Source organism: Vigna umbellata, chromosome 9 (genome assembly GCF_029865625.1).
Source record: "Vigna umbellata cultivar VRB3 chromosome 9, Vumbellata_1.0, whole genome shotgun sequence".
Taxonomy (NCBI): domain Eukaryota; kingdom Viridiplantae; phylum Streptophyta; class Magnoliopsida; order Fabales; family Fabaceae; genus Vigna; species Vigna umbellata.
The window spans coordinates 50,515,650-50,577,588 of record NC_142173.1 but is presented as its reverse complement, the minus strand read 5'-3'; the positions used below and the strand labels follow the sequence as shown (position 1 = coordinate 50,577,588).

Below are 61,939 nucleotides of genomic sequence, written 5' to 3'. Positions count from 1 at the left end.
AAAACATTAGAACACGCTTAAGGCTAAGGAAGTGGATGATGGAAATTTTTCTGGTGTGTCTCCAATAATCTCTATAGGGTGAAAATGCCATGTCTAGCCCATTATAGGAAAGTTTCATTGAGCTTAGGAGAGAGGGTCGGCCACAGAAGGCAAGGTCCTGGGTTTTCATTACCTCCTTGGCTAGTTTTGGTGAGGAGATAACAATGGCAGGCCTTGAACCCAGTTGAAGAGAAAAGATGGGACCGTATTTTTTGGAGAGTTCATATAGCTTCAAACAAAGGGTAGAACTATCGAGTAGATAAAGATTGCCAATCAAAGGAAGACCTCTAGGGCCTGGTGGAAAGGTTGGTTTCTTAGATGTTTTGCGTATTCGTAAGAGGAATAATAGCAAGATGGGGAAAGCTAAAAGAACAAACGGTAACATTTTTTCCATGAACGATTAGAAAATGAGAGAGAGAACAAGAGTTTTCGTTGCAGTGGGATGAGATTTGCTTGATCAAGTGGGTAAATATATATGTGTATGAATTCCCTCGTTCCGTTTTGGTAAAACAATTACGTTCAGTTGATTATTAATGTGGTTAACGTCAATAACATCTTTATGTTGTAGCTTCTTAAGAAAAAACAGAGAGAAAAGATTCTGAACTTCAAAATGTGGTGAAAAGGCAAAATACTATTAGAGGGTAGTTGTTTATCTAACGCTTTTGCGAGATGTTTATGTCATCTTGTTTCCTCGTTGTTTTGGCTCTTTTTAATGATTTGACTTTCATGTTTAATTTATGATGTAAAATGTTTCATTGGCTATGTACAAATCAGTCCATGCCATGATGTGATTTAGAAATGGAGATGTGACTCGTTTGTGAAATGTATGCATCGTTATCATGCTGATCCTGCACGAACCAAAGAATTATTCTTGATGAGTCAGGCAATTAATACAAGTCTATTCAATTTGTAAGGAATCACTGAGGACTCTACAACTATAAAGCATAACACATAGTAAGAAAGTAATTCAGAATTCTTTCGGGTATATGGATACAGTCTTCTTCTTAGTGGGAGTTCTTTCACTTTTAGTTTTCAAGTTGATTTCTTGTTCGTTAATACCAATCGATGAATATTTATTAGAGGTCTTTCGATTTCAAAATCAGTTTGGTTCGATTAGCAAGGATAATAGATGTGTAATTAATGTATTAATGTATAATCTACTATTTTATCTCGAATTTCTATTTACTTTTTGATGGACTTTTGATTAGGATCGGCTTAATTACGATACAAACATGTCTACTCATGATTAAGCTTTTAAACAAAATGATTTGGAATTAATCCCCTTCGGCTTGACTATTCGGTCTCTAAGATACTTCGACCATTCGTCTGATTGGAATGGATGTCACTAACTGTCTAACTAAGAATTAACCAAACAAGACATTGTACACCGACATCCCAAGCCCTCACACTATATAAGTTGCAAAGGGGTTCTATACTTTGGTTGCTCGATGTTGTATCGTCTTTTATATTTTTCATTTGTGTTGAATTATCACCATTGAGGGAGACAGTTGTGACGCTTCTTTTGGTTTTGTCTCTTTTTAGACAAATAGCGTTTAACTTGTTTAAGCTTTCTTTTAATGTTTATATTTTTATGTCTTTTAAGATATTTTGTCAGAGACATTGTCTCGACCTATTCTGTTTTCGACAGCTACGTTGAGTACCTTTTTCAGGTATCATCAAGTGTTTGACTTCAACTCTCTTAGACGCTTTAGGCATAACAACTCCTGGAGCATTCCATACCACGATCATCATTGTAGATATACCACCACCATGACTATCCTAGTTATAAACAAACCATGAGCATCACTAAACCATAAACATCATAGTGGAAAGAGTCAGTCTCACTCCTGTACCCTACCTCATCGACTGTAGCTGCTCCCACAGCCCAATATGAAAATTCTCCATAGGTACATTCGACTAGTCCCGCGTTCCAGCTAAGGAACATGCAATCTTGCCACACAAGGACAAGGAAGACACTTTCACCCCACACAAGGAAGGTTCAATATCCGAATAACCTTTCCAATGCACACAAGGAAAAAGGAAGCACATATCCATAGATAGCACCAGAAATTACTAGCTACAACAAGTAAACTTTATCCTCCACTCTTCATGCTCATCATTCACCTATTCAGATACACCACAACACTCACTCATACTCCAATCTCAACTATAGGTCAAACCTAACTCTAAACACAAGAACTATTCTCATTCTCTGCTTAACATTATTCAACTCTCAACATCTAAAGTCCTTTTTAAAAATCCAATGTGAACTCAATATGGACCCGATGTGAATTCCACTTGAACAATATTTCACAAACACATACCACACAACATCAAGCACTCCCCTTGAAAAATATCGAAAGAACTTGTTAACATAACCAAGCAACATGACCACGTCCTAAACAAACACGACAACATACCCAACCCACACAGCAATAATCTGGATACACATCGAAATAATAAAGTAATAGTCACACACTCAAACTATATAGCAACAGTCTAAAATCACAAAAAAAAATAGAACCAGTCCAACAACCATTTCAAACATATACATATTGTCATGTTATACCAATCACACTACAAAACTCTACAATTTTTCGTAAAATAATACATCAAATTGTCAAACATAAAATTTAATTTAGTTACATTTACAATACCATTAAAAAAATCTAAACCACTATTTATTTAACAATAAATAAATTCTCCACATTAAAAATATTTATATTTATATATATATATATATATATATATATATATATATATATATATATATATATTATTTTTATAGTCTACTCAGTTTAATTAGAATCTTAAAAATTCTTACTAAATTATTAATTTTCGCTAACTTCCTATTTAAAATATTATAATATTCAGTTATATTCGAAACATTCAAAAGATTTATATATGTATAAGTATATAATTCTACTTTCGTATGTTATATACTTAACATATTATAAGAAAAATGTATAATATAATGGCATGTCACATGATACATTAAAGGAAAACGTTTCTTCAACAACGCAAATTTGACAATTTGACAACAACACGTGTCGTTATGTGTTGTTTTAAATGATTTTTTTTTAAAGTTTAATTTTGTTTTTGAGGTGTTTTCGGAAAGAAAAATGTTGAACCTGTTGTCGTCTTTCACAAAGTGAAATTCATCTCTACGAAACTCTCTCACTAGTTTTTCCTTTTCCATTCGAAACTCTCGCTCCACCAACGAAATGCTCTTTGTCCATCGCTGTGAAAATCGTTCTTGGGTCCACTGTTCTATCTAGACGAAGTCGTGTGTGTTGGTCCGCCATTGAAGTGTTGGGAGGAAGTCTCGCTTGGGTCCATCGTTGGCGTCATTTGTCGAAAGGTTTCGTTTTTTTGCCGTCGTCGTTGGTCCTTCGTCGGTTGGGTGCGGTGGTCACTTTGTCAGCAACGATTTTCGTCTTTTATCCAAAGGTATTGTTTATTCGCACACGTATCACGCTTCGTTCCTGTGGTTTTTTGGTTTGTCAATGGTTTCTTCCTTTCTTTGTACTCTATATCGTGCAATGGATGTGGTTACCCATTTTCCCCTTCCAACTTGCAAACTCTTTCTATGAATATTTCACTTTCCATGTCTTTAAATTTGCTTTTAGGCACATGCATAGGCTAGCTCATAGACTTTCTCTTCAAATAATGTGTCATTAACGACAAAAATGTAGAGTCTAGTTGTTCCCTTGAGTAGTTCATGACTTAACTTCTCTTCCCTCACTTTAATTTCTCCAAGTTCTTACTGCATGTGCCTTATTATACAAATGTAGGTAAAATTATGAATTTGTAAATATTACATTATCGCTGTCTTCATATTATTTCTAAATTCCAAAATGTTCATTTCAGGAAGACTTGGCTGCGTTTAGGAAGAAGTATTTATGTGATTGGATCCTAGACGAGGATAACGTCCGAAGATTTCAAACGCTGCAACATTTTGGATTACTATAGCATTAGAAATGTGTTCTTGGTTTATATTCTTATTTTATAGAAAATGAATAGATATTGTATAAAATTATACTATTAAATTTTTTTACAGAATTGTACAGAATTATAACAAATGAATACAGCTAAACTATTCTTGATTAATTATTCTTCATATTCATTTTTTTTGTCTGTGTTTTTGGTTGAGTGAGTTTAATCATTAACTTATTGGGTCAAAATTGATGTGTCCCTGTACTGATGAGGAGTTGGACTAAAACAATAGGTTTACTAAATTGGTTGTTGTTGATTGCCTGGAAGTTCTGTTTTTGGAAGACAATTGTTCTCAGTTATGTGCGTGTGTAATCGATTATGAGTAGCCTGTATTCACTTACCAATGAAAAATCACAAATTTGTACCGAAAGTGTAGCGCCACTCCCCTGCTATGGAAGAAGAGCTCCCAATTGAGGGGTTGGACCTAATTTGGTGAAATTTATTGCAAGATCTTCACTTGGTTGGTTGATTTTTATGACCAAGGACGTGTGGATGTACTTAGTAGTGGTTGAAAGGACTTAGGGTGTCCACAAAATTGGTTGCTTATGATTGCATCCAAGTGGTGTTGTGAGGAAGAGGAAGATAGACAATTATGTGCGTGTGTAATCGATTACGAGTAGCTAGTAGAAGACCGAGCACTGTGCGTGTGTAATCGATTACGACTAGCTTTTTGTGCGCCATTTCTCCAAAGCTTTGTCATGTTTTTTCCTTGGAAGAGGGAGTTTCATCATCATTCAATTGGGTTCTTTATTCCAATTTTTCATATGGATGAGTGAGTTTCATGGTCATGGGCGGTATTTATTGCACCAATTGACACGTTAGGCCATTGAATTGTTGAAAAAAAAGGTCGTTTATGTGCTTTCATATAAGCTAGATGAGATCCATCACATTTTTGCCATATATTCAATGGCCTAATATGTTCATTGGTGCAGGGAACACATCCATTCACATGGAACTCAGTCACCCATTCACAAGAAATGCAAAAAGTCACAAACAAGACCAATAACCACCATGGAAAGTAGTGTTCATCTAGCTGGGAAGTACAGTTGAAGTTTCTGTACAAATGACCCTTTTTTCTATGGTAATCGATTACAAGACCCCTGTAATCGATTACCATAGGAAAAAAGGGTCATTTGTACTCAAACTTCAACTGTACTCCCCAACTAGATGAATACTACTCCCCAGGGTTATTTTTATGTCCTTATGGGTGATTTTTTCCATTTTTTGCATGGATGTCTCGTGTTGCTAATCATTGATGGTGTCAAGTGCATCAAAACACAATTTACCCCACTCAATTGTGGACAAAGTAGTTCATATAGGTGTTTAAACCAAGGTAGGTGAAGTCCATATAAGTGTTTGGCTTGTGCTAGTAGAATCACATCACACCTTAATTATACTACTATTTTACCTTCAATTATGGACATTTTATAAAGAAATAAAATAAATTAGAATAATATAAGAAACATGAGACAATAACTTGAAAGTAAACTCGTTTTGGAAGCTTAGAAAAACGTTGTTTTTGAGAAATTAACTGCATCTACTAAAGTGGTCTAAAAATTATGAGTTAGTTATCATTTGAAAGATCTTTGAGTCTACATTCCAACAAAACAAGAATCAACTCATTTGGAGTTCGATGGAGAAAGTTATGAGCAAAACAGCTAGCAAAGGTCAGAGGTGGTAGAAATATATAAAACGTTAACTTTAAGGAATTAACTGCACCTACTCAGATGTCCAAAAATTATAAATTAGTAGTCATTGGAAAGAGTTTTGAGTCTATTTTCTAATAAAAAAAGAATCACATCATTTGGAGGTATGTGGAAAAAGTTATGATTAAAATAGTCAGCAAAGGTCAAGGTTGACAACATGTTATCTTATACGTATATCTTTCCCTCTTGTTGACAGATATATTATTTATTGAAAATGCCGTTTAAAATTTTTGCATTGTAACAACATTAGATGACATATTTCTTAATTAATAAAATGAAAATATTTCCTATGAGACTCGGAGAAGGGGTGTTACAACAGTGGTCATGCACCTCACCTCAGTTAGAGAAAACAACTTAAAATGGACATTTTTTTAAAGAAATCAATGACCTAACCTCATTATTGGTGTAGGGAGCACACCCAATAAAATTGAACTCACTCACCCATCTCAAAAAATGAAAAATTCAACAAAAATAAAGCAATAACCACCATGGGGAATAATGTTCATCTAGCTGGGGAATATAGTTGAAGTTTCTATACAAATGACCCTTTTTCCTCTGGTAATCGATTATAAGACCCCTGTAATCGATTACCAGAGGAAAAATGGTCATTTGTACAGAAACTTCAACCGTACTCCCCAACTAGATGAACATTACTCCCCAGGGTTATTTTTATGTCCTTATGGGTGATTTTTTTCCAGTTTTTGCATGGATGTCTCATGTTGCTAATCCCAAGAGCCCAAACCCTTGGGCCCAAGTTCTCGGGTCAGATCCATTTTTTTGAAACAAAAACGAAAACACACTATCTTCCCTTTGCACGCACCCATCTCCCGTTTGCAATCCCATTTCCCATTCACACCCCCATTTCATTCGGGCTTAAGCCCACTCTATTTTTACAAACAAAAATAAAAAGGAATTGGACCTGGGCACACATTTCAAGATGCACCCCTCATTTTCATCTTTACACCTTGGCAGATACAAAGTTGGAGAAAAAAGATTTTGACCCAAACTAAAGAGCCTCAATTTCACTCCACACCTCTGGTTTTTATCTCTGCACCCCATTCTTATGGGATGTTCTCTTGCTTTTATTTTATTTCTTTTATTTTTGTTCTGCTTTTATTTTATTTTATTTTATGCTTTTATTATTTGTTTGACTGTTAGGATTTTATATGCAACCCCTTGTATGATAGCCCACACCCGTTTGTTTTATTTATATCTATTAGACTTGTTTGTTTCATTCTCCATAAAAATTACAAAAAAAGATATTAAAATTATAAATATTTTAAATTAACAAAAAATATATTTTAAAGGTTAAGCACATGTGTGATCGCACGCATCGTCCTTATGCTAAAAACCTTTTCTGTTTATTTTATAAAAATACCAAAAAACAATATTTTAAAGGTTAAGCACATGTGTGATCACACGCATCGTCCTTGTGGTAAAAACCTTTTCTGTTTATAAAAATACCAAAAAACCAATATTTTAAAGGTTAAGCACATGTGTGATCGCACGCATCGTCCCTGTGCTAAAAACCTTTTCTGTTTATTTTATAAAAATACCGAAAAAATATTTTAAAGGTTAAGTACATGTGTGATCGCTCGCATCGTCCTTGTGCTAAAAACCTTTTCTCTTTCTTTTATAAAAAATACAAAAATATATTTTTAGGGTCAAACACATGTGTGATCGCTCGCATCGTCCTTGTGTTAGAAACCTTTTCTCTTTCTTAAATAAAAAATACCAAAAATATGTTTTAAAGCTTAAGCACGTGTGTGATCGCTCTCATCGTCCTCGTGCTAAAAACCTCTCTCTGTCTTTTATAAAAATATCAAAAAAAAATATATAAAAATCTTCAAAAACTAAAAACAACACTTTCAAGCAAACAAACAGTATTTCTAGCCAGAACTACGTGATCCTTGATTCTCCATCAAAAGTGGAGATACGTAGGAGCAAGGTTAGCCCTTGTCAGGTTCACTTCCCAAAAATCCAAATTTATCCATAATCATTTTCCAAACAAATTTTCTAAACAATTTCCCAAACAAGCTTTCCAATTTCTAAAAGAACTACGTAACCCTGATTTCTCATTTTGAATGAGAATACGTAGGAGCAAGGTCAATCCTTGTCGGGCCCAAAAAACTAAAAAATATATTTTGTTTATTTAGAATTTTATTTTAGGGGATAGTTAAACATTTTGAAAACCACATCATATTCGTGCATTTAGTTAAAGGTACTGCCTTAGGGCAGGCGTTGTAGGGTGCTAACACCTTCCCTACGCGTAACCGACTCCCGAACCCAGAATATGGTTTTCGTGGACCGTGTCTTACTATTTTATGGTTTTTCCGTAGTTTTCCATAATAAACTATGGTGGCGACTCCAAAATCTCTTTTCAAAACCTGTTCCTTTTTTTGGATCGTCGTCCCGTCGCGATTTCGGTTGCGACATATACGATGTATGAACAACAAACAAGTTTAACGATAACAACACGTTCAACCAATTTATAGCCTATAAAAAATGAAAACGAAAATGAAAGTTCATCAAAAACCCAAAATGAAACTAAGCTGTTTGAAGGTGGGTTCGTCGTCGGAATAAAGTATTGTCATTAGTGACGGAGAAAGGAGAACGCGTTTATGCTCTAAAGAGTACTTGTGCACGAAACCAAGAAGTCAAAACGAAAAAAATCATACCTAAAGTAGTTAATTAAATTGTCTTTGTGTTAAATGAAAAAAAGATTACATGTGTTGGTTGTCGAAAACTTCCTCCGAGAAGGGTTTGAACAAAGAAGAAAGTTTCACGTAAGATAAAGTGAATAAATTTTCACCTTCCCGCCCAAACTTTTAATGAATTCATTAACATATAACATCTAAAAAGTATTATTCTAATGTCTTATAGCTCCTTGACGTCTGAGATTAGAACATTCAACATCATATGATAGTACATTTTCAGCTTCGCACCAATAATTTCCTCACTATGACATCGAAAATTGAGAATTTCAACGTCTAATGACCATATGACGTCGCAAAGTATAAATTCTATCGTTGAAATTCAACATTAATTTAGAAAAGTGTTGCAAGTCATTTTTTTACGTTAGCTTTTTCATATTATGATTTTGAATTCGAGATGACAAAACTCTTTTTTGTACTAGTGTCACATATGAAATTAGTTGCATGACAAACTACTACATAACTTATTTTGTCTGTAGGTTGAACAAAATTAGAGCCAGTGTGGCAATACCAAATGTCAAAGTCCATATTAGTGTACTCAAGGGAAACTACATCGGTTATTTCGCCCATAGGCAGCGATTCCTGAACCGAGGCAAAAAGGGGTAGGATTTTGCCTCGGTTCACAGATAACCGAAGTAGTACAATTTTTCCTTTTTTTATTTTTTTGAAGGACTTTTGGCCTCGGTTCCTACTGAACCGAGGCAGTATCTTGGACTCTACTACCTCGATTGGGACCTAAATCGAAGCAATATAGTGGTTTTTACTTTTTTTTTTGTTTTTTCGTCAGTCTTTCTGCCTTAGTTGTAACCTGAACTGATACCATAGAGGGCTTTCTGCCTCGGTTATGGTCACAACCGAGGCGTACTCCCTTGTCAGACGCAAGGCGCGACAACAATGTCGAACGACTGTTGGGGGCAATGGTTGCGGGTAGGTGGCGATTGGGGACGCACGCCGGTTGGGGGCAATGGTCTCGCAGCGGTGGCAATGACGGAAGAGGAGAGGCACGATAGAGGCCGTGGGATAAAAGTGGCAGAGGAAATGGAGAAAGTAGTTGACGGTGATAACAACATGGAGAGGACGAGATGACGACGGCAAACGACAGTCACCAGCGATGGAAGCAAAAGAGAAAGAGTGGTGAGGGAAGCAGAGGAGAAGGGTTCATTCGCGGGGAAGAAGATGAACAGGGAAAGAGTTCTTTTGTTTCGCGATTTCTTAAATTTAAACAGGCTATTACCTTGGTTCTTCATTTAACTGAGCCAATAACAACCTTACTACCTCGATCATAAGTGCAACCGATGTTGTAGAGCCTACGACAGAACGTCTTGAATAAGGGGTTGTCAGTGCATAGAATGTTCCAAATACCTTTTGTCAAACTCTACTGCCTCGGTTGGTTAGAGAACCAAGGCAGTAGCCCTATATAGGAAAGACTGTCAGGTTAAAAGTGTTTTTTCAGAAGCGTAGCAGGGTTTTCTGGCTCGGTTAGTCAGAGAACCGAGGAAATAACCCTATTTCAAAAAGTCTAACAGGTGAAAAGTCCTCTTTGCAGGTGGGTAGCAGGGTTTTCTGCCTCGGTTGTTCACAAAACCGAGGCAGTATCCCCATTTCAAAAAGTTTGGTAGGTGAAAAATCCTCTTTGCAGGTGGGTAGCAATGTTTTCTGCCTCGGTTGTTCACAGAACCGAGGCAGTATTCCCATATAGGCATCTGTTTCTGGACAATTGAGGCATAAAGTTTCGCTAAAACTACGAAAATGTCATCGCACTTTTATACGCTTCTGTTTCTGTAAAATTGAGGCGTATATAGTGCGTAAAAAATCTTTTTTTTTACCAGTAATTTAAGAAGTTGTAAAGAAATTAGAGCTTGTACCAATCTTAATGAATTGAAAATTAAATGCATAAATAGGCAGAAACCGTTTAAAGTGATGCTTTCAGAACTTGAAACAATTCTTAACACCAACACCATGCTTCAAGGTCAAAGGGATCCCCACCTTCTATTTTGAGGTAGGGAATGAGTCTAGATGCATTTAATTGATGTAGGAGAATAATTTAGATTAAGGTTCTACTAAGGAGTAGAGTCTGATTGAGAGAAGAACGAGACACAAACCACAAATGGTTGGGTTCTTCTTATTCAAGAAATAAGGAAGAAATAAATATTCTTGATAATTTTATGTTTTATATTTAAGGGCCAGTGAGTTAAAGAACACTTTTGATGGATAACTAGGTTGTATTTTTTACAAAACTTTCTAGACTTTTGGCTCACATAAGTTCTCTCAAACTTACACATAGATACTAACTCCTCTCAGTTTCCTTTATTCAATAATAGAACTCCTAGTGTTACCTTTCACCACCTTCAATTCTTTAACCCCTAACTCGAAAAGAATAATTTATTAATTAACTTGCTCATGTTAAGTTATTGTACATGTCGTGTAACCATCAACAGGTTTCAATATTGATAGTATGCCTTAAACTTTGTCTCTTAAGATAAGTTGTTTGACATTATAAAATATTAGGCAACATGACATTTTCAAATTGTTTTAATTTAGGGTTTGCAACTTACTAAATTGTCATTTATGTTTATGCAGAAGGCAAGTCTATTGGATGTCAAAATAGAGATTACAAATAGTGATGGAAGATGCAATTGATGATTGGCTCGTGAGACAGATGCATTGGCTTTGAACTAATGTACAAGGCTTTTTCTATTTTTTAATAAAACAAATTTAGAGATATTGGTCTATCACCTATTTATTCGGAATTTTTATTTGAGTTTTGTTCAGTATCATGGGTTACAAGAGAAGGAGACCCCAACGTCAGCCTACCAAATATGAAAAATGATACAAGCATAAGAGTAAATTGATTAAAATTAGTTAAATTTCCTTCTTTTATTTATACCTAAGGGAAATGGTAAGGCTAAACTTTCAACATTATTCTTCAGTTTGGAAGTTCTTCATAGGAATTGAAATTAAGGTGTACTATTATCTTTATAAGCTAACACAACAAACAAAATTTAAGAGAAGCTAATATAGTCATTACAACTTCGAAATAAATTTATCCCACTGTAGGCATAGGGAGAAGGTCCAATAAATTATGCTAAACATACAACACTTCAGGTGTACATGTAGTTAATAAATACCTAAAGACGGAGAATAATCCTTCCAGTAGAAATCTATAAACAAATATGGAGGAGTTAGTTGTGAACCCTTTTTAGGAAGTAAAGATCTCCATATAAATGTGACTTTTATAAAATTGAAATGTATAATAATGTGAGCTTAAATGCATTGGAAAAACTTTAAATCAGGACAATGCCCATTTGCGAAGTGGCAGAACAAGACACTTACCAATTATGTGAGGAATCCTCTACGAATGGTTTTGTCTTTGCGCGTGAGGGAAAGAGATGGATGCTCTGTTAATAGCCTTAACCAAATCCTGGAACAAGAACCCTTTGTGTTCCTCTGTTCGAATGAGGTCACGATGGTCAGCCTCTGCAATGACAGAATGAAGTGTCAGCAATGAAGGGTCTGCGAATGCCTGCGTGAATGACGAAGAGGGCGTTCATGAATGAAAGCTACTATTCTATGGTTTGAAGCAACCAATTCGGTGGAATGCAAATGTGAAAGTTGGGGGAGGGAAACCCAAGTTTTGGGTTTTGCTGATCGAGCAACTAACCGACGACTATATATCCTCCAATAAGTAAATTCACCATGCCATTACCGACGAATTTATTCGTGGGTAAAGACAATAGTAGTACCCGTCGGAAATTCTATCAGTAAATTCATTTTATCAATGACCTAATGTCCGTTGGTAATATTCTGTCGGTAATTTATCATTTTCCTATAGTGTTAAAGATTTACGAAAAAGGTGTCAATGAAGAAACATACCTATGATGAAGAAGTCAACAATTCTCCAATACTCATTTATGTCAAATGATGCCTCGACAATTCTGGTCATAGTTTTGGTATATGCAATCATTCTTTTTTGTTGGTCCCCGTACTTTATGAAAATAATGTAAAAGATCCTCTCCAACATCATGTTCCACAACATAATTTTAACATGCATTATGATGAAAATGAGTTGTAGTTTTCTTATCAACAATCATTCTAGCATTTCTTATGAGTCAAAATTTTCCAGCATGTGTCACAACTTTTTAAGACATATTATAATATATGAATCACATTATGAGAAACTATCTCAAACATATTTTGAATAGTCATCTTAACTACTACAACAATTTTCTAAGCCATATTATAATCACTTTTTGAACCATAATGTGAGAAACCAATACCTTATTATGGGTCACATAATGAGTAGTTTTCACAATTTTTGGACTAGTAATTTCAACCACAAGTTCAAAAATTTCTAAAACATCTTTATAGGAATTGATGAAAAAGTTTCAATAACAATTTAAAGCATACATTCAAGATTTGAAAAAGAAAATGAATCAATTACATACTATATTGGATGACATGAAACAATCTTCATAGTTTAATGAGCCATAACAACAAGCTGATTTTGTCCATTCTTTATTATGTACAACATGTGATTGAAGAAGATGAGGAGAAAAAAATGAAAACAACATAGATTTGGATTTTTATTTATCTAACTTTTCTAGAAAGTTTTAATGCATGTAGTTGTCATAATGGTTTATGCTCTATATGTGTTGAAATTAACTTTACAATACATATTAATGTGTAATGCAAATTCTAGAAGAATATAGAAAATCCTAAGGTAGAAGTATTAAAATGTAATAAAACTTCTAGAATATAGTAGAAAAACCTAAGATAGGAAGAAAAAAATCAAGAACATTCTACATGGGTAAAATTCTAGGACATTCCACATAAGTTGTGGATAACATGTTCTAGAATAATCTACGGGTCTATAAATACCCATGTACTCTACCGTTTGACGCAAGACAAGGCAACGTCTACTACAAACCAATCGATTGGGGTAAATACTTGGGTCTAGCAGAATGGTGCTACAATACCACTATTCATTCAGCTACTAGAATGTCTCCTTTCCAGGTCACGTATGGCAAGGAACCTCCTTCGATTCCTCAATATTTAGCAGGCTCCTCGTCATTAGAGGCAATTGATTGTCTGTTATCAACTCGCCTGAATACCCTCCGAAAGAAACTTCATAAGGTTCAAAATTAGATAGTTGCGTATGGCAAGCGGAGGCAGGTGGATTATTAGGTTGATGATTGGGTCTATGTACGGTTGCGACCCTACCGCCAGAATTTTGTCCGAGGTTCAGCTTATGAGAAGTTGGGCAAGCGTTTTTATGGTCCCTTTCACATACTTGAGCGTGTTGGAGTTGTTGCTTACAAGCTAGAGCTGCCTTCAACTTCCAAAATTCATCCGATTTTTCATTATTTAGTGCTTAAGGCTCATCGTGGCTCTCTCCCTGTTCATCACATTGACTTGTCTTTTGATTTGAGCAAACTTCGTTTAACCTTTGCCTTGGACTGCCCATCGACTTGACTCTCTTTGGTCCGAGCCAATTAAACTTGATTCTTTGGTTTGATTGATTAGGTTTGACTTTCATCCCGATAGACCCAACTCAAATTTCAACCTGAACGAACTCAATTCAACCTTCGACTTTTAAGTGACTAGACTCAATTTTCAAGCTTAACATAAACATAAAGTATATTTAACTTAACTTAAAACCTATCAATCTTGACTTGACCTAAATGAAATCTAACTTTAGACCCAATTTAAATGACTTACTTCACTTAGTCCAACTTAATATCATCTTTCTTGACGTAAGACTGGCTCACATAGACTTACTTATAGATTACTCTTATGCTATGACTGTTCTTTTTTTTTTTTGCTATTTTTATCTTTTGAACTTTTTCTTATATTTATGAAGATTTGGGCTGTGATAAAAAAAATGCTTAATAACCAGTATAGAAATCTATATGTTCAGGTTAATATATTTTTTCTCTTAACATGCAAATCTAAGGGGCATCACACACAAATGTGATATACTCTGAAATGACTTGGAAGGGTAAGCCATAACAAACCTATTATGGTGGCTATTATGAAAAAAATCATATTTTGACAGAATGAGTTTCCGTGTTTTTTTTTTCAGAAGCTCAAGGCACCATAACAAATCACACCATTAAATGCACCCTAAGGACAAAAACAATGACTTGGATTGGTGGGACCAACCAGAAAGAAAAATTGACTCAAAAGTCACAAGTAAATGGAATAGGATAGTGGATATGGTAGGAGAAACGAAAAACCTTTGAGAACAAGTTTCAAACTGATGCCAAAATGTTAGTAAGTTTGCATCATCTAGAACTTCTAAGTTTGCATGACTATACTCAAATCTTGAAAAGGTTATACTTTGTGACCAAGTTCTCAGTAAAGGGGACCATAACTATAAACCACCAAAAGAAAAGCAAAAGTGGCCATATTTAATTAAACAATTTTCTGTCTATTTTTTGTTGTCAGAAGAGCAAGGAGTTCAAATGATTGGTCATGGAAAAAAGAAGTATCGAGAATAAAATAATAAAGCACAAAACATAGAGTTAACATTAGTTTATATATTAAAATTTTAATTGTAATATAAGTTAATTTTAACGTCTATTTTTTCTAATTTTAACTTCTTCATTATTTACCATATAAATCATGTAACGAAAAATAATATATACAAAATAAATTGTTCTTAAAGCAAGTAAAGTATTACAGTGAGCTGAAAATTTAAATTGTTTCCTGGTCATGAAATCCAGACATAATTTTTGTCTTTGGATTAATAAGATATTGTTGATTATTATTATATATAACCTCTAGAATGTTCGGTTTTCATTTGTTACATATCATATATTCGTCCACATGATAACCTAAGACTTAACAGCACAACATAAGTTCTTGTGCTTTTCCTTTTTGTAACTTGTCAGCTAAGGAGTAAAGTCAGTCAATGACTTTTTTGCATTATAAATTCATTGCCACAGCACAACACAACACAACACAACACAAAACAAACACTGAGCTTTGTTAGTAGCTGCTTCACCACCTTTGCTTCTCATCTTCCTATCTTTGTTACAATGGATGTTAAAGGATTCGGTTTTAGACCCACAGAAGAAGAACTTGTCGACTATTACCTCAGACACAGGTTGCTGGGTGATGATCCACAAGTCCACGTCATCCCCGACATCGACCTTTGTGAAGTGGAACCTTGGCACGTACCAAGTAATAATCTAAACCTTTAACACTTCATGCATCTTCATGCAACCATCACTTGTTCTTTATCTTTCTCTTATAATTTCTTCACTGATGTTTACTTTTTCTCTTGTTTGAAACAGTGTTATTCGGGGAATCAGATGTGCAATTTGATTTTCCAGAATGGTTTTTCTTCAGCCCTGTTGGTTTCAAGTATTCGAACAGTAAAAGGATTAACAGGACAACCAAGTGTGGCTTCTGGAAACCCACTGGAAAAGATCGTGAGATTAGGAGCTCCGACTCCAACATTCTCATTGCCACAAAAAAGACTCTCGTTTACTACAAAGGCAGCGTTTCACGTGCTGAGAAGTCCAACTGGGTTATTCATGAATACCATGCTGTTACCTTTCACGAAAGCCAGGTTGGTATGCGTTTTGGAGATTTTTAACACTGATATTGGAAATACTCTTTCTTGATTTTTCTTCACTGTTCTATAGCCTTTGACATATATCAATGGATATTTTTAGTTTTAGCATATAATCACGTCGTTTTAGCATTTCTTGATTCGTTTTGGCTTTTCATTTCTGCACATTGTATGAAATAACTTCTGATTTGCAGAGGACTTTCGTTTTGTGTCGCTTGATGAAGAAACCTGGGGGAACAACTGAAGGTGGAGGTGATGAAGGGGAGAGCAGTAGAATCATGATTTCTGGCTATGAGAATCAGTCAATAGCAAGAGGCATTCCTTCAGTAAGCTGAAACATTCTTTACGAACATATTAACACTCTGTCATGTGATAATGCCGAGAATTGATACTTGTGTGTATTTTCAGAGAACTACTTTTACTGGAATAGAAACGACCTTACAGCAAAACCAAACGTCTTTTCCAAACTCCTCATATCACGATGCCTATTCTAGAAATGAATCTAACATTGAGCATACTTCATATGAAGAAGAATTCCTGAATTCTATTTTTGTTCATGACGGTTATGTGAACAATGAACAAAATATAAATACCTTCGACAATACTTCCGTCCATGAAACAAACCAAGAGAAAAAGAAGAAAAAAAAGAAGAGCATATTTTCTTTCTTCTAATCATCACAGAGGAAGGTTTCAAAAGAATGCAGTATTCCATGTAGAGGTGAGAAAATCAAACAGATTCATTAGAAAAATGAAGATTACTTTCTTGACGAATGAGGCAGATGCTTCATTTGAACTGATTTTCACTGTAACATACTATTGATATACCATGCTTCACGTGATGTATTTTGTAGTCTCGGAAGATTTTCTCATTGTGAATCAGAAGAACCGGAAGCCATCAATCTTCTGATAACAATACTAAAGGTTCTTTCATCTATATGGAGACAACGTCATCAAGACAACGTAGTTTTAAGGGTTTTTATGTGTGTATTACCACGTTAGTTTGGAAGTATTATCAATTTCAGTACACGTAGTAGTGTATGTAAAGGGTCGATGGTGACTGTTCCATAGTTCCTTTTCTTGTATTATCATGTTATTTATTTTGAATTGAGATGAAGTTTCTTATTTGTAGTCATGGTTATCAACCTCTCGAGTTAACTCGTAAACTCGCATGGATACGACTTCCGAGTTAACTCGAAAGTAAACTTTTTTTTTATGTAAATTCATTAAAATTGACTGTGAAATTGGTTGAATGATGTAAAATCACGAGTTTGTAAAGATTCTGCGAGCTTGAAAGAGAAAAAATTAAGAAAAAACGAGGCTGTTTGGGGTTTAGGGTTTCATGACCTGATTGTCACTATCTCTCGCGTCCCTCTTTCTCTCTATGGTCATCGCCTCTCCTCACCTCCATAATGATCAAAATTAATGACAATAATCCAAGTATTTATATTTTACAATATTTATTTTTATGAATAATGTAACTTTTTATTTATTTAAAGTTATATAATTTTGTAGAATTATTTAAATTAGGATATTACTTTTATAATATTTTTTTTATCTGAAGTAAACTTTTACGAGTAGAATTTACTCTATTCTCGCTAATTTATGTAAATTCTGGAGATAACTAGCTAATCTAGTTGGTGGTTCTTATAAGCAGTGTTCACTCATATTGAAACATATCTTAATAAGCCTATGTCATCAGTAATGAAAATGTTTTTGTTGCTGTTCAAAAACATGCTGGTATGTATGTCAGGTCAGATGTTCAATATGCAGTCAATAATTGTTTTCCTATCCAATAAAGATTTTTAAGCAAATCGTCACAAAAAAATATTAAAAAATGAAGGCTACCTGGAATTTTATTGAAAAGATAATGCATGTCCAAGTTTCAGCAATGCTAACTTTAACCAATCTCTTTCTGGAATGTTCATATGAAAATTCATTTACGGGGATACTGAAAAAACGTGGATGTGAAAAGAAAAATTGAGGTGATAAAAGAATCGTTGGAGTTCACTGTCTGTTCTTGGAAGTTAGCACATGACTAAAATCTTAAAAAGTATATCCACCATTGGAGTCATGTTCTTGATTGGTAGTGATGAGTATAACTAACCTCCAAAATAAAGCAAGTGATCCAAGCAAATTCACTAACCAATAGTTTTGAAAGAACATTGAAATGGTGGGCCACGGAAGAAACTTGGATACCAAGGCTCAAATAACTTTAAAAGGCATTGGTCCTTCTCATAGACACTCATAACAGATTATATCCTATCGAATGAGAAAATTTGTTAAATATATTTTTGTACATTTCGTAGAAAGTGCTGAGTTAGGAAAAAGAGTCTCATTCTCACGCGGTATTAGTACAATACAGTCACTTCATTTTTACTGTATCTATCTGTTACTTAAAAATTTTGATTTTAGAATCACGATAACATTTCATATATTTAGACTTTATATGTTGAATTTTCTTATAAAATAACCTGCCAATAAGATCACTTAGATGCAATATATTTGAACTATAAGTGCGTGATCTAAAGTTTTAATTTATAGAATAATTTTACGAACTTTTTATAAAGTTTGCAAGATTGCCTCATATTCCGAATCTTGAAATAAGAGCTTTGTATTATTATAATGTAATTTCCAAAGACAACTTCTTAACTAAGGAGTCATGTCAAGTCAATGAATGTGCAATTATAAATTCATTTCACCACACAAACACTGAAAACACTAAGTAGCGTTCTTCATTCAGTCCCCTGTTTCGTCATCCACCCTTTTTTCTTCATTCAACACTGAAGAGATGTGTTTACAAAAACCAATGGAGATTGTAGGATACGGTTTTCGTCCCACCGATGAAGAACTTGTCCACTTTTACCTCAAACACAAGTTGCTAGATGATGATCCCCGTGTCCATGTCATGACTGATATAGATCTTTGCGATGTGGAACCTTGGGACGTACCAGGTAATAATCCAAAGCCAAACTCTACATGAATCTTCGTGAAATCAACGTTGCCCTTTGTCTTGTTCTGATCTTTACTTCAATTTTTATTGTTTTAAATAGAGATGTTAGCAAAATCAGTAATACCATTCAAAAACTCAGAATGGTTTTTCTTCCGTCGTGTTCAGTTCAAATCCTCAAATAGTGAAAGGTTTAACAGGACAACCAAGAGTGGGTTCTGGAAACCCACGGGAAAACCCCGTGATGTTAGAACAGGGGACACCAACACTGTCATTGGGACTAAGAAGACTCTTGTTTTCCACAGTGGTCGTGCTTCCAAAGGTGTCAATTCCAACTGGGTTATTCACGAATATCATGCTCTTAACTCTCTCCAAAGCCAGGTTTGTATTTCATTTTTTGAGAAACTTGTAACTAAATTACAGTGTGTGGAAGGAGTGTAAACTAGTCGAACCAAGATGAGTATTTGAAGCCTGGGTTTAACTTTTGAAAAACTTTATAAATTTTAAAATATCCCATGTAATTTTGTGCTTTAATCTTGACTATTGGTAATAATTAGTTTCTCGACAAAGCTTATGGAGAACCTCTCATGTTACTTACTGGATGTGTTTAATTGAGTCTTTCTATCTAAGAACACTCAAAATTCATCACTAATTCTCATCGAAGACCGTCAATTTCTTCTGCATGTTTGCCTAATTTGTGTTGACCTTTTACTTTTGTGAATTGGGCCAAATGAATGCTTACCATACTCCAATTTTTTCAGAATGCTTTTGTGTTATGCCGCTTGAAAAAGAAACATGGGAAAACGACCGAAGGAGGAACTGCTGCACTGATATGTGATGAAGAGGAATCCAGTAGAAGCGTGGTTTCTGACAATGAAAATCAGGCAATAGCAGAAGGAGTTCCATCTGTAAGCTGAAGCATCTTTCATGAACATATATACACTGTGACATGCGAACATGCCGAGAATTTATGCTTCTTTCTGTCATTTCATATATATATTTACATATTTTTTCAGGGAGATACTTTTAGCAGAATGGAAACAATCTGTCAGTTAACATATCAGGCAGAAAACAATATCTCCCCAGCAGAACAGTCTCTAATTGATATTGAGCAGGATGAAGCATCTTTCCCAAACCCATCTAACGATGCCTATTTTAGAAAGGAAAACAACAATAGGCATATCCCATATGCACAGACTCCATTTGAAGCTATGCATACTTCTTTAGGATCTACCCAAAATCCATTTGAAGTTGGATCTATATTAACTCTTTTTGAAACTACCCAACCTTCATTTGAAACTACAAATGCTCCTTTTGAAACTATGGAGACTCCTTTTGATACTATGGAGACTCCTTTGGGAGCTATGTATACTTCATTTGAAACTACGCAGACTTCTTTAGGATATATGTTAACTCCTTTCGAAACTACACAACCTTCATTTGAAAGTATAAAGACTCCTTTTGAAACTATGGAGATTCCTTCTGATACTATGGAGACTCTTTCAGGAACTATGCAGTTTCCTTTGGGAGCTATGCAGAGTCCTTTAGGAGCTATGTATACTTCATCTGAAACTACGCAGACTTCTTTAGGATTTATGTTAACTCCTTTAGAAACTACACTACTTTCATTTGAAACTATAAAGACTCCTTTTGAAACTATGGAGACTCCATTTGATACTTTGGAGACTCTTTCAGGAACTATGCAGTCTCCTTTGGGAACTATGCAGTCTCCTTTGGGAGCTATGCAAACTCCTTTAGGAGCTATGCATACTTCCTTTGAAACTACGCAGACTTCTTTAGGATCTATAACACCTTTCGAAACTACACATCCTTCATTTGAAACTACAAATACTCCTTTTGAAACTATGGAGACTCCTTTTGATACTAGGGAGACTCCTTTGGGAGCTATGTATACTTCATTTGAAACTACACAAACTTCTTTAGGATCTATTTTAACTCCTTTTGAAACTACACAAACTTCATTTGAAACTTCGAAGTCTTTGGAAACTCCTTTTGAAACTATTGAGACTCCTTTAGGAGCTATGTATACTCCACCTGAAATGATTCATCCTCCATCTGAAACTACGCAGAATCCTTTAGGATCTATGCAGACTTCATTAGGATCTACGCATATTCCTTTAGGATCTATGCAGATTCCTTTAGCATCTAGGAAGATTCCTTTTGAAAGTAGGAAAATTCCATTTCAAAATACACATACTCCATCGCAGACTCCTTTTGAGTTCCCTAAATCATTGAAAAGGGCATATTGTGAAAGCACTTGCATAAATCCAGAAGTCGTCCTGAAACTGGTAAATATTTATTTTGCAAAGTCCAAATAATACTGAGGAGTGTGCCTCCTTTCATTTCTGAACTTTCATTTTGATTTACTAAATTAAAATTTCAGAGTGCATTATTATGATTTGAATTTTGTTAGATTTTTCACAATGTATCGGGATTTTCTCGAGTAGATACAACATAATTTTAACGTAAAATGTCTTTTTGAGTTGACTTTGATGCGTTCTTGTGATTCATGAGTCATTGACGGGCTATTATTGAGAACTACACTTTTTCTTGAGTTTGTGATATCACTAGTGCAGAAACGGCTTTTTACGTCCGATATTTTGGCCTTTTAACGTCCGGCGTACGCCGGACGTCTATGCGGTAGACGTCCCTCAGACGTCCGTCGTGCCAGGACGGACGTCTATATGAACGTCCGCTGCCTGAGGACGGACGTCTATATGAACGTCCGCTCTGCCTGAGGACGGACGTTTATATAAACGTCTGCTGCATCAGGACGGACGTTTATATGAACGTCCGTTCCTGAGGACGGACGTTTATTATAAACGTCCGCTGCCTCAGGACGGACGTTTATAATAAACGTCCGCTGCCTAACCACGGACGTTTATAATAAACGTCCGCTGTCTGAGGACGGACGTCCATATAAACGTCCGCTGCTGTCTGAGGACGGACGTCTACCTTGCTGAGTTCTTTTGGTGTAGGGCTGGGGTGGGACGTCCGTATGTGCACAGACGGACGTCTATAGACGTCCGACTGTACACTAACGGACGTCTAGTGGGCGTTTTTTTTTAAAAATTTGTTTGTTTTTTCAATAGAACCACACCTGAAAAACAGAAAAATGTCCCAGAACAATTCTCCAATAACATAAATATGCGTTTTATATAAACAAATTTCTACTTAATGTTCAATCCACTACCAAACTATTAACATAAAAATAAAACTAAAACCAAACAATGTTCAATCAAGAAGAAATATAACTATTCCTAACTCCATCTTTGTAGAAGATAAGCGGTCCACTCCTGCCTTATCTGGTTAATTGTGTCCTCTGTAATAGGCGATGTAGTCTTGAAGTGCTGCAAAATTCAAGAAAGATTCATTATTGTTTCATATATAGTTGAAGATGATTTTGATTTGTAATGTATTGAAGGTATACATCATTACCTCATTCCAGTCATCTGTAATGACAGCTCGAATGATGGTCTTAATCCAACACATCACATAGAAGCTACATTCCCATGAATCTACTTGCTGGTTACACTAAAATAACAAACTAAATAGTTAAAAATTTAGATCATTCAATAACATAAATGAATTAGAAACTATAAATGACTTACAACCTTTGGATACAAAATTTGAACCAATTGACCACGAGATTTACCAATAACTCTGTACAGATTGAAAACACAAAGTATAATTAATATGACTATTTTATCATAAAAGTTGAAGGTTAACATCAAATTGAAGTCATTTTTTGGAGAAACACTTACCCTTGAAGCATGGTTCTCAACTCAGTTTTCATCCTCCTGTGCAACGAACAAAACCATATAATTTTACAGGTTTTGGGAATGATGACCATCAGCTGCCAGTGAGACCTATCACGAAGGACAAATAGTTATTCAACTAATTAAGGAAACTATAATAATAAACTGACCACATATAAAAACACGTACCCGTCAATGTATGGCACAAGGTATACGTCTCTTTTGGACTCATCCATCCATGTTTGCAAATAATGTTGTCTGTTTTGAAGTGTGTTACCAGACGGTTGAATGGTCTGAGGTTCAACAAATCCGTACATGGAAGACCGACCTTGGTCTACAACGATTGTGTCCATGTACCTAAAACAACAAAGTTAAGTCGTTAGAAACTATATAAGAATGTAAATAAAAGTAATATCAAAGACCAAATTGACTAACTTACATGCACCACAGCTGAATGATGGAAATATTCAACATCCTGTCTCCCTCAATCACCTCCAATGCATCAGAAAATGTGACATAAACTGGCACATGTGAGGGAAGACCAAATACCCTCAAATCCCAGTATAGTTCTAATGATGCTTTCTTCAATCTGGGTAATTTTGTCACTAACTTTGATATAGGATCATCCTCTGCTTCAGCCATGTCATCATCTTCATGTATGACTGTATCATGAATTGGCTGCTTCTGAGGACGTGTGAACTGAAGATAAGAATTTACGTCAAAGCTTTATAAACAATTATATGAAACAATTAACATAGATACTAAGGAAAAAGACATTATACCTGTGGAGTCGCGATGTGGGACATGATCAATGCTCTAGGCCAGGCAATAAATGTTCCTATGGCCTCCCCCACAAAGTTAATTTCTGGAGTGGGTACAGGCACCTGAGCCTGGGGATCCCGAACCTCGTCAATGGTCACACGCACGTGCTGGGGTAATATGGCAACACCATGAATGGTCTCCCCTCCCTCAAGCACTCGTCCGACAGCCACAATGCGTGGGGGATCCCCATCAACCAACAGCTCATATTGACCGCTATACTCATTGGGTTCTACAGCAGAGCATGATCCTCTAGTGCTGACACGAGGTGCTGTGGGAGTTTCATCGGCCCCCATGTGGCCTTGCGTCATGGAATGCAGCTTTTCTTCAAGCGCTCTTTGTATTTGTTTTTGTTCTTGTAGCTGATCCATGAATCGTTGCTCCATTGATCTCATGCTTTGGTTGAGTCTTTCCTCCCACTGAAGATCCAGCTGCCTCAGTGTCTCCTGACTCATTGATTGGGGGGTTTTCTGTGTAGGGCCAAAATAGTCACGAAGACCAATCGCCCCTGGAACTCCACGTACACGTCCTGGGTGCTCGGGCCTTCCAATGGCCGTTGTCAGAATGTCGTCCCTACCTTGGCCAGCAAATGTGCCCTGAGTCTGCTGCTCAACCAACTCATCCTGCACATAAAAAAACCAAGTTACTTAGAAGACATGCTGTGATAGATACACAATCAAATAACTGCTTAAATTTGAACTTACAATTCTCTGTGAGATCAAGGCAGCTGAGGAAGATGTCATGTTCCCATCAGATTTAGTCCGAGCAGCCTTCCACAGCTCGTACCTAGCAGGTGCAGGTGCTAGGTCAGGCGACTCAAGTCCCAAGGCATCGGCTCTAGACTTTCTCAGTTTCTTCTCGAGTTTTGCATATCCACCTCGTGATAACAAGTGGGGTGTGTCGTTTAGCCTTTGTCTTTCTTGGGCGGCTAACCTTTTATCCTGTGAAACCATGTATATAAGTAAGTCTAAAATCATAAAAACTCAATGAAAGATGATCTTAAGAAACATACCTTCCATTCTTCAGACTCTCTAGATGCACGAAACTGCATCCAATCCTCCTCTGTGAAGGTATAATGCTGAGATGGATTTTCATGTTGTCTATCTCCAAAGACATATAGTCGTGTCAGCCTTGTCTTGAAATCCCTAAATCTTATCGCTATATGCGATAACACTTTCCTTCTGATTTGCAATGTGTTTGGAATATCAAAATGTTGCTGTTTAAAACAAAAAACTTGTTACCAAGAGAAAAGTTAACAGATAAGTATATCACAAATTGCATGAAGTCTAAACATACCTGAACATCTTGCCATAAGAGGTTCTTGTCGACCTCTGGGACGTCATCCCAACATGCATGAAGGATAGAGACATGACTTTTTGCTAACTTGCCCAGATAACTCCTAAACCTATCAGCATTTGGCCCTGATGGATGACCTGATCTGGGGTCAATGTCAACATGCCTCCTCTGACCATCCACGCGTCCGGATGTCACATCTGCCACTCGGGTGACGCCTCGTCCACGTCTGCTCTTTCCCGATCCTGAGTCTGAGGCCGACATACCTGAAAAATTAGACAACGTTAGTAATAATTCAATTATGATGAACATACATATAAAGTCAATAAAAGTGAAAATATTAACCTATTAATTAATTGTTTTTTCCCAAATGCCTTCGTTGTGATCACTACGAATTGCTTGCATTACATCGGCAACGTCATCAACTGGGTCTTCAGTGGGTCTACATGCAACAGATGTTGTCTCAAGTATATCAAGAGAATCGTCATCATCATGTCCATGCATGTTTCTACCTTCTAAAACCACTGACCATTTGTTATTCGATGGATCACTTACGTAGAATATTTGTCTTGCTTGACTAGCCATGATAAATGGTTCATCAGTGTAATTCATCTTGTTCAAGTCTACCAATGTGAAACCAAGGTCATCCATCATGACACCAGAATTTATATCAACCCATTTACACTTGAAAACTGGTACTCTAAAAGTAACGTAATCAACTTCCCATATTTCTTGTATTATTCCAAAATAACTGATGGATGCTGTGATTGGATTTTTGTCTTTAGAACTAGCAAAGTGCACAGACTCAGCTTGTAGTGTGACGCCACTATTTTGAACTCTGCTTTTGTCATCTTCTACCTTTGTCTGAAAAGAAATATTGTTTATATAGTACCCACCATATGTAATGACCTCTGTGTTCGGTCCACGAGATAACCTCAATAAAGTTTCAGAAACATGTGGAGTCGCATACACCTTTTTCTTAAACCATCCCAAGAAGGTTTTCACATGTTCATTAAGATGCCATTTTTCACTCATTTTTGGGTTTGCTGCCTTTATTTCATTAACGTGGTCAGAAATGTAAGGAATCACATCAACAGTGTTGTTTAAGACGTACAAATGAGCTTGGTCAATTTCTTTTCTGCTAACACTTTGAATTGTCACACCTCGAACACCCTTACCTTCACATTTTCCTTCGTTTTTGCTCTTGGGAAGACCGACGGGTTCACAAGATGGCATATAACTTGAACAAAATTCAATGGCTTCTTCTGCAACGTATCGCTCTATGATTGAAGCTTCTGGTCTATACTGATTCTTGACATATCCCTTTAAGATCTTCATGTATCTTTCAACTGGGTACATCCACCTTAAGAAGACCGGCCCACATATTCGAATTTCTCTGACTAGATGAACAATCAAATGTACCATGATGTCAAAAAAGGAAGGTGGAAAATACATCTCCAATTGACATAGTAGTCTTATTCCCTCATTTTCCAATTCATCTAAACCTCGAGGGTCAACAACTTTCTTGCAAATGGCATTAAAGAAAAAACTCAGACGTGTCAGAATACCCCTAACAGAAGGAGGTAATATGCCTCGAATAAGAACCGGTAACAATTGTTGCATCAATACATGACAATCGTGAGACTTTAAACCAACTAGCTTTAAGTCTTGCATAGACACAAGGTTACTAATATTTGAAGAATAACCTTGCGGAACCTTCACACTTCTTAAACAGTTACAAAAACTTTGTTTTTCTTTTTTGGAAAGTGTGTGACAGGCTGGGGGCAGATAGGTGCGTCTTCCTATTATCTGTGGATGTAACTCAGATCGGATTCCCATGTCAGCCAAATCTTGTCTTGCCTTTATTCCGTCTTTGCTCTTCCCTTTGACGTTTAATAAAGTTCCGATGACACTGTCACAAACATTTTTTTCAACGTGCATCACATCAATACAATGTCTAACATCAAGTTCACACCAATATGGAAGCTTAAAAAATATCGATCGTTTCTTCCAAATGTTCTTTGCGAGGTACTTTTATGATGTTTTCCAAACACAATGTCAATGTTTTTGACTTCGTTGTACACCTCTTGACCATTCCGGGGTCTGCACACAACCTCATCCTCAGCACTTCCATTAAATGCTTTTTTCAATCTACGATAAGGATGATTACGAGGAAGAAATTTTCGATGTCTTGTATATACTGTCTTCTGACCATGCTTCAACTGAAGGTAACTAGTGTTTTCTTCACATATGGGACATGCAAAATGACCTTTAACACTATAACCGCTCAAGTTTCCATATGCTGGGAAATCATTTATAGTGCAAAACAACATTGCACGCAAACGGAACTGTTCCTGAACATGTGAATCAAACACGTCGATGCCTTCTTCCCACAACAATTTCAAATCATCAATTAAAGGTGCTAAGTAAACATCAATGTCATTTCCAGGTTGTCTAGGACCCGATATCATCATGGTCAACATCACATATTTTCTCTTCATGCACAACGAAGGAGAAAGATTGTAAATCATCAACATAACTGGCCACGAACTGTGTTTGCTACTTAAGTTTCCATAAGGATTCATACCATCAGTTGCAAGTGCAAGCCTTAAGTTTCTTGGATCTGCACCAAATTCAGGGAATTTGTCATCAATATTTTTCCATTGTGGAGAATCAGCAGGGTGTCGAAGAAGATTATCGCACTTTCTTTCGTCAGAGTGCCATTTAAGGTTCTTTGCATCTTCTTTAACAGAGAACATACGTTTGAACCTAGGTATTATAGGCAAATACCACATCACCTTAGCAGGTGCACCATCATTACCTTCATTACCAGTGACTCTGTCAGATTTCTTTTTAAAACGGGATAAACCACATGTTGGACAATAGTTTAACGAAGCAAACTCCTTTGTGTACAAAACACAATCATTAGGACAAGCATGTATCTTTTGATATTCAAGACCCATTGGACATAAAATTTTTTTGGCCTCGTAATTACGAATAGGTAGAGTATTATTTTCTGGAAGCATCTCCTTCAACAACTCCAACAACTCGGTGAAACTTTTATCGGTCCATCCATTCCTTGCTTTTAAACTAAACAACTTTAAAGTTGAAGACAAGCGTGTAAAGTTTGAGCATCCTGGGAACAACGGTTGCTCTGAATCATTAATAAGAGTATCATACAAATTAGCCCTTCCAAAATTATCTTCACCGACATCACGTATCATGTCCTCTAAATGGTCACTCATCCATTCTTCCACATAATTTGTTCCTCGTGACGTGGTAGGCTGCTCAAGTACTTCTCCATGCCAAGTCCAAACGGTATAAGTCCTCATTATGCCGTACATGAATAGATGGTCACGCACATTGCCTAAGTCTTGGCGTATTTGATTAAGACAACGCACACAAGGACAAAAATATGTCCCGTTGACAGACTTAGCATTTTGTTCAACGTATTGCAAGAACTGCGAAACACCCTTGTCATATTCTTCACTCATGCGACGTTCGTTCATCCATCTTCGATCCATACTATGTTCGTAAAATCATCAGTTCAAGTGTTTTAACTCTCACAAGGTTAGGCCCTACCCATTCAAAAAAATTAATTTTCATAATTTGCTCAGCCACGTGCATTGAAGTCTACGTCATAAAATTGATACAATTTCGGCAGCATTTCGCATTGGTCTCCAAAATACACGAAATGAGAGTAGTCAACGATGACCACAATCAAATATGCATCCGGAGAACAACACAAGTACTGAACCGAAATTTCATCAATCTTATCCTTAAACTCCAATTGACATGGTATTGCAAATTATGAAAATTAATTTTCTCAAACTGTCCAATCGGACAATTCAAAATTTAACACAAACGATTAAAACATTAATCGTTTGTCTTAAATTTCAAACGGGAACTAAGTGGCACTCAATGTATGACAATAACTAATACACATTTTACACAATAACACATACATGCATACACAAAATTTAACAGTAAAAAACGTCCATACACTAATACACATTTCTTAATCGTTTAACACAATAACATAACTAATACACATTTTACAGTCAAAAACGTCCATACCACATACATGCATACACAAAATTTTCAACCAACAAGCTAACCTGAAAAGTAGATTCCAAATGAGAAGGAGGGAAGTGGAGGAGTATACGGCCCAACACGCAGTCCAAAAAGACTCAAGGAAGCCGCCCAAGAACACGCAAGAGTCTGCAAAAAACGGACCCAAAACCATTTTTAATCGGTTCAAATCAAAGACATGTCATCACAGAGCAATGTAATCGGATTAAATGTAATTTTAAACGGTCCAAAAGTGAGAAAACCAACCTGGAAATGTCAACGGCGCAGCAGCAGCAACTCGCGTTCGCGGGGAAGAAGACGAACAGTGAATGGTCACGGTTCGCGCTTTCCATTTTAATGAACATAGACGTCCGGGCCACGTGGGCACGGACGTCTATAATATTATAGACGTCCGTCCCGCCACTAATAGGACGTTGTAATGAATTTAAAATTGAATTTCGCGGGGCTTTAAACGTCCGTTAACATGGCTCGGACGTCTATAATGTTATCAACGTCCGTCCCAAGACGGACGTCTAAAATTCTGATGAAAACCTAAACGATTCAATTACCCATGTCAGTGCACTGAACGTCCGTCCTGAGGGGCACGGACGTCTATAATATTATAGACGTCCGCGCCCCAGAGGACGGACGTTCAGAGGAGATAAAGTAATTATTACCCCACCCACTCGTCAGTGCACTGAACGTCCGTCCTGAGGGGCACGGACGTCTATAATATTATAGACGTCTGCGCCCCCTCAGGACGGACGTTCAGCGGACTTAAGTAATTATTACCCAACCCACTCTGTCAGTGCACTGAACGTCCGTCCTGAGGGGGCACGGACGTCTATAATATTATAGACGTCCGTGCCCCTCAGGACGGACGTTCAGTGCACTGACGAGTGGGTGGGGTAATAATTACTTTATCTCCTCTGAACGTCCGTCCTCTGGGGCGCGGACGTCTATAATATTATAGACGTCCGTGCCCCTCAGGACGGACGTTCAGTGCACTTAAATCAATTAGTACCCCAGCAGCTCTGTCAGTCCTCTGAACGTCCGTTCTGAGGACGGACGTTCGGGCTCTCCCAGGACGGACGTTCCAGGACTGAAGCCAATATTATAAACGTCCAGCTCGACCCAGGACGGACGTTCAGAGGATGACCCTGTCAGTCCTCTGAACGTCCGTTCTGAGGACGGACGTTCGGGCTCTCCCAGGACGGACGTTCGAGGTTAATGAACGTATTCACCACGCGCACGGACGTCCGCTCACCTCAGGACGGACGTTCCAGGACTGAAGCCAATATTATAAACGTCCAGCTCGACCCAGGACGGACGTTCAGAGGATGACCCTGTCAGGACGGACGTCCGCTCACCTCAGGACGGACGTTCAGAGATTGAAAACGTTAGCCTATAAAACGTCCGTGCCCCTGGGACGGACGTCTATAATACTATAAACGTCCAGCGCGACCCACGACGGACGTTCAAGGATTGACAAGGCAGCCTTTAAAACGTCCGTCCGCTTGTGACCGACGTCTATAATGTTATAAACGTCCGGTTCAACCACGGACGGACGTCTAGAGGTCCACTTATTTACTATAATGCCACCGGTCACATATATACGTTGGGGATTCGTGGGACGGACGTTTATTGGGTGACGTGAAAAGCCGTTTCTGCACTAGTGTATTGTTATATTCTTTTGAGCACTTTTATCAACGAATTTATCTATTTATTTTCTTTTGAAATCATTGCAGGACGCTTGTATTGATGATAGTTCAACTATGTGTACTAAATATCTTAATTCAGATGAATACCATTCATCAAAAATGTTTAAAACATCATATGATGTTGTAAATGGTGACACACATCTTCTATTTTCGAACCAAGAAGCAAGTCAGAAACAAGAAAGTATATTTCAAGACAATTTACGGGGAATGGAGACATCCTCATGTGACTCTACAGTATATAATCCTGAAGAGATCAATTGGAATGAAATATCTAGTTTTCCTTGCACTTAAAGGTCATGGGAAGATCAGTATCATCTAAGACCGAACAACTTCATATGGTCCGAACTAAGAATTTCGTACCATTATTGGATTAGTGGATAAGAGTATATGTTATTAAAAATAACTTGCTCTGAAATAGCCAATTTACTAGAAATTGCATAATGACAATTATGCATTATAATTCAAAAGTATGTATAATCGGAAATGTATTAGAAAGTATTATAAACGATGAAATCGTGTGTATTTAAGATAGTAGATTGTGTACTAGGATGTTTGTACGGTTATTTGTAGTTTCTTGACAGAGTACTTTTTTGTAGTGAACTTTTTTCTCTAGGATACAAAGTGTATTTATCCATTGAATGCACTACCATATATATAAGTCTTTGTCCCCTTGTAATCTTCACTTTTTGAATTGAACGAGAATTGATAACCCAAATTTTTTGGTAGTGTATTTATTCTTTGAAAGTCATCATAAATGAGAGTATTCCTTCTAGGTTCGCCACCAAAGAACCTTCCTTCAAAGTGAGAGCCATTAGTGTCGAGTTTCTCATAAGAAAGTTGGGAAAAGTTCAAGTTTCTTTTATTCTTCTATTGTCTTGGAGAGCTTGGAGGATGTTCCATCATCTTGATGCTATGTTGTCAGGTTGAAGTACTAAAGAAAGGTTTGTATGTTCATGATGAAATTATAACACTTATTCATGATACACAATCATAATGGATGTTTATTACAACTCGTCAACGTCGAGAAGGTCAAAGAGGAAAAGAAATTATGAAGAAACACATAATGATATTTTTACCATTATTTATGAAGTGAATATAAATCTATTATTTTTAACAATCGAAATTGGGTGTCTTTAGTAAACTAAGATTCAAGATTTCATTCAAAACTCAAATGAATATGCGGGACAAGCATAGAAGAGTAACTTGTTATGAAAAGGCTATAACACCTTCAATGTTTAAGAAAAAAAAAAAGAAATTGTTTTTATAAAATGAGAATATGCAAATGAAAATGAAAGGAGTGACATTACAAAAATTTGAAGATCAAGAGGCAACGGTAAAGTTTGTGGTAAAGCAACAAAATCCATATTTGGAGAACATAAATAATACAATGACACGTATTTTAGGTAAAAAAAAAAAAAAAGTAGTGCAAAGGGCTTGAGAAATGTTTTCAAGTTACACCCAGAATTGTTTTGTTTTTTAATGTTGGAGGAGTTGGATATGAAGTTCCTGTAAAAATTAGTTGTTTTATCTTTTAGTTTTCATTTTTTTAGATCATGCAGATATAAACTACATATATATATATAATCATATTTGAATTTCAATATGCTTCTTAGTAAGTTTAGTGATATGGATTGAGTGATGTTATGTTGCTAACGGAGGGAGATGTCATTTGTCTAAATGTGGTCGTCTAGCATTAAATGAAAAATGTAGTTGTCTATATGTTGGCATTTGCTAAATTTTCTTTGGTTTTAATTAGACTCAATTAACTTTTATCAAAATTCACAACATGTTTATAAAGTTTGACATAATATATTTTGTATTCTTTGCAGCATGAAGAAAATAAAGACAATTTTCCAGAAGAATTAAAGTGTTGTCATGTGACCATTGTTTTGATAATGTAGTTTATACTAATATTGAAATATATTGTTTATTATGGATTCAATTATATTTATTGGGTCTATTAATATTTTTTAAAGTAGTTGCACAAACTTAAACTTGTATAATGTTGTGGTTTGGAAGTCATAAATAATAATTATATACTAATTATTTCCATATATGCGTATTACATGTAACCACGCCTATCAAAACTGTGAAAAACTATTGTCTAAAGTTCACGGGTTTTATATTTTAGGCCATGATTTTTGTTGTTGTTGCATTAAGTGATATTTATTGTAAGATTTAATTAAGAAACCTATTACACAGAATATTAATTTATCTCTTTTGGCCGTGTTCAAAAGAAAAACACGAGACATCATATTAAACTGTTACACTGAGACGACAGAAATGATTTATATAGCAAGACAAAGTAGCTACATGTGCATGATTTGTTTCTAACAATTAGCATTGTCATGATAATTGCGAATTCTCGTAGGACAAGGCTGAGAGAATTTTCTTGTGTTTGTCTTATTTTCTCTTATTTAACATCGTCATGCAAATTCCATATCATTCTCGCTTTTTTGCAACTAGGATGAGAGGGTTTTTCTTGTGTTGGACAAGTCCAGGAAGCATATCAGTATCTATGTCGTCACTTTTCATCCCTTGAGGCAAATCCCAATGAAATGAATGCAGAAGATTAGCGAGCACAAGCTCCGTTGTCATAACTCCCATGTGAATGCCGGGGCAAATCCTTCGCCCAGCGCCAAACGGAATCAGCTCATAATCATATCCCCTAAAATCTATTTTGCTGTTCAAGAACCTCTCAGGATAAAACTCTTCTGGATCCTTCCATGTTTCTGGGTCTCTATGCACTGCCCAAGCATTCACATACACCAATGTCTTCTCCGGAATTTCGTACCCTCTGATACTACACTTGTTAATCGTTTCCCTTTGTACAAGCAGAGGCAGTGGTGGGTATAATCTCATTGTTTCTTTTATAACTGCCTTAAAATAATGAAGCTTTTCGATATTATCTTCTTCTATAAAATCTTTCCCACCAAACACATTTCCTATCTCTTCTTGGGCTTTCTTCATCACTCTCGGGTTCTTCATCAGTGCCGTCATTGCCCAAACTACTGCGGCTACACTTGTTTCTGTCCCCGCCAAAATTATATTCTGATTCACACAAAATATGCGAAACTCATCTGTTAGAAAACTTTAACCCAAAAATTTTTATAGCAAAACAATCCAACTCTTTAAAGAAAATTGTGTTGCTATGATCCTTACAACATCACATCTACACAAATTATCCATATATTTAAACTTTTGAACTAGCAACCAACACAGGTTGCCGGGAGTGGTATAAGAGGCTCTCAACTCTTAACTTTTGTGGAGTTTAAGAATATGATGTTACATTATGTTTAGTTAAACAAATGAATAATTTCAAATTTTCCCACCGTTCTTTTCTACTGAAACTCTTCATTGACGAAAGTATAATTTTTTTTTCTGAGTTTTTGAAATGGAAACGTATGTACTTTTTCATATAATTTGGTTTTGAAAATTAGAAAGAAGGTGTTGTACATAAAAACTAGTGTATATCACGAGAGAAGAATAAGCAAATCCACAAATTAGACAAATGACACTTCAACACATACAAATTTTTAACATTCATTTTATACTACTACTTTTTTTATCTTTTACTCTTTTGTTTTTCTTAAAATATCAAAAATTTATTTTTTTATGATCATTTTACCTTGTAGTGTATCTCAAATAAATGTAAATATGTATTACCTTATCATTATTTCACAAATTAATAAAAAGAAAAGATAAGTGATGTCATATGATGTTTGAAAAATGATGCTTTTACTCACAAATTTTTTACATTGATTTAACAATATATTTTCTTACATTACTTTTTTGTAATGATAGGATGACACGTAGTACAAGAATAAAATGATCAACAGTGAATTTTTGTATTTTTTTAAGAAAGAAAAAAGTAAAAAATAAAAAATAAAAAAAGATAGTGTCAAAAAAATTTATGTCTCAAAATATCATTTTTTTAAAAAACAAATACAAACATTCATTCATTTATGACAATTTACCTTTATATGTGTCAAATATGTGTATGATCTATAAAGAATGAGAAATCATATGTTAACACATTTTTTTTTATAACATTTTGGTATGTCATTTTTTTATTAGATTTAGAATATGTCAGTGACAAATAAATAATAAACTACTGAGAAGATGATGACAAATTTACGGTTCTTAAAATGTTATAAAAAAAATGTACGTTAAATTTTTTTTTTCATAAAGATATAGTTTTCTATAAATAATTTATTGTTTTAAAACAGTGATTTCGTTTGATGAAAATTTCTGGTGTGGGAGATACACATTTACGACGTGATGATCCAGTGTTGATTTCTGTTTTACCTGGTAGACAACTGACTGTGAGAAAAAAAGTAGAAAAGTTTGAAGGTGCTTAGAAAAAACAAAAAGGTTAGAATATAATAACCATCATCAAGGGTTTGATGTGAGAAGGAGTGAGATGCATGGAGAAGGAAGGGTCATTCTTCAGTTGAATCAATGCATCGATGAAATCCCCTTCATCGGTAAGTTTCTTCCTTTCAGGATCAAGGTGTTCATCGATGGCGTTCTGGAAAAACCCATCCAACAGATTAAACATTTTCTCAAGACGACCCATCAACCCTGTGAGTTTATCAACCACACCACCAACAAAAGGAATGTAATCTGTGTAGAAAGTTGAAGCTATCAATTCCTGCGCTTCTTTAAGAAGGCCATGGAACATGCTTTTCTCGATTCCTTCCTCTTCATACCTTCTCCCCAGAGCATTTCTAAACACTACAGCGCTTGTGAGACAAGTCAGGAGCTCATGCAAGTTCGTCTCCTTGGAACAAGAAGCGTGCTCCGATATCTTTCTCACCAAATGGGATACCTCACATTTTCTGAACTGGGAAAACATTAGAACACGCTTAAGGCTAAGGAAGTGGATGATGGAAATTTTTCTGGTGTGTCTCCAATAATCTCTATAGGGTGAAAATGCCATGTCTAGCCCATTATAGGAAAGTTTCATTGAGCTTAGGAGAGAGGGTCGGCCACAGAAGGCAAGGTCCTGGGTTTTCATTACCTCCTTGGCTAGTTTTGGTGAGGAGATAACAATGGCAGGCCTTGAACCCAGTTGAAGAGAAAAGATGGGACCGTATTTTTTGGAGAGTTCATATAGCTTCAAACAAAGGGTAGAACTATCGAGTAGATAAAGATTGCCAATCAAAGGAAGACCTCTAGGGCCTGGTGGAAAGGTTGGTTTCTTAGATGTTTTGCGTATTCGTAAGAGGAATAATAGCAAGATGGGGAAAGCTAAAAGAACAAACGGTAACATTTTTTCCATGAACGATTAGAAAATGAGAGAGAGAACAAGAGTTTTCGTTGCAGTGGGATGAGATTTGCTTGATCAAGTGGGTAAATATATATGTGTATGAATTCCCTCGTTCCGTTTTGGTAAAACAATTACGTTCAGTTGATTATTAATGTGGTTAACGTCAATAACATCTTTATGTTGTAGCTTCTTAAGAAAAAACAGAGAGAAAAGATTCTGAACTTCAAAATGTGGTGAAAAGGCAAAATACTATTAGAGGGTAGTTGTTTATCTAACGCTTTTGCGAGATGTTTATGTCATCTTGTTTCCTCGTTGTTTTGGCTCTTTTTAATGATTTGACTTTCATGTTTAATTTATGATGTAAAATGTTTCATTGGCTATGTACAAATCAGTCCATGCCATGATGTGATTTAGAAATGGAGATGTGACTCGTTTGTGAAATGTATGCATCGTTATCATGCTGATCCTGCACGAACCAAAGAATTATTCTTGATGAGTCAGGCAATTAATACAAGTCTATTCAATTTGTAAGGAATCACTGAGGACTCTACAACTATAAAGCATAACACATAGTAAGAAAGTAATTCAGAATTCTTTCGGGTATATGGATACAGTCTTCTTCTTAGTGGGAGTTCTTTCACTTTTAGTTTTCAAGTTGATTTCTTGTTCGTTAATACCAATCGATGAATATTTATTAGAGGTCTTTCGATTTCAAAATCAGTTTGGTTCGATTAGCAAGGATAATAGATGTGTAATTAATGTATTAATGTATAATCTACTATTTTATCTCGAATTTCTATTTACTTTTTGATGGACTTTTGATTAGGATCGGCTTAATTACGATACAAACATGTCTACTCATGATTAAGCTTTTAAACAAAATGATTTGGAATTAATCCCCTTCGGCTTGACTATTCGGTCTCTAAGATACTTCGACCATTCGTCTGATTGGAATGGATGTCACTAACTGTCTAACTAAGAATTAACCAAACAAGACATTGTACACCGACATCCCAAGCCCTCACACTATATAAGTTGCAAAGGGGTTCTATACTTTGGTTGCTCGATGTTGTATCGTCTTTTATATTTTTCATTTGTGTTGAATTATCACCATTGAGGGAGACAGTTGTGACGCTTCTTTTGGTTTTGTCTCTTTTTAGACAAATAGCGTTTAACTTGTTTAAGCTTTCTTTTAATGTTTATATTTTTATGTCTTTTAAGATATTTTGTCAGAGACATTGTCTCGACCTATTCTGTTTTCGACAGCTACGTTGAGTACCTTTTTCAGGTATCATCAAGTGTTTGACTTCAACTCTCTTAGACGCTTTAGGCATAACAACTCCTGGAGCATTCCATACCACGATCATCATTGTAGATATACCACCACCATGACTATCCTAGTTATAAACAAACCATGAGCATCACTAAACCATAAACATCATAGTGGAAAGAGTCAGTCTCACTCCTGTACCCTACCTCATCGACTGTAGCTGCTCCCACAGCCCAATATGAAAATTCTCCATAGGTACATTCGACTAGTCCCGCGTTCCAGCTAAGGAACATGCAATCTTGCCACACAAGGACAAGGAAGACACTTTCACCCCACACAAGGAAGGTTCAATATCCGAATAACCTTTCCAATGCACACAAGGAAAAAGGAAGCACATATCCATAGATAGCACCAGAAATTACTAGCTACAACAAGTAAACTTTATCCTCCACTCTTCATGCTCATCATTCACCTATTCAGATACACCACAACACTCACTCATACTCCAATCTCAACTATAGGTCAAACCTAACTCTAAACACAAGAACTATTCTCATTCTCTGCTTAACATTATTCAACTCTCAACATCTAAAGTCCTTTTTAAAAATCCAATGTGAACTCAATATGGACCCGATGTGAATTCCACTTGAACAATATTTCACAAACACATACCACACAACATCAAGCACTCCCCTTGAAAAATATCGAAAGAACTTGTTAACATAACCAAGCAACATGACCACGTCCTAAACAAACACGACAACATACCCAACCCACACAGCAATAATCTGGATACACATCGAAATAATAAAGTAATAGTCACACACTCAAACTATATAGCAACAGTCTAAAATCACAAAAAAAAATAGAACCAGTCCAACAACCATTTCAAACATATACATATTGTCATGTTATACCAATCACACTACAAAACTCTACAATTTTTCGTAAAATAATACATCAAATTGTCAAACATAAAATTTAATTTAGTTACATTTACAATACCATTAAAAAAATCTAAACCACTATTTATTTAACAATAAATAAATTCTCCACATTAAAAATATTTATATTTATATATATATATATATATATATATATATATATATATATTATTTTTATAGTCTACTCAGTTTAATTAGAATCTTAAAAATTCTTACTAAATTATTAATTTTCGCTAACTTCCTATTTAAAATATTATAATATTCAGTTATATTCGAAACATTCAAAAGATTTATATATGTATAAGTATATAATTCTACTTTCGTATGTTATATACTTAACATATTATAAGAAAAATGTATAATATAATGGCATGTCACATGATACATTAAAGGAAAACGTTTCTTCAACAACGCAAATTTGACAATTTGACAACAACACGTGTCGTTATGTGTTGTTTTAAATGATTTTTTTTTAAAGTTTAATTTTGTTTTTGAGGTGTTTTCGGAAAGAAAAATGTTGAACCTGTTGTCGTCTTTCACAAAGTGAAATTCATCTCTACGAAACTCTCTCACTAGTTTTTCCTTTTCCATTCGAAACTCTCGCTCCACCAACGAAATGCTCTTTGTCCATCGCTGTGAAAATCGTTCTTGGGTCCACTGTTCTATCTAGACGAAGTCGTGTGTGTTGGTCCGCCATTGAAGTGTTGGGAGGAAGTCTCGCTTGGGTCCATCGTTGGCGTCATTTGTCGAAAGGTTTCGTTTTTTTGCCGTCGTCGTTGGTCCTTCGTCGGTTGGGTGCGGTGGTCACTTTGTCAGCAACGATTTTCGTCTTTTATCCAAAGGTATTGTTTATTCGCACACGTATCACGCTTCGTTCCTGTGGTTTTTTGGTTTGTCAATGGTTTCTTCCTTTCTTTGTACTCTATATCGTGCAATGGATGTGGTTACCCATTTTCCCCTTCCAACTTGCAAACTCTTTCTATGAATATTTCACTTTCCATGTCTTTAAATTTGCTTTTAGGCACATGCATAGGCTAGCTCATAGACTTTCTCTTCAAATAATGTGTCATTAACGACAAAAATGTAGAGTCTAGTTGTTCCCTTGAGTAGTTCATGACTTAACTTCTCTTCCCTCACTTTAATTTCTCCAAGTTCTTACTGCATGTGCCTTATTATACAAATGTAGGTAAAATTATGAATTTGTAAATATTACATTATCGCTGTCTTCATATTATTTCTAAATTCCAAAATGTTCATTTCAGGAAGACTTGGCTGCGTTTAGGAAGAAGTATTTATGTGATTGGATCCTAGACGAGGATAACGTCCGAAGATTTCAAACGCTGCAACATTTTGGATTACTATAGCATTAGAAATGTGTTCTTGGTTTATATTCTTATTTTATAGAAAATGAATAGATATTGTATAAAATTATACTATTAAATTTTTTTACAGAATTGTACAGAATTATAACAAATGAATACAGCTAAACTATTCTTGATTAATTATTCTTCATATTCATTTTTTTTGTCTGTGTTTTTGGTTGAGTGAGTTTAATCATTAACTTATTGGGTCAAAATTGATGTGTCCCTGTACTGATGAGGAGTTGGACTAAAACAATAGGTTTACTAAATTGGTTGTTGTTGATTGCCTGGAAGTTCTGTTTTTGGAAGACAATTGTTCTCAGTTATGTGCGTGTGTAATCGATTATGAGTAGCCTGTATTCACTTACCAATGAAAAATCACAAATTTGTACCGAAAGTGTAGCGCCACTCCCCTGCTATGGAAGAAGAGCTCCCAATTGAGGGGTTGGACCTAATTTGGTGAAATTTATTGCAAGATCTTCACTTGGTTGGTTGATTTTTATGACCAAGGACGTGTGGATGTACTTAGTAGTGGTTGAAAGGACTTAGGGTGTCCACAAAATTGGTTGCTTATGATTGCATCCAAGTGGTGTTGTGAGGAAGAGGAAGATAGACAATTATGTGCGTGTGTAATCGATTACGAGTAGCTAGTAGAAGACCGAGCACTGTGCGTGTGTAATCGATTACGACTAGCTTTTTGTGCGCCATTTCTCCAAAGCTTTGTCATGTTTTTTCCTTGGAAGAGGGAGTTTCATCATCATTCAATTGGGTTCTTTATTCCAATTTTTCATATGGATGAGTGAGTTTCATGGTCATGGGCGGTATTTATTGCACCAATTGACACGTTAGGCCATTGAATTGTTGAAAAAAAAGGTCGTTTATGTGCTTTCATATAAGCTAGATGAGATCCATCACATTTTTGCCATATATTCAATGGCCTAATATGTTCATTGGTGCAGGGAACACATCCATTCACATGGAACTCAGTCACCCATTCACAAGAAATGCAAAAAGTCACAAACAAGACCAATAACCACCATGGAAAGTAGTGTTCATCTAGCTGGGAAGTACAGTTGAAGTTTCTGTACAAATGACCCTTTTTTCTATGGTAATCGATTACAAGACCCCTGTAATCGATTACCATAGGAAAAAAGGGTCATTTGTACTCAAACTTCAACTGTACTCCCCAACTAGATGAATACTACTCCCCAGGGTTATTTTTATGTCCTTATGGGTGATTTTTTCCATTTTTTGCATGGATGTCTCGTGTTGCTAATCATTGATGGTGTCAAGTGCATCAAAACACAATTTACCCCACTCAATTGTGGACAAAGTAGTTCATATAGGTGTTTAAACCAAGGTAGGTGAAGTCCATATAAGTGTTTGGCTTGTGCTAGTAGAATCACATCACACCTTAATTATACTACTATTTTACCTTCAATTATGGACATTTTATAAAGAAATAAAATAAATTAGAATAATATAAGAAACATGAGACAATAACTTGAAAGTAAACTCGTTTTGGAAGCTTAGAAAAACGTTGTTTTTGAGAAATTAACTGCATCTACTAAAGTGGTCTAAAAATTATGAGTTAGTTATCATTTGAAAGATCTTTGAGTCTACATTCCAACAAAACAAGAATCAACTCATTTGGAGTTCGATGGAGAAAGTTATGAGCAAAACAGCTAGCAAAGGTCAGAGGTGGTAGAAATATATAAAACGTTAACTTTAAGGAATTAACTGCACCTACTCAGATGTCCAAAAATTATAAATTAGTAGTCATTGGAAAGAGTTTTGAGTCTATTTTCTAATAAAAAAAGAATCACATCATTTGGAGGTATGTGGAAAAAGTTATGATTAAAATAGTCAGCAAAGGTCAAGGTTGACAACATGTTATCTTATACGTATATCTTTCCCTCTTGTTGACAGATATATTATTTATTGAAAATGCCGTTTAAAATTTTTGCATTGTAACAACATTAGATGACATATTTCTTAATTAATAAAATGAAAATATTTCCTATGAGACTCGGAGAAGGGGTGTTACAACAGTGGTCATGCACCTCACCTCAGTTAGAGAAAACAACTTAAAATGGACATTTTTTTAAAGAAATCAATGACCTAACCTCATTATTGGTGTAGGGAGCACACCCAATAAAATTGAACTCACTCACCCATCTCAAAAAATGAAAAATTCAACAAAAATAAAGCAATAACCACCATGGGGAATAATGTTCATCTAGCTGGGGAATATAGTTGAAGTTTCTATACAAATGACCCTTTTTCCTCTGGTAATCGATTATAAGACCCCTGTAATCGATTACCAGAGGAAAAATGGTCATTTGTACAGAAACTTCAACCGTACTCCCCAACTAGATGAACATTACTCCCCAGGGTTATTTTTATGTCCTTATGGGTGATTTTTTTCCAGTTTTTGCATGGATGTCTCATGTTGCTAATCCCAAGAGCCCAAACCCTTGGGCCCAAGTTCTCGGGTCAGATCCATTTTTTTGAAACAAAAACGAAAACACACTATCTTCCCTTTGCACGCACCCATCTCCCGTTTGCAATCCCATTTCCCATTCACACCCCCATTTCATTCGGGCTTAAGCCCACTCTATTTTTACAAACAAAAATAAAAAGGAATTGGACCTGGGCACACATTTCAAGATGCACCCCTCATTTTCATCTTTACACCTTGGCAGATACAAAGTTGGAGAAAAAAGATTTTGACCCAAACTAAAGAGCCTCAATTTCACTCCACACCTCTGGTTTTTATCTCTGCACCCCATTCTTATGGGATGTTCTCTTGCTTTTATTTTATTTCTTTTATTTTTGTTCTGCTTTTATTTTATTTTATTTTATGCTTTTATTATTTGTTTGACTGTTAGGATTTTATATGCAACCCCTTGTATGATAGCCCACACCCGTTTGTTTTATTTATATCTATTAGACTTGTTTGTTTCATTCTCCATAAAAATTACAAAAAAAGATATTAAAATTATAAATATTTTAAATTAACAAAAAATATATTTTAAAGGTTAAGCACATGTGTGATCGCACGCATCGTCCTTATGCTAAAAACCTTTTCTGTTTATTTTATAAAAATACCAAAAAACAATATTTTAAAGGTTAAGCACATGTGTGATCACACGCATCGTCCTTGTGGTAAAAACCTTTTCTGTTTATAAAAATACCAAAAAACCAATATTTTAAAGGTTAAGCACATGTGTGATCGCACGCATCGTCCCTGTGCTAAAAACCTTTTCTGTTTATTTTATAAAAATACCGAAAAAATATTTTAAAGGTTAAGTACATGTGTGATCGCTCGCATCGTCCTTGTGCTAAAAACCTTTTCTCTTTCTTTTATAAAAAATACAAAAATATATTTTTAGGGTCAAACACATGTGTGATCGCTCGCATCGTCCTTGTGTTAGAAACCTTTTCTCTTTCTTAAATAAAAAATACCAAAAATATGTTTTAAAGCTTAAGCACGTGTGTGATCGCTCTCATCGTCCTCGTGCTAAAAACCTCTCTCTGTCTTTTATAAAAATATCAAAAAAAAATATATAAAAATCTTCAAAAACTAAAAACAACACTTTCAAGCAAACAAACAGTATTTCTAGCCAGAACTACGTGATCCTTGATTCTCCATCAAAAGTGGAGATACGTAGGAGCAAGGTTAGCCCTTGTCAGGTTCACTTCCCAAAAATCCAAATTTATCCATAATCATTTTCCAAACAAATTTTCTAAACAATTTCCCAAACAAGCTTTCCAATTTCTAAAAGAACTACGTAACCCTGATTTCTCATTTTGAATGAGAATACGTAGGAGCAAGGTCAATCCTTGTCGGGCCCAAAAAACTAAAAAATATATTTTGTTTATTTAGAATTTTATTTTAGGGGATAGTTAAACATTTTGAAAACCACATCATATTCGTGCATTTAGTTAAAGGTACTGCCTTAGGGCAGGCGTTGTAGGGTGCTAACACCTTCCCTACGCGTAACCGACTCCCGAACCCAGAATATGGTTTTCGTGGACCGTGTCTTACTATTTTATGGTTTTTCCGTAGTTTTCCATAATAAACTATGGTGGCGACTCCAAAATCTCTTTTCAAAACCTGTTCCTTTTTTTGGATCGTCGTCCCGTCGCGATTTCGGTTGCGACATATACGATGTATGAACAACAAACAAGTTTAACGATAACAACACGTTCAACCAATTTATAGCCTATAAAAAATGAAAACGAAAATGAAAGTTCATCAAAAACCCAAAATGAAACTAAGCTGTTTGAAGGTGGGTTCGTCGTCGGAATAAAGTATTGTCATTAGTGACGGAGAAAGGAGAACGCGTTTATGCTCTAAAGAGTACTTGTGCACGAAACCAAGAAGTCAAAACGAAAAAAATCATACCTAAAGTAGTTAATTAAATTGTCTTTGTGTTAAATGAAAAAAAGATTACATGTGTTGGTTGTCGAAAACTTCCTCCGAGAAGGGTTTGAACAAAGAAGAAAGTTTCACGTAAGATAAAGTGAATAAATTTTCACCTTCCCGCCCAAACTTTTAATGAATTCATTAACATATAACATCTAAAAAGTATTATTCTAATGTCTTATAGCTCCTTGACGTCTGAGATTAGAACATTCAACATCATATGATAGTACATTTTCAGCTTCGCACCAATAATTTCCTCACTATGACATCGAAAATTGAGAATTTCAACGTCTAATGACCATATGACGTCGCAAAGTATAAATTCTATCGTTGAAATTCAACATTAATTTAGAAAAGTGTTGCAAGTCATTTTTTTACGTTAGCTTTTTCATATTATGATTTTGAATTCGAGATGACAAAACTCTTTTTTGTACTAGTGTCACATATGAAATTAGTTGCATGACAAACTACTACATAACTTATTTTGTCTGTAGGTTGAACAAAATTAGAGCCAGTGTGGCAATACCAAATGTCAAAGTCCATATTAGTGTACTCAAGGGAAACTACATCGGTTATTTCGCCCATAGGCAGCGATTCCTGAACCGAGGCAAAAAGGGGTAGGATTTTGCCTCGGTTCACAGATAACCGAAGTAGTACAATTTTTCCTTTTTTTATTTTTTTGAAGGACTTTTGGCCTCGGTTCCTACTGAACCGAGGCAGTATCTTGGACTCTACTACCTCGATTGGGACCTAAATCGAAGCAATATAGTGGTTTTTACTTTTTTTTTTGTTTTTTCGTCAGTCTTTCTGCCTTAGTTGTAACCTGAACTGATACCATAGAGGGCTTTCTGCCTCGGTTATGGTCACAACCGAGGCGTACTCCCTTGTCAGACGCAAGGCGCGACAACAATGTCGAACGACTGTTGGGGGCAATGGTTGCGGGTAGGTGGCGATTGGGGACGCACGCCGGTTGGGGGCAATGGTCTCGCAGCGGTGGCAATGACGGAAGAGGAGAGGCACGATAGAGGCCGTGGGATAAAAGTGGCAGAGGAAATGGAGAAAGTAGTTGACGGTGATAACAACATGGAGAGGACGAGATGACGACGGCAAACGACAGTCACCAGCGATGGAAGCAAAAGAGAAAGAGTGGTGAGGGAAGCAGAGGAGAAGGGTTCATTCGCGGGGAAGAAGATGAACAGGGAAAGAGTTCTTTTGTTTCGCGATTTCTTAAATTTAAACAGGCTATTACCTTGGTTCTTCATTTAACTGAGCCAATAACAACCTTACTACCTCGATCATAAGTGCAACCGATGTTGTAGAGCCTACGACAGAACGTCTTGAATAAGGGGTTGTCAGTGCATAGAATGTTCCAAATACCTTTTGTCAAACTCTACTGCCTCGGTTGGTTAGAGAACCAAGGCAGTAGCCCTATATAGGAAAGACTGTCAGGTTAAAAGTGTTTTTTCAGAAGCGTAGCAGGGTTTTCTGGCTCGGTTAGTCAGAGAACCGAGGAAATAACCCTATTTCAAAAAGTCTAACAGGTGAAAAGTCCTCTTTGCAGGTGGGTAGCAGGGTTTTCTGCCTCGGTTGTTCACAAAACCGAGGCAGTATCCCCATTTCAAAAAGTTTGGTAGGTGAAAAATCCTCTTTGCAGGTGGGTAGCAATGTTTTCTGCCTCGGTTGTTCACAGAACCGAGGCAGTATTCCCATATAGGCATCTGTTTCTGGACAATTGAGGCATAAAGTTTCGCTAAAACTACGAAAATGTCATCGCACTTTTATACGCTTCTGTTTCTGTAAAATTGAGGCGTATATAGTGCGTAAAAAATCTTTTTTTTTACCAGTAATTTAAGAAGTTGTAAAGAAATTAGAGCTTGTACCAATCTTAATGAATTGAAAATTAAATGCATAAATAGGCAGAAACCGTTTAAAGTGATGCTTTCAGAACTTGAAACAATTCTTAACACCAACACCATGCTTCAAGGTCAAAGGGATCCCCACCTTCTATTTTGAGGTAGGGAATGAGTCTAGATGCATTTAATTGATGTAGGAGAATAATTTAGATTAAGGTTCTACTAAGGAGTAGAGTCTGATTGAGAGAAGAACGAGACACAAACCACAAATGGTTGGGTTCTTCTTATTCAAGAAATAAGGAAGAAATAAATATTCTTGATAATTTTATGTTTTATATTTAAGGGCCAGTGAGTTAAAGAACACTTTTGATGGATAACTAGGTTGTATTTTTTACAAAACTTTCTAGACTTTTGGCTCACATAAGTTCTCTCAAACTTACACATAGATACTAACTCCTCTCAGTTTCCTTTATTCAATAATAGAACTCCTAGTGTTACCTTTCACCACCTTCAATTCTTTAACCCCTAACTCGAAAAGAATAATTTATTAATTAACTTGCTCATGTTAAGTTATTGTACATGTCGTGTAACCATCAACAGGTTTCAATATTGATAGTATGCCTTAAACTTTGTCTCTTAAGATAAGTTGTTTGACATTATAAAATATTAGGCAACATGACATTTTCAAATTGTTTTAATTTAGGGTTTGCAACTTACTAAATTGTCATTTATGTTTATGCAGAAGGCAAGTCTATTGGATGTCAAAATAGAGATTACAAATAGTGATGGAAGATGCAATTGATGATTGGCTCGTGAGACAGATGCATTGGCTTTGAACTAATGTACAAGGCTTTTTCTATTTTTTAATAAAACAAATTTAGAGATATTGGTCTATCACCTATTTATTCGGAATTTTTATTTGAGTTTTGTTCAGTATCATGGGTTACAAGAGAAGGAGACCCCAACGTCAGCCTACCAAATATGAAAAATGATACAAGCATAAGAGTAAATTGATTAAAATTAGTTAAATTTCCTTCTTTTATTTATACCTAAGGGAAATGGTAAGGCTAAACTTTCAACATTATTCTTCAGTTTGGAAGTTCTTCATAGGAATTGAAATTAAGGTGTACTATTATCTTTATAAGCTAACACAACAAACAAAATTTAAGAGAAGCTAATATAGTCATTACAACTTCGAAATAAATTTATCCCACTGTAGGCATAGGGAGAAGGTCCAATAAATTATGCTAAACATACAACACTTCAGGTGTACATGTAGTTAATAAATACCTAAAGACGGAGAATAATCCTTCCAGTAGAAATCTATAAACAAATATGGAGGAGTTAGTTGTGAACCCTTTTTAGGAAGTAAAGATCTCCATATAAATGTGACTTTTATAAAATTGAAATGTATAATAATGTGAGCTTAAATGCATTGGAAAAACTTTAAATCAGGACAATGCCCATTTGCGAAGTGGCAGAACAAGACACTTACCAATTATGTGAGGAATCCTCTACGAATGGTTTTGTCTTTGCGCGTGAGGGAAAGAGATGGATGCTCTGTTAATAGCCTTAACCAAATCCTGGAACAAGAACCCTTTGTGTTCCTCTGTTCGAATGAGGTCACGATGGTCAGCCTCTGCAATGACAGAATGAAGTGTCAGCAATGAAGGGTCTGCGAATGCCTGCGTGAATGACGAAGAGGGCGTTCATGAATGAAAGCTACTATTCTATGGTTTGAAGCAACCAATTCGGTGGAATGCAAATGTGAAAGTTGGGGGAGGGAAACCCAAGTTTTGGGTTTTGCTGATCGAGCAACTAACCGACGACTATATATCCTCCAATAAGTAAATTCACCATGCCATTACCGACGAATTTATTCGTGGGTAAAGACAATAGTAGTACCCGTCGGAAATTCTATCAGTAAATTCATTTTATCAATGACCTAATGTCCGTTGGTAATATTCTGTCGGTAATTTATCATTTTCCTATAGTGTTAAAGATTTACGAAAAAGGTGTCAATGAAGAAACATACCTATGATGAAGAAGTCAACAATTCTCCAATACTCATTTATGTCAAATGATGCCTCGACAATTCTGGTCATAGTTTTGGTATATGCAATCATTCTTTTTTGTTGGTCCCCGTACTTTATGAAAATAATGTAAAAGATCCTCTCCAACATCATGTTCCACAACATAATTTTAACATGCATTATGATGAAAATGAGTTGTAGTTTTCTTATCAACAATCATTCTAGCATTTCTTATGAGTCAAAATTTTCCAGCATGTGTCACAACTTTTTAAGACATATTATAATATATGAATCACATTATGAGAAACTATCTCAAACATATTTTGAATAGTCATCTTAACTACTACAACAATTTTCTAAGCCATATTATAATCACTTTTTGAACCATAATGTGAGAAACCAATACCTTATTATGGGTCACATAATGAGTAGTTTTCACAATTTTTGGACTAGTAATTTCAACCACAAGTTCAAAAATTTCTAAAACATCTTTATAGGAATTGATGAAAAAGTTTCAATAACAATTTAAAGCATACATTCAAGATTTGAAAAAGAAAATGAATCAATTACATACTATATTGGATGACATGAAACAATCTTCATAGTTTAATGAGCCATAACAACAAGCTGATTTTGTCCATTCTTTATTATGTACAACATGTGATTGAAGAAGATGAGGAGAAAAAAATGAAAACAACATAGATTTGGATTTTTATTTATCTAACTTTTCTAGAAAGTTTTAATGCATGTAGTTGTCATAATGGTTTATGCTCTATATGTGTTGAAATTAACTTTACAATACATATTAATGTGTAATGCAAATTCTAGAAGAATATAGAAAATCCTAAGGTAGAAGTATTAAAATGTAATAAAACTTCTAGAATATAGTAGAAAAACCTAAGATAGGAAGAAAAAAATCAAGAACATTCTACATGGGTAAAATTCTAGGACATTCCACATAAGTTGTGGATAACATGTTCTAGAATAATCTACGGGTCTATAAATACCCATGTACTCTACCGTTTGACGCAAGACAAGGCAACGTCTACTACAAACCAATCGATTGGGGTAAATACTTGGGTCTAGCAGAATGGTGCTACAATACCACTATTCATTCAGCTACTAGAATGTCTCCTTTCCAGGTCACGTATGGCAAGGAACCTCCTTCGATTCCTCAATATTTAGCAGGCTCCTCGTCATTAGAGGCAATTGATTGTCTGTTATCAACTCGCCTGAATACCCTCCGAAAGAAACTTCATAAGGTTCAAAATTAGATAGTTGCGTATGGCAAGCGGAGGCAGGTGGATTATTAGGTTGATGATTGGGTCTATGTACGGTTGCGACCCTACCGCCAGAATTTTGTCCGAGGTTCAGCTTATGAGAAGTTGGGCAAGCGTTTTTATGGTCCCTTTCACATACTTGAGCGTGTTGGAGTTGTTGCTTACAAGCTAGAGCTGCCTTCAACTTCCAAAATTCATCCGATTTTTCATTATTTAGTGCTTAAGGCTCATCGTGGCTCTCTCCCTGTTCATCACATTGACTTGTCTTTTGATTTGAGCAAACTTCGTTTAACCTTTGCCTTGGACTGCCCATCGACTTGACTCTCTTTGGTCCGAGCCAATTAAACTTGATTCTTTGGTTTGATTGATTAGGTTTGACTTTCATCCCGATAGACCCAACTCAAATTTCAACCTGAACGAACTCAATTCAACCTTCGACTTTTAAGTGACTAGACTCAATTTTCAAGCTTAACATAAACATAAAGTATATTTAACTTAACTTAAAACCTATCAATCTTGACTTGACCTAAATGAAATCTAACTTTAGACCCAATTTAAATGACTTACTTCACTTAGTCCAACTTAATATCATCTTTCTTGACGTAAGACTGGCTCACATAGACTTACTTATAGATTACTCTTATGCTATGACTGTTCTTTTTTTTTTTTGCTATTTTTATCTTTTGAACTTTTTCTTATATTTATGAAGATTTGGGCTGTGATAAAAAAAATGCTTAATAACCAGTATAGAAATCTATATGTTCAGGTTAATATATTTTTTCTCTTAACATGCAAATCTAAGGGGCATCACACACAAATGTGATATACTCTGAAATGACTTGGAAGGGTAAGCCATAACAAACCTATTATGGTGGCTATTATGAAAAAAATCATATTTTGACAGAATGAGTTTCCGTGTTTTTTTTTTCAGAAGCTCAAGGCACCATAACAAATCACACCATTAAATGCACCCTAAGGACAAAAACAATGACTTGGATTGGTGGGACCAACCAGAAAGAAAAATTGACTCAAAAGTCACAAGTAAATGGAATAGGATAGTGGATATGGTAGGAGAAACGAAAAACCTTTGAGAACAAGTTTCAAACTGATGCCAAAATGTTAGTAAGTTTGCATCATCTAGAACTTCTAAGTTTGCATGACTATACTCAAATCTTGAAAAGGTTATACTTTGTGACCAAGTTCTCAGTAAAGGGGACCATAACTATAAACCACCAAAAGAAAAGCAAAAGTGGCCATATTTAATTAAACAATTTTCTGTCTATTTTTTGTTGTCAGAAGAGCAAGGAGTTCAAATGATTGGTCATGGAAAAAAGAAGTATCGAGAATAAAATAATAAAGCACAAAACATAGAGTTAACATTAGTTTATATATTAAAATTTTAATTGTAATATAAGTTAATTTTAACGTCTATTTTTTCTAATTTTAACTTCTTCATTATTTACCATATAAATCATGTAACGAAAAATAATATATACAAAATAAATTGTTCTTAAAGCAAGTAAAGTATTACAGTGAGCTGAAAATTTAAATTGTTTCCTGGTCATGAAATCCAGACATAATTTTTGTCTTTGGATTAATAAGATATTGTTGATTATTATTATATATAACCTCTAGAATGTTCGGTTTTCATTTGTTACATATCATATATTCGTCCACATGATAACCTAAGACTTAACAGCACAACATAAGTTCTTGTGCTTTTCCTTTTTGTAACTTGTCAGCTAAGGAGTAAAGTCAGTCAATGACTTTTTTGCATTATAAATTCATTGCCACAGCACAACACAACACAACACAACACAAAACAAACACTGAGCTTTGTTAGTAGCTGCTTCACCACCTTTGCTTCTCATCTTCCTATCTTTGTTACAATGGATGTTAAAGGATTCGGTTTTAGACCCACAGAAGAAGAACTTGTCGACTATTACCTCAGACACAGGTTGCTGGGTGATGATCCACAAGTCCACGTCATCCCCGACATCGACCTTTGTGAAGTGGAACCTTGGCACGTACCAAGTAATAATCTAAACCTTTAACACTTCATGCATCTTCATGCAACCATCACTTGTTCTTTATCTTTCTCTTATAATTTCTTCACTGATGTTTACTTTTTCTCTTGTTTGAAACAGTGTTATTCGGGGAATCAGATGTGCAATTTGATTTTCCAGAATGGTTTTTCTTCAGCCCTGTTGGTTTCAAGTATTCGAACAGTAAAAGGATTAACAGGACAACCAAGTGTGGCTTCTGGAAACCCACTGGAAAAGATCGTGAGATTAGGAGCTCCGACTCCAACATTCTCATTGCCACAAAAAAGACTCTCGTTTACTACAAAGGCAGCGTTTCACGTGCTGAGAAGTCCAACTGGGTTATTCATGAATACCATGCTGTTACCTTTCACGAAAGCCAGGTTGGTATGCGTTTTGGAGATTTTTAACACTGATATTGGAAATACTCTTTCTTGATTTTTCTTCACTGTTCTATAGCCTTTGACATATATCAATGGATATTTTTAGTTTTAGCATATAATCACGTCGTTTTAGCATTTCTTGATTCGTTTTGGCTTTTCATTTCTGCACATTGTATGAAATAACTTCTGATTTGCAGAGGACTTTCGTTTTGTGTCGCTTGATGAAGAAACCTGGGGGAACAACTGAAGGTGGAGGTGATGAAGGGGAGAGCAGTAGAATCATGATTTCTGGCTATGAGAATCAGTCAATAGCAAGAGGCATTCCTTCAGTAAGCTGAAACATTCTTTACGAACATATTAACACTCTGTCATGTGATAATGCCGAGAATTGATACTTGTGTGTATTTTCAGAGAACTACTTTTACTGGAATAGAAACGACCTTACAGCAAAACCAAACGTCTTTTCCAAACTCCTCATATCACGATGCCTATTCTAGAAATGAATCTAACATTGAGCATACTTCATATGAAGAAGAATTCCTGAATTCTATTTTTGTTCATGACGGTTATGTGAACAATGAACAAAATATAAATACCTTCGACAATACTTCCGTCCATGAAACAAACCAAGAGAAAAAGAAGAAAAAAAAGAAGAGCATATTTTCTTTCTTCTAATCATCACAGAGGAAGGTTTCAAAAGAATGCAGTATTCCATGTAGAGGTGAGAAAATCAAACAGATTCATTAGAAAAATGAAGATTACTTTCTTGACGAATGAGGCAGATGCTTCATTTGAACTGATTTTCACTGTAACATACTATTGATATACCATGCTTCACGTGATGTATTTTGTAGTCTCGGAAGATTTTCTCATTGTGAATCAGAAGAACCGGAAGCCATCAATCTTCTGATAACAATACTAAAGGTTCTTTCATCTATATGGAGACAACGTCATCAAGACAACGTAGTTTTAAGGGTTTTTATGTGTGTATTACCACGTTAGTTTGGAAGTATTATCAATTTCAGTACACGTAGTAGTGTATGTAAAGGGTCGATGGTGACTGTTCCATAGTTCCTTTTCTTGTATTATCATGTTATTTATTTTGAATTGAGATGAAGTTTCTTATTTGTAGTCATGGTTATCAACCTCTCGAGTTAACTCGTAAACTCGCATGGATACGACTTCCGAGTTAACTCGAAAGTAAACTTTTTTTTTATGTAAATTCATTAAAATTGACTGTGAAATTGGTTGAATGATGTAAAATCACGAGTTTGTAAAGATTCTGCGAGCTTGAAAGAGAAAAAATTAAGAAAAAACGAGGCTGTTTGGGGTTTAGGGTTTCATGACCTGATTGTCACTATCTCTCGCGTCCCTCTTTCTCTCTATGGTCATCGCCTCTCCTCACCTCCATAATGATCAAAATTAATGACAATAATCCAAGTATTTATATTTTACAATATTTATTTTTATGAATAATGTAACTTTTTATTTATTTAAAGTTATATAATTTTGTAGAATTATTTAAATTAGGATATTACTTTTATAATATTTTTTTTATCTGAAGTAAACTTTTACGAGTAGAATTTACTCTATTCTCGCTAATTTATGTAAATTCTGGAGATAACTAGCTAATCTAGTTGGTGGTTCTTATAAGCAGTGTTCACTCATATTGAAACATATCTTAATAAGCCTATGTCATCAGTAATGAAAATGTTTTTGTTGCTGTTCAAAAACATGCTGGTATGTATGTCAGGTCAGATGTTCAATATGCAGTCAATAATTGTTTTCCTATCCAATAAAGATTTTTAAGCAAATCGTCACAAAAAAATATTAAAAAATGAAGGCTACCTGGAATTTTATTGAAAAGATAATGCATGTCCAAGTTTCAGCAATGCTAACTTTAACCAATCTCTTTCTGGAATGTTCATATGAAAATTCATTTACGGGGATACTGAAAAAACGTGGATGTGAAAAGAAAAATTGAGGTGATAAAAGAATCGTTGGAGTTCACTGTCTGTTCTTGGAAGTTAGCACATGACTAAAATCTTAAAAAGTATATCCACCATTGGAGTCATGTTCTTGATTGGTAGTGATGAGTATAACTAACCTCCAAAATAAAGCAAGTGATCCAAGCAAATTCACTAACCAATAGTTTTGAAAGAACATTGAAATGGTGGGCCACGGAAGAAACTTGGATACCAAGGCTCAAATAACTTTAAAAGGCATTGGTCCTTCTCATAGACACTCATAACAGATTATATCCTATCGAATGAGAAAATTTGTTAAATATATTTTTGTACATTTCGTAGAAAGTGCTGAGTTAGGAAAAAGAGTCTCATTCTCACGCGGTATTAGTACAATACAGTCACTTCATTTTTACTGTATCTATCTGTTACTTAAAAATTTTGATTTTAGAATCACGATAACATTTCATATATTTAGACTTTATATGTTGAATTTTCTTATAAAATAACCTGCCAATAAGATCACTTAGATGCAATATATTTGAACTATAAGTGCGTGATCTAAAGTTTTAATTTATAGAATAATTTTACGAACTTTTTATAAAGTTTGCAAGATTGCCTCATATTCCGAATCTTGAAATAAGAGCTTTGTATTATTATAATGTAATTTCCAAAGACAACTTCTTAACTAAGGAGTCATGTCAAGTCAATGAATGTGCAATTATAAATTCATTTCACCACACAAACACTGAAAACACTAAGTAGCGTTCTTCATTCAGTCCCCTGTTTCGTCATCCACCCTTTTTTCTTCATTCAACACTGAAGAGATGTGTTTACAAAAACCAATGGAGATTGTAGGATACGGTTTTCGTCCCACCGATGAAGAACTTGTCCACTTTTACCTCAAACACAAGTTGCTAGATGATGATCCCCGTGTCCATGTCATGACTGATATAGATCTTTGCGATGTGGAACCTTGGGACGTACCAGGTAATAATCCAAAGCCAAACTCTACATGAATCTTCGTGAAATCAACGTTGCCCTTTGTCTTGTTCTGATCTTTACTTCAATTTTTATTGTTTTAAATAGAGATGTTAGCAAAATCAGTAATACCATTCAAAAACTCAGAATGGTTTTTCTTCCGTCGTGTTCAGTTCAAATCCTCAAATAGTGAAAGGTTTAACAGGACAACCAAGAGTGGGTTCTGGAAACCCACGGGAAAACCCCGTGATGTTAGAACAGGGGACACCAACACTGTCATTGGGACTAAGAAGACTCTTGTTTTCCACAGTGGTCGTGCTTCCAAAGGTGTCAATTCCAACTGGGTTATTCACGAATATCATGCTCTTAACTCTCTCCAAAGCCAGGTTTGTATTTCATTTTTTGAGAAACTTGTAACTAAATTACAGTGTGTGGAAGGAGTGTAAACTAGTCGAACCAAGATGAGTATTTAAAGCCTGGGTTTAACTTTTGAAAAACTTTATAAATTTTAAAATATCCCATGTAATTTTGTGCTTTAATCTTGACTATGGGTAATAATTAGTTTCTCGACAAAGCTTATGGAGAACCTCTCATGTTACTTACTGGATGTGTTTAATTGAGTCTTTCTATCTAAGAACACTCAAAATTCATCACTAATTCTCATCGAAGACCGTCAATTTCTTCTGCATGTTTGCCTAATTTGTGTTGACCTTTTACTTTTGTGAATTGGGCCAAATGAATGCTTACCATACTCCAATTTTTTCAGAATGCTTTTGTGTTATGCCGCTTGAAAAAGAAACATGGGAAAACGACCGAAGGAGGAACTGCTGCACTGATATGTGATGAAGAGGAATCCAGTAGAAGCGTGGTTTCTGACAATGAAAATCAGGCAATAGCAGAAGGAGTTCCATCTGTAAGCTGAAGCATCTTTCATGAACATATATACACTGTGACATGCGAACATGCCGAGAATTTATGCTTCTTTCTGTCATTTCATATATATATTTACATATTTTTTCAGGGAGATACTTTTAGCAGAATGGAAACAATCTGTCAGTTAACATATCAGGCAGAAAACAATATCTCCCCAGCAGAACAGTCTCTAATTGATATTGAGCAGGATGAAGCATCTTTCCCAAACCCATCTAACGATGCCTATTTTAGAAAGGAAAACAACAATAGGCATATCCCATATGCACAGACTCCATTTGAAGCTATGCATACTTCTTTAGGATCTACCCAAAATCCATTTGAAGTTGGATCTATATTAACTCTTTTTGAAACTACCCAACCTTCATTTGAAACTACAAATGCTCCTTTTGAAACTATGGAGACTCCTTTTGATACTATGGAGACTCCTTTGGGAGCTATGTATACTTCATTTGAAACTACGCAGACTTCTTTAGGATATATGTTAACTCCTTTCGAAACTACACAACCTTCATTTGAAAGTATAAAGACTCCTTTTGAAACTATGGAGATTCCTTCTGATACTATGGAGACTCTTTCAGGAACTATGCAGTCTCCTTTGGGAGCTATGCAGAGTCCTTTAGGAGCTATGAATACTTCATCTGAAACTACGCAGACTTCTTTAGGATTTATGTTAACTCCTTTAGAAACTACACAACTTTCATTTGAAACTATAAAGACTCCTTTTGAAACTATGGAGACTCCATTTGATACTTTGGAGACTCTTTCAGGAACTATGCAGTCTCCTTTGGGAGCTATGCAAACTCCTTTAGGAGCTATGTATACTTCATTTGAAACTACGCAGACTTCTTTAGGATCTATAACACCTTTCGAAACTACACATCCTTCATTTGAAACTACAAATACTCCTTTTGAAACTATGGAGACTCCTTTTGATATTAGGGAGACTCCTTTGGGAGCTATGTATACTTCATTTGAAACTACACAAACTTCTTTAGGATCTATGTTAACTCCTTTTGAAACTACACAAACTTCATTTGAAACTTCGAAGTCTTTGGAAACTCCTTTTCAAACTATTGAGACTCCTTTAGGAGCTATGTATACTCCACCTGAAATGATTCATCCTCCATCTGAAACTACGCAGATTCCTTTAGGATCTATGCGGACTTCATTAGGATCTATGCATATTCCTTTAGGATCTATGCAGATTCCTTTAGCATCTAGGAAGATTCCTTTTGAAAGTAGGAAAATTCCATTTCAAAATACACATACTCCTTCGCAGACTCCTTTTGAGTTCCCTAAATCATTGAAAAGGGCATATTGTGAAAGCACTTGCATAAATCCAGAAGTCGTCCTTAAACTGGTAAATATTTATTTTGCAAAGTCCAAATAATACTGAGTGTGCCTCCTTTCATTTCTGAACTTTCATTTTGATTTACTAAATTAAAATTTCAGAGTGCATTATTATGATTTGAATTTTGTTAGATTTTTCACAATGTATCGGGATTTTCTCGAGTAGATACAACATAATTTTAACGTAAAATGTCTTTTTGAGTTGGCTTTGATGCGTTCTTGTGATTCATGAGTCATTAACGGACTATTATTGAGAACTACACTTTTTCTTGAGTTTGTGATATTGTTATATTCTTTTGAGCACTTTTATCAACGAATTTATTTGTTTATTTTCTTTTGAAATCATTGCAGGACGCTTGTATTGATGATAGTTCAACTATGTGTACTAAATATCTTAATTCAGATGAATACCATTCATCAAAAATGTTTAAAACATCATATGATGTTGTAAATGGTGACACACATCTTCTATTTTCCAACCAAGAAGCAAGTCAGAAACAAGAAAGTATATTTCAAGACAATTTACGGGGAATGGAGACATCCTCATGTGACTCTACAGTATATAATCCTGAAGAGATCAATTGGAATGAAATATCTAGTTTTCCTTGCACTTAAAGGTCATGGGAAGATCAGTATCATCTAAGACCGAACAACTTCATATGGTCCGAACTAAGAATTTCGTACCATTATTGGATTAGTGGATAAGAGTATATGTTATTAAAAATAACTTGCTCTGAAATAGCCAATTTACTAGAAATTGCATAATGACAATTATGCATTATAATTCAAAAGTATGTATAATCGGAAATGTATTAGAAAGTATTATAAACGATGAAATCGTGTGTATTTAAGATAGTAGATTGTGTACTAGGATGTTTGTACGGTTATTTGTAGTTTCTTGACAGAGTACTTTTTTGTAGTGAACTTTTTTCTCTAGGATACAAAGTGTATTTATCCATTGAATGCACTACCATATATATAAGTCTTTGTCCCCTTGTAATCTTCACTTTTTGAATTGAACGAGAATTGATAACCCAAATTTTTTGGTAGTGTATTTATTCTTTGAAAGTCATCATAAATGAGAGTATTCCTTCTAGGTTCGCCACCAAAGAACCTTCCTTCAAAGTGAGAGCCATTAGTGTCGAGTTTCTCATAAGAAAGTTGGGAAAAGTTCAAGTTTCTTTTATTCTTCTATTGTCTTGGAGAGCTTGGAGGATGTTCCATCATCTTGATGCTATGTTGTCAGGTTGAAGTACTAAAGAAAGGTTTGTATGTTCATGATGAAATTATAACACTTATTCATGATACACAATCATAATGGATGTTTATTACAACTCGTCAACGTCGAGAAGGTCAAAGAGGAAAAGAAATTATGAAGAAACACATAATGATATTTTTACCATTATTTATGAAGTGAATATAAATCTATTATTTTTAACAATCGAAATTGGGTGTCTTTAGTAAACTAAGATTCAAGATTTCATTCAAAACTCAAATGAATATGCGGGACAAGCATAGAAGAGTAACTTGTTATGAAAAGGCTATAACACCTTCAATGTTTAAGAAAAAAAAAAGAAGAAATTGTTTTTATAAAATGAGAATATGCAAATGAAAAATGAAAGGAGTGACATTACAAAAATTTGAAGATCAAGAGGCAACGGTAAAGTTTGTGGTAAAGCAACAAAATCCATATTTGGAGAACATAAATAATACAATGACACGTATTTTAGGTAAAAAAAAAAAAAAAGTAGTGCAAAGGGCTTGAGAAATGTTTTCAAGTTACACCCAGAATTGTTTTGTTTTTTAATGTTGGAGGAGTTGGATATGAAGTTCCTGTAAAAATTAGTTGTTTTATCTTTTAGTTTTCATTTTTTTAGATCATGCAGATATAAACACATATATATATATAATCATATTTGAATTTCAATATGCTTCTTAGTAAGTTTAGTGATATGGATTGAGTGATGTTATGTTGCTAACGGAGGGAGATGTCATTTGTCTAAATGTGGTCGTCTAGCATTAAATGAAAAATGTAGTTGTCTATATGTTGGCATTTGCTAAATTTTCTTTGGTTTTAATTAGACTCAATTAACTTTTATCAAAATTCACAACATGTTTATAAAGTTTGACATAATATATTTTGTATTCTTTGCAGCATGAAGAAAATAAAGACAATTTTCCAGAAGAATTAAAGTGTTGTCATGTGACCATTGTTTTGATAATGTAGTTTATACTAATATTGAAATATATTGTTTATTATGGATTCAATTATATTTATTGGGTCTATTAATATTTTTTAAAGTAGTTGCACAAACTTAAACTTGTATAATGTTGTGGTTTGGAAGTCATAAATAATAATTATATACTAATTATTTCCATATATGCGTATTACATGTAACCACGCCTATCAAAACTGTGAAAAACTATTGTCTAAAGTTCACGGGTTTTATATTTTAGGCCATGATTTTTGTTGTTGTTGCATTAAGTGATATTTATTGTAAGATTTAATTAAGAAACCTATTACACAGAATATTAATTTATCTCTTTTGGCCGTGTTCAAAAGAAAAACACGAGACATCATATTAAACTGTTACACTGAGACGACAGAAATGATTTATATAGCAAGACAAAGTAGCTACATGTGCATGATTTGTTTCTAACAATTAGCATTGTCATGATAATTGCGAATTCTCGTAGGACAAGGCTGAGAGAATTTTCTTGTGTTTGTCTTATTTTCTCTTATTTAACATCGTCATGCAAATTCCATATCATTCTCGCTTTTTTGCAACTAGGATGAGAGGGTTTTTCTTGTGTTGGACAAGTCCAGGAAGCATATCAGTATCTATGTCGTCACTTTTCATCCCTTGAGGCAAATCCCAATGAAATGAATGCAGAAGATTAGCGAGCACAAGCTCCGTTGTCATAACTCCCATGTGAATGCCGGGGCAAATCCTTCGCCCAGCGCCAAACGGAATCAGCTCATAATCATATCCCCTAAAATCTATTTTGCTGTTCAAGAACCTCTCAGGATAAAACTCTTCTGGATCCTTCCATGTTTCTGGGTCTCTATGCACTGCCCAAGCATTCACATACACCAATGTCTTCTCCGGAATTTCGTACCCTCTGATACTACACTTGTTAATCGTTTCCCTTTGTACAAGCAGAGGCAGTGGTGGGTATAATCTCATTGTTTCTTTTATAACTGCCTTAAAATAATGAAGCTTTTCGATATTATCTTCTTCTATAAAATCTTTCCCACCAAACACATTTCCTATCTCTTCTTGGGCTTTCTTCATCACTCTCGGGTTCTTCATCAGTGCCGTCATTGCCCAAACTACTGCGGCTACACTTGTTTCTGTCCCCGCCAAAATTATATTCTGATTCACACAAAATATGCGAAACTCATCTGTTAGAAAACTTTAACCCAAAAATTTTTATAGCAAAACAATCCAACTCTTTAAAGAAAATTGTGTTGCTATGATCCTTACAACATCACATCTACACAAATTATCCATATATTTAAACTTTTGAACTAGCAACCAACACAGGTTGCCGGGAGTGGTATAAGAGGCTCTCAACTCTTAACTTTTGTGGAGTTTAAGAATATGATGTTACATTATGTTTAGTTAAACAAATGAATAATTTCAAATTTTCCCACCGTTCTTTTCTACTGAAACTCTTCATTGACGAAAGTATAATTTTTTTTTCTGAGTTTTTGAAATGGAAACGTATGTACTTTTTCATATAATTTGGTTTTGAAAATTAGAAAGAAGGTGTTGTACATAAAAACTAGTGTATATCACGAGAGAAGAATAAGCAAATCCACAAATTAGACAAATGACACTTCAACACATACAAATTTTTAACATTCATTTTATACTACTACTTTTTTTATCTTTTACTCTTTTGTTTTTCTTAAAATATCAAAAATTTATTTTTTTATGATCATTTTACCTTGTAGTGTATCTCAAATAAATGTAAATATGTATTACCTTATCATTATTTCACAAATTAATAAAAAGAAAAGATAAGTGATGTCATATGATGTTTGAAAAATGATGCTTTTACTCACAAATTTTTTACATTGATTTAACAATATATTTTCTTACATTACTTTTTTGTAATGATAGGATGACACGTAGTACAAGAATAAAATGATCAACAGTGAATTTTTGTATTTTTTTAAGAAAGAAAAAAGTAAAAAATAAAAAATAAAAAAAGATAGTGTCAAAAAAATTTATGTCTCAAAATATCATTTTTTTAAAAAACAAATACAAACATTCATTCATTTATGACAATTTACCTTTATATGTGTCAAATATGTGTATGATCTATAAAGAATGAGAAATCATATGTTAACACATTTTTTTTTATAACATTTTGGTATGTCATTTTTTTATTAGATTTAGAATATGTCAGTGACAAATAAATAATAAACTACTGAGAAGATGATGACAAATTTACGGTTCTTAAAATGTTATAAAAAAAATGTACGTTAAATTTTTTTTTTCATAAAGATATAGTTTTCTATAAATAATTTATTGTTTTAAAACAGTGATTTCGTTTGATGAAAATTTCTGGTGTGGGAGATACACATTTACGACGTGATGATCCAGTGTTGATTTCTGTTTTACCTGGTAGACAACTGACTGTGAGAAAAAAAGTAGAAAAGTTTGAAGGTGCTTAGAAAAAACAAAAAGGTTAGAATATAATAACCATCATCAAGGGTTTGATGTGAGAAGGAGTGAGATGCATGGAGAAGGAAGGGTCATTCTTCAGTTGAATCAATGCATCGATGAAATCCCCTTCATCGGTAAGTTTCTTCCTTTCAGGATCAAGGTGTTCATCGATGGCGTTCTGGAAAAACCCATCCAACAGATTAAACATTTTCTCAAGACGACCCATCAACCCTGTGAGTTTATCAACCACACCACCAACAAAAGGAATGTAATCTGTGTAGAAAGTTGAAGCTATCAATTCCTGCGCTTCTTTAAGAAGGCCATGGAACATGCTTTTCTCGATTCCTTCCTCTTCATACCTTCTCCCCAGAGCATTTCTAAACACTACAGCGCTTGTGAGACAAGTCAGGAGCTCATGCAAGTTCGTCTCCTTGGAACAAGAAGCGTGCTCCGATATCTTTCTCACCAAATGGGATACCTCACATTTTCTGAACTGGG

At 35.2% G+C, this 61,939-nt stretch overlaps 6 protein-coding genes and 1 pseudogene across 9 annotated transcripts; 4 read left to right on the top strand and 3 right to left on the bottom strand.

Moving 5' to 3' along the window:
- Positions 1 to 15,410: 15,410 nt before the first annotated feature.
- On the top strand, positions 15,411 to 17,162 carry LOC148193807 (protein NTM1-like 9). 2 transcript variants are annotated; one of them, XM_088098592.1, is made up of 5 exons: positions 15,411 to 15,640; positions 15,754 to 16,031; positions 16,229 to 16,360; positions 16,443 to 16,752; positions 16,886 to 17,162. In XM_088098592.1, the coding sequence occupies exons 1-4, from the start codon at positions 15,496 to 15,498 to the stop codon at positions 16,704 to 16,706; spliced, it is 819 nt and encodes a 272-aa protein (XP_087954718.1). In that variant the 5' UTR covers positions 15,411 to 15,495; the 3' UTR covers positions 16,707 to 16,752; positions 16,886 to 17,162. The 2 variants fall into 2 exon arrangements, with proteins under 2 accessions (XP_087954718.1, XP_087954717.1); XM_088098591.1 differs by having other exon boundaries at positions 16,443 to 17,162.
- Positions 17,163 to 18,331: 1,169 nt separating this feature from the next.
- Positions 18,332 to 31,346, top strand: LOC148193805 (uncharacterized). 2 transcript variants are annotated; one of them, XM_088098589.1, is made up of 5 exons: positions 18,332 to 18,985; positions 19,085 to 19,362; positions 19,743 to 19,889; positions 19,998 to 21,290; positions 30,692 to 31,346. In XM_088098589.1, exons 1-5 carry the CDS (start codon positions 18,823 to 18,825, stop codon positions 30,953 to 30,955), a joined length of 2,145 nt encoding a protein of 714 aa, XP_087954715.1. In that variant the 5' UTR covers positions 18,332 to 18,822; the 3' UTR covers positions 30,956 to 31,346. The 2 variants fall into 2 exon arrangements, with proteins under 2 accessions (XP_087954715.1, XP_087954716.1); XM_088098590.1 differs by having other exon boundaries at positions 18,821 to 18,985; positions 19,150 to 19,362.
- LOC148193806 (uncharacterized) lies at positions 24,738 to 29,081 on the bottom strand. Its single transcript, XM_088098542.1, has 2 exons — positions 26,925 to 29,081; positions 24,738 to 24,795 (listed from the first exon to the last, which is right to left on the bottom strand). The coding sequence occupies exons 1-2, from the start codon at positions 28,394 to 28,396 to the stop codon at positions 24,738 to 24,740; spliced, it is 1,530 nt and encodes a 509-aa protein (XP_087954668.1). The 5' UTR covers positions 28,397 to 29,081.
- Positions 31,347 to 33,106: 1,760 nt separating the features above from the next.
- On the bottom strand, positions 33,107 to 35,948 carry LOC124822497 (6,7,8-trihydroxycoumarin synthase-like). The gene is made up of 2 exons (XM_088099624.1): positions 35,055 to 35,948; positions 33,107 to 33,715 (listed from the first exon to the last, which is right to left on the bottom strand). The coding sequence occupies exons 1-2, from the start codon at positions 35,946 to 35,948 to the stop codon at positions 33,107 to 33,109; spliced, it is 1,503 nt and encodes a 500-aa protein (XP_087955750.1).
- Positions 35,949 to 50,913: 14,965 nt separating this feature from the next.
- LOC148193804 (protein NTM1-like 9) lies at positions 50,914 to 52,665 on the top strand. 2 transcript variants are annotated; one of them, XM_088098768.1, is made up of 5 exons: positions 50,914 to 51,143; positions 51,257 to 51,534; positions 51,732 to 51,863; positions 51,946 to 52,255; positions 52,389 to 52,665. In XM_088098768.1, the coding sequence occupies exons 1-4, from the start codon at positions 50,999 to 51,001 to the stop codon at positions 52,207 to 52,209; spliced, it is 819 nt and encodes a 272-aa protein (XP_087954894.1). In that variant the 5' UTR covers positions 50,914 to 50,998; the 3' UTR covers positions 52,210 to 52,255; positions 52,389 to 52,665. The 2 variants fall into 2 exon arrangements, with proteins under 2 accessions (XP_087954894.1, XP_087954893.1); XM_088098767.1 differs by having other exon boundaries at positions 51,946 to 52,665.
- Positions 52,666 to 53,854: 1,189 nt separating this feature from the next.
- LOC124827643 (uncharacterized) lies at positions 53,855 to 57,768 on the top strand. Its single transcript, XM_088098766.1, has 5 exons — positions 53,855 to 54,488; positions 54,588 to 54,865; positions 55,246 to 55,392; positions 55,501 to 56,772; positions 57,114 to 57,768. Exons 1-5 carry the CDS (start codon positions 54,326 to 54,328, stop codon positions 57,375 to 57,377), a joined length of 2,124 nt encoding a protein of 707 aa, XP_087954892.1. The 5' UTR covers positions 53,855 to 54,325; the 3' UTR covers positions 57,378 to 57,768.
- Positions 57,769 to 59,530: 1,762 nt separating this feature from the next.
- LOC148193803 (cytochrome P450 83B1 pseudogene) overlaps positions 59,531 to 61,939 on the bottom strand; it is a 3,852-nt pseudogene continuing 1,443 nt past the window's right edge.

Bases quoted from the DNA above. Each gene is read 5' to 3' on its own strand.
- LOC148193807 (XM_088098592.1), top strand. From the start codon at position 15,496: ATGGATGTTAAAGGATTCGGTTTTAGACCCACAGAAGAAGAACTTGTC. The intron at 15,641-15,753 runs GTAATAATCTAA...TGTTTGAAACAG, and splicing joins GGAACCTTGGCACGTACCAA to TGTTATTCGGGGAATCAGAT. The intron at 16,032-16,228 runs GTTGGTATGCGT...TCTGATTTGCAG, and splicing joins TTACCTTTCACGAAAGCCAG to AGGACTTTCGTTTTGTGTCG.
- LOC148193805 (XM_088098589.1), top strand. From the start codon at position 18,823: ATGTGTTTACAAAAACCAATGGAGATTGTAGGATACGGTTTTCGTCCC. The intron at 19,363-19,742 runs GTTTGTATTTCA...CAATTTTTTCAG, and splicing joins TTAACTCTCTCCAAAGCCAG to AATGCTTTTGTGTTATGCCG. The intron at 19,890-19,997 runs GTAAGCTGAAGC...ATATTTTTTCAG, and splicing joins TAGCAGAAGGAGTTCCATCT to GGAGATACTTTTAGCAGAAT.
- LOC148193806 (XM_088098542.1), bottom strand. From the start codon at position 28,396: ATGGATCGAAGATGGATGAACGAACGTCGCATGAGTGAAGAATATGAC. The intron at 24,796-26,924 runs GTTTGGAAAACA...TGTTTTAAACAG, and splicing joins GTCAAAAACATTGACATTGT to CAACATTTTGATATTCCAAA.
- LOC124822497 (XM_088099624.1), bottom strand. From the start codon at position 35,948: ATGGAAAAAATGTTACCGTTTGTTCTTTTAGCTTTCCCCATCTTGCTA. The intron at 33,716-35,054 runs GTTATTATATTC...TGTGTGAATCAG, and splicing joins ACATCAAACCCTTGATGATG to AATATAATTTTGGCGGGGAC.
- LOC148193804 (XM_088098768.1), top strand. From the start codon at position 50,999: ATGGATGTTAAAGGATTCGGTTTTAGACCCACAGAAGAAGAACTTGTC. The intron at 51,144-51,256 runs GTAATAATCTAA...TGTTTGAAACAG, and splicing joins GGAACCTTGGCACGTACCAA to TGTTATTCGGGGAATCAGAT. The intron at 51,535-51,731 runs GTTGGTATGCGT...TCTGATTTGCAG, and splicing joins TTACCTTTCACGAAAGCCAG to AGGACTTTCGTTTTGTGTCG.
- LOC124827643 (XM_088098766.1), top strand. From the start codon at position 54,326: ATGTGTTTACAAAAACCAATGGAGATTGTAGGATACGGTTTTCGTCCC. The intron at 54,489-54,587 runs GTAATAATCCAA...TGTTTTAAATAG, and splicing joins GGAACCTTGGGACGTACCAG to AGATGTTAGCAAAATCAGTA. The intron at 54,866-55,245 runs GTTTGTATTTCA...CAATTTTTTCAG, and splicing joins TTAACTCTCTCCAAAGCCAG to AATGCTTTTGTGTTATGCCG.